The 70,540-nt window shown below is 47.7% G+C and overlaps 5 protein-coding genes across 10 annotated transcripts; 2 read left to right on the plus strand and 3 right to left on the minus strand.

Annotated features, from left to right (window-relative positions):
* Nucleotides 1–26,053: 26,053 nt before the first annotated feature.
* LOC100501758 (uncharacterized) lies at nt 26,054–27,661 on the minus strand. Its single transcript, NM_001196421.2, has one exon. It carries the CDS (start codon nt 27,540–27,542, stop codon nt 26,259–26,261), a length of 1,284 nt encoding a protein of 427 aa, NP_001183350.2. The 5' UTR covers nt 27,543–27,661; the 3' UTR covers nt 26,054–26,258.
* A 4,489-nt stretch (nt 27,662–32,150) lies between these two features.
* LOC100191827 (uncharacterized) lies at nt 32,151–35,551 on the minus strand. The gene is made up of 3 exons (NM_001137251.1): nt 34,688–35,551; nt 33,506–34,414; nt 32,151–32,683 (listed from the first exon to the last, which is right to left on the minus strand). The coding sequence occupies exons 1-3, from the start codon at nt 35,380–35,382 to the stop codon at nt 32,449–32,451; spliced, it is 1,839 nt and encodes a 612-aa protein (NP_001130723.1). The 5' UTR covers nt 35,383–35,551; the 3' UTR covers nt 32,151–32,448.
* A 222-nt stretch (nt 35,552–35,773) lies between these two features.
* On the plus strand, nt 35,774–41,383 carry LOC103626515 (uncharacterized). 6 transcript variants are annotated; one of them, XR_552986.4, is made up of 10 exons: nt 35,774–36,237; nt 36,803–37,012; nt 37,098–37,565; nt 37,672–37,782; nt 37,861–38,040; nt 38,532–38,816; nt 39,199–39,319; nt 39,408–39,525; nt 40,027–40,126; nt 40,938–41,383. XR_552986.4 is itself a non-coding variant. In XM_008646929.4 (9 exons), the coding sequence occupies exons 1-9, from the start codon at nt 35,839–35,841 to the stop codon at nt 40,061–40,063; spliced, it is 1,929 nt and encodes a 642-aa protein (XP_008645151.1). In that variant the 5' UTR covers nt 35,778–35,838; the 3' UTR covers nt 40,064–40,375. The 6 variants fall into 6 exon arrangements, 2 of the variants coding, with proteins under 2 accessions (XP_008645151.1, XP_008645152.1); XR_004849439.1 differs by having other exon boundaries at nt 35,804–36,237; nt 39,408–39,534; nt 40,027–40,284; XR_552985.4 differs by having other exon boundaries at nt 35,804–36,237; nt 40,027–40,284.
* Nucleotides 41,384–60,144: 18,761 nt separating this feature from the next.
* On the plus strand, nt 60,145–62,242 carry LOC100281411 (uncharacterized). The gene is made up of 3 exons (NM_001368004.1): nt 60,145–60,407; nt 60,491–60,760; nt 60,870–62,242. Exons 1-3 carry the CDS (start codon nt 60,206–60,208, stop codon nt 62,063–62,065), a joined length of 1,668 nt encoding a protein of 555 aa, NP_001354933.1. The 5' UTR covers nt 60,145–60,205; the 3' UTR covers nt 62,066–62,242.
* Nucleotides 62,243–63,360: 1,118 nt separating this feature from the next.
* On the minus strand, nt 63,361–65,967 carry LOC100192035 (uncharacterized). The gene has a single exon (NM_001137458.2). The coding sequence runs from the start codon at nt 65,941–65,943 to the stop codon at nt 63,697–63,699; it is 2,247 nt and encodes a 748-aa protein (NP_001130930.1). The 5' UTR covers nt 65,944–65,967; the 3' UTR covers nt 63,361–63,696.
* Nucleotides 65,968–70,540: the final 4,573 nt, after the last annotated feature.

Below are 70,540 nucleotides of genomic sequence, written 5' to 3' on the forward strand. Positions count from 1 at the left end.
CGCTCTCCACGCCTAGGCGATCGGACTATAGAACATCTGGTCCCTCGTGTCCGTCGTTCTGGACCCGACGTCCTCCCACTACCCTCGCTAGAGGGGGCAGGTCCTTCTCACCTTGCGACGCTACGCCCTCGACGACCACGTCCTAGACGATGTTGCCACCCCGCCATCCCGGGCCTGGTCCCTGATGGACTCCATGGTCCTCTCCTGGCTCCACGGAACCATTACCGTCGAGCTCCAGGACATCATCCGCGACCAGGTGGACACGGGTCATCAGGCGTGGCTCGCCCTCGAATGATAGTTCCTCGGGAACCGAGACGCTCGTGCTCTGCACCTCGACGCCCAGTTCCACCTGTTCTCTCAGGGGGACCTCTCCGTGGACGAGTACTACCGTCAGATGAAGGGCATGGCGGACTCTCTCTCTCTCTGCGACCTCGACGAGCCTGTCGTCGACCGAACCTTGGTGTTGAACCTTCTGCGTGGCCTCAGCCCCCGCTATGGCCACCTGAAGGCTGTCATCAAGAGGACCGTTCCTTTTCCCACATTCCATGTCGTCAGGAACGAGCTTCTCCTTGAGGAGCTCACCATGGCGTATGAGGCCACTGCTCTGGCTCCGACGCTCTACAGCGCTCCTCCCGGTGGTCAGGCACCTTCAGGGGGCCAGGCCCCTTGCCCTCCATCGACCGGGGCCCCTACCCGCCCCACACCTATCGTCCCTGTGGCCCCTCGTCAAGTGTTCGCTGCTGACGGCAGTCGTCGTTCCCGCAAGGGTGGCCGGGGGGTGGCGGCTCCTCTCGTGGTGGTCCCCCGACCAGGGTGGTGGCCAGGCGTGTTCGTCACTCTATAACCCCTGGACCGGGACCATCGCCATGTGGCTGGGCCAGGCCCCACGTGCCTCTCGTCCCTCGGTGCCGGCCCTCCTGACTGTGCCACCCTACGGCGTGCCTCCCACGCCTCCCTATGGCGTGCCTGCATCGCATCCGGCTCCGCCCCAACTCCTGCCCCCAGGGGCCCCCACAACGACTTGGTCCCCGTTGTCTGAAGGTTGGGACAACGCCTCCCTCGCCGTCGCTTTCAGCACTAAAAGGGAATTAGGCTTACACCTTTTTCCTAATTGATTTTGGTGGTTGAATTGCCCAACACAAATAATTGGACTAACTAGTTTGCTCTAGTGTATAAGTCTTACAGGTGCCAAAGGTTCACAATAAGCCAATAAAAAGACCAAGAAAGGGTTCAAACAAAGAGAGCAAGAAGACAGCCCAAAGGCACCCTGGTCTGGCGCACCGGACTGTCCGGTGGCACACCGGACAGTGTCCGGTGCACCAGGGCACTCGACGCTGAACTCGCTACCTTCGGGAAAATGGGAGGCCGCTCCGCTATAATTCACCGGACTGTCCGGTGAAGCACCGAATAGTGTCCGGTGTCACACCGGACTGTCCGGTGTGCCAGCGGAGCAACGGCTACTTCGCGCGCAACGGTCGACTGCAACGCATTTAATGCGCGCCTGCGCGCGCAGAGGACAGAGGACGCGCAGTTGGCGCACCGGACAGTCTACAGAACCTGTCCGGTGCACCACCGGACAGCCTAGAGGCCCCACCTGTCAGAGCTCCAACGGTCGAACCCCAACGGCCTGCTGACGTGGCTGGCGCACCGGACACTGTCCAGTGGCGCACCAGACTGTCCGGTGCGCCATGCGACAGCAGACTCCCAACGACCACATTTTGGTGGTTGGGGCTATAAATACCCCAACCACCCCACATTCAATTGCATCCAAGTTTTCCACCTTCAACACATTACAAGAGCTATAGCATTCAATTCTAGACACTCCAAAGAGATCAAATCCTCTCCCAAGTCCAAAGACAACTCCAATCAATAGTGACTAGTGAGAGAGTGATATTTGTGTTCATTTGAGCTCTTGCGCTTGGATTGCTTCTTTTCTTTCTCATTCTTCTTGTGATCAAACTCAATTGTAACCAAGGCAAGAGATACCAATTGTGTGGTGGTCCTTGTGGGAACTTTGTGTTCCGTTTGATTGAGAAGAGAAGCTCACTCGGTCTAAGTGACCATTTGAGAGAGGGAAAGGGTTGAAAGAGACCCGGTCTTCGTGACCACCTCAACGGGGAGTAGGTTTGCAAGAACCAAACCTCGGTAAAACAAATCATCGTGTCTCACTCTTTATTTGCCCATGATTTGTTTTCACCCCCTCTCTCGAACTCGTTCATATTTCTAACGCTAACCGGGCTTGTAGTTGTGCTTAAGTTTATAAATTTCAGATTCGCCCTATTCACCCCCCCTCCTCTAGGCGACTTTCAATTGGTATCAAAGCTCGGTGCTTCATTAGAGCCTAACCGCTCGAAGTGATGTCGGGAGCATCCGCCAAGAGGGAGTTCGAGACCCGCGAGAAGCCCGCTACAAGCCATGGGAAAGCTCCATCCGGGGAGTCCGCCAACAAGGTGAAGGGATCCCCTTCACACAACAAGTCAGGGCGAAGCGATGACAAGAAGAAGAAGATGAGGAAGGTGGTCTACTACGAGACCGACTCTTCGTCGCCATCCACCTTCGGCTCCGACACGCCGTCCGTAACTTCTAAGCGCCATGAGCGCAAGAAGTTTAGTAAGATTCCCCTATGCTATCCTCGCATTTCCAAACGTACTCCATTATTTTCCGTCCCATTAGGCAAATCACCTATGTTTAATGGTGAAGATTATAATATGTGGAGTGATAAAATGAGGCATCATCTAACCTCACTCCACACTAGCATTTGGGATGTTGTTGAGATTGGAGTACAGGTACCATCACCGGGGGATGAAGACTATGATTCGGACGAGGTCGCCCAAATCCGACACTTTAACTCTCAAGCCACCACTATACTCCTCGCCTCTCTAAGTCGAGAGGAGTATAACAAGGTGCAAGGGTTAAAGAGCGCCAAGGAGATTTGGGACGTACTCAAGACCGCGCACGAAGGAGATGAGGTGACCAAAATCACCAAGCGGGAGACGATCGAGGGGGAGCTCGGTCGGTTCCGACTCAACCAAGGCGAGGACCCTCAAGCCATGTACAACCGCTTGAAGACCTTGGTGAACCAAGTGCGCAACCTCGAAAGCACCAAATGGGATGACCATGAGATGGTCAAGGTTATTCTAAGATCCCTCGTTTTTCTTAATCCTACGCAAGTTCAATTAATTCGAGGTAATCCTAGATATACACTAATGTCTCCCGAGGAGGTAATAGGAAACTTTGTGAGCTTTGAGTTGATGATCAAAGGCTCAAAGAAAATCATCGAGCTAGATGGTCCCTCCACGTCCGAAGCACAACCGGTCGCATTCAAGGCAACGGAGGAGAAAAAGGAGGAGTCTACATCAAGTAGACAACCCATCGTTGCATCTAAGCTCGACAACGAGGAAATGGCGCTCATCATCAAGAGCTTCCGCCAAATCCTCAAGCAAAGGAGGGGGAAGGATTACAAGCCCCGCTCCAAGAAAGTATGCTACAAATGTGGTAAGCCTGGTCATTTCATTGCTAAATGTCCATTATCTAGTGATAGTGACAGGGACGAAGACAAGAAGGGCAAGAGGAGAGAAAAGAAGAGGTACCACAAGAAGAGGGGCGGCGATGCCCATGTGTGCCGCGAGTGGGACTCCGACGAGAGCTCCTCCGACTCCTCCTCCGACGAGGACGCCGCTAACATCGCCGTCACCAAGGGACTCCTCTTCCCCAACGTTGGCCACAAGTGCCTCATGGCCAAGGATGGCAAAAGGAAGAAGGTAAAATCAAAATCCTCCACTAAATATGAAACCTCTAGTGATGAGGATAACTCTTGTGATGAGGAGGATAATTTGCGCACCCTTTTTGCCAACCTCAACATGCAACAAAAGGAAAAGTTAAATGAATTAATTAGTGCTATTCATGAGAAGGATGACCTCTTGGACTCTCAAGAGGACTTCCTAATCAAGGAAAACAAGAAGCATGTTAAGGTTAAAAATGCTTACGCTCTAGAAGTAGAAAAATGTGAAAAATTATCTAGTGAGCTAAGCACTTGTAATGATATAATTTCCAACCTTAGAAATGAAAATGCTAAATTAATTGCTAAGGTTGATTCCAATGTTAGTGATGCTTCAATTCCCAATCTTAGAGATGATAATGTCAATTTACTTGCTAAGATTGAAGAATTGAATGTTTATCTTACTAGCCTTAGAAATGAAAATGAAAACTTGATTGCTAAGGCTAAGGATTTAGATGTTTGCAATGCTTCCATTTCCGATCTTAGAGATAAGAATGATATTTTACGTGCTAAGATTGTTGAACTTAATTCTTGCAAACCCTCTACATCTACCACTGAGCATGTTTCCATTTGCACTAGATGTAGAGACATTAATGGTGATGCTATTCATGATCACCTAGCTTTAATTAAGAAACAAAATGATCACATAGCTCAACTTTATGCTAAAATTAATGAGCATGACTTAGAAAATGAAAATTTTAAATTTGCTAGAAGCATGCTCTATAATGGGAGACGCCCTGGCATCAAGGATGGCATTGGCTTCCAAAAGGGGGACAATGTCAAACTTAGTGCCCCTCCTAAAAGATTGTCTAACTTTGTAAAGGGCAAGGCTCCCATGCCTCAGGATAACGAGAGTTACATTTTGTACCCTGCCGGTTATCCCGAGAGCAAAATTAGGAGAATTCACTTTAGGAAGTCTCACTCTGGCCCTAACCATGCTTTTATATATAAGGGTGAGACATCTAGCTCTAGGCAATCAACCCGTGCTAAATTGCCTAGAAAGAAAACTTCTATTGCATCAAATGATCATAATATTTCATTTAAAACTTTTGATGCATCCTATGTTTTAACTAACAAATCCGGCAAGGTAGTTGCCAAATATGTTGGGGACAAACACAAGGGCTCCAAGACTTGTGTTTGGGTACCCAAAGTTCTTGTATCTAATGTCAAAGGACCCAAAACCGTTTGGGTACCTAAAATCAAGAACTAAATTTGTTTTGTAGGTTTATGCATCTGGGGGCTCAACTTGGATCATCGACAGCGGGTGCACAAACCATATGACAGGGGAGAAGAAGATGTTCTCCTCCTATGAGAAAAACCAAGATCCCCAACGAGCTATCACATTCGGGGATGGAAATCAAGGTTTGGTCAAAGGGTTGGGTAAAATTGCTATATCACCTGACCATTCCATTTCCAATGTTTTTCTTGTAGATTCATTAGATTATAACTTGCTTTCAGTTTCACAATTGTGTAAAATGGGCTACAACTGTCTTTTTACGGATGTAGGTGTCACTGTCTTTAGAAGAAGTGATGATTCAATAGCATTTAAAGGAGTGTTAGAGGGTCAGCTATACTTAGTAGATTTTGATAGAGCTGAACTCGACACTTGCTTAATTGCTAAGACTAACATGGGCTGGCTCTGGCATCGCCGACTAGCACATGTTGGACTGAAGAATCTTCATAAGCTTCTAAAGGGAGAACACATTTTGGGACTAACAAATGTTCATTTTGAGAAAGACAGGATTTGTAGCGCATGTCAGGCAGGGAAGCAAGTTGGTGTTCATCATCCACACAAGAACATCATGACGACCGACAGGCCACTCGAGCTCCTACGCATGGACCTATTCGGCCCGATAGCTTACATAAGCATCGGCGGGAGTGAGTACTGTCTAGTTATTGTGGATGACTATTCTCGCTTCACTTGGGTGTTCTTTTTGCAGGAAAAATCTCATACCAAAGAGACCCTAAAGGGATTCTTGTGACGGGCTCAAAATGAGTTCGGCTTAAGGATCAAAAAGATTAGAAGCGACAACGGGACGGAGTTCAAGAACTCTCAAATTGAAGGCTTCCTTGAGGAGGAGGGCATCAAGCATGAGTTCTCTTCTCCCTACACGCCACAACAAAATGGTGTAGTGGAGAGGAAGAATCAAACTCTATTGTATATGGCAAGGACCATGCTTGATGAGTACAAGACTTCGGATCGGTTTTGGGCGGAAGCGGTTAACACCGCTTGCTACGCCATCAACCGGTTGTATCTACACCGAATCCTCAAGAAGACATCATATGAACTCCTCACCGGTAAAAAGCCCAATGTTTCATATTTTGGAGTCTTTGGTAGCAAATGTTTTATTCTTGTTAAAAGAGGTAGAAAATCTAAATTTGCTCCTAAGGTTGTACAAGGCTTTTTACTAGGTTATGACTCAAACACAAGGGCATATAGAGTCTTTAACAAGTCCTCAGGAGTAGTTGAAGTCTCTTGTGACATTGTGTTTGATGAGACTAACGGTTCTCAAGTAGAGCAAGTTGATCTTGATGAACCAGGTGATGAAGAGGCTCCGTGCGTCAAGCTAAGGAACATGTCCATTGGGGATGTGTGTCCTAAGGAATCCGAACAGCCTCCACAAGCACAAGATCAACCATCTTCCTCCACGCAAGCATCCCCACCAACTCAAGATGAGGATGAGGCTCAAAATGATGAAGGAGAAGATCAAGAAGTTGAGCCACCTCAAGAGGAGAGTAATGATCAACGGGGAGATGCCCATGATCAAGATGAGGAAGAAGAACAAGTTCCAAGACCGCCACACCCAAGAGTCCACCAAGCAATCCAACGAGATCACCCCGTGAACACCATCCTCGGCGATATTCAAAAGGGGGTAACTACTCGATCTCGTGTTGCTCATTTTTGTGAACACTATTCTTTTGTTTCCTCTATTGAGCCACACAGGGTAGAGGAAGCACTACAAGATTCGGATTGGGTGGTGGCGATGCAAGAGGAGCTCAACAACTTCACTAGGAATGAGGTATGGCATTTAGTTCCACGTCCTAATCAAAATGTTGTAGGAACCAAGTGGGTTTTCCGCAACAAGCAAGACGAGCATGGTGTGGTGACAAGGAACAAAGCCCGACTTGTGGCCAAGGGGTATTCACAAGTGGAAGGTTTGGATTTCGGTGAAACCTATGCACCCGTAGCTAGGCTAGAATTAATTCGCATTTTACTTTCCTATGCTACTTACCATGGCTTCAAGCTTTATCAAATGGACGTGAAAAGTGCTTTCCTCAACGGACCAATCAAGGAAGAAGTCTATGTTGAGCAACCTCCCGGCTTTGAAGATGGTGAGTATCCTAACCATGTATATAAACTCTCTAAGGCGCTTTATGGGCTCAAGCAAGCCCCACGAGCATGGTATGAATGCCTAAGAGATTTTCTTATCACCAATGGCTTCAAAGTCGGAAAGGCAGATCCTACTTTATTTACTAAAACTCTTGACAATGATTTGTTTGTATGCCAAATTTATGTTGATGATATTATATTTGGGTCTACTAACGAATCTACATGTGAGGATTTTAGTAGGATCATGACACAAAAATTCGAGATGTCTATGATGGGGGAGTTGAAGTACTTCTTGGGATTTCAAGTGAAGCAACTCCAAGAGGGCACCTTCATTAGCCAAACAAAGTATATTCAAGACATTCTAAACAAGTTTGGGATGAAGGATGCCAAGCCCATCAAGACACCCATGGGAACCAATGGGCATCTCGACCTCGACACGGGAGGTAAATCCGTAGATCAAAAGGTATACCGGTCGATGATAGGATCTTTACTCTATTTATGTGCTTCACGACCGGACATTATGCTTTCCGTATGCATGTGTGCAAGATTCTAAGCCGACCCTAAGGAAGCTCACCTTACAGCCGTAAAACGAATCTTGAGATATTTAGTTTATACTCCTAAGTTTGGGCTTTGGTACCCTCGGGGATCCACATTTGATTTAATTGGTTATTCAGATGCCGATTGGGCGGGGTGTAAAATTAATAGAAAGAGCACATCGGGGACTTGCCAATTCTTGGGAAGGTCTCTGGTGTCTTGGGCTTCAAAGAAGCAAAATTCCGTAGCTCTTTCTACCGCCGAAGCCGAGTACATTGCCACAGGCCATTGTTGCGCACAATTACTTTGGATGAGGCAAACCCTTAGGGACTATGGTTACAAATTAACCAAAGTTCCTCTTCTATGTGATATTGAGAGTGCAATCCGCATGGCGGATAATCCCGTTGAGCATAGCCGCACTAAACACATAGCCATTCGGTATCATTTTCTAAGGGATCACCAACAAAAGGGAGATATCAAGATTGCATATATTAACACCAAGGAACAATTAGCCGATATCTTTACCAAGCCACTAGATGAACAAACTTTTAACAAACTTAGGCATGAGTTAAATATTCTTGATTCTCGGAATTTCTTTTGATGTTTTGCACACATAGCTCATTATTATACCTTTGATCATATCTCTTTCATGTGCTATGACTAATGTGTTTTCAAAGTATATTTCAAACCAAGTCATAGGTGTATTGAAAGGGAATTGGAGTCTTCGGCGAAGACAAAGGCTTCCACTCCACTCCATCGAATTACTCATCCTTCGCCGACGCTCCGAGCCACTCTCCAACTTTGGTATACTCTTCACTCATATTTTGTTTACCAAAGGGGGAGAAAGTAGTTATACAAGGGCTTATATTTCACTCAAGTATCCATTTTTGGTGATTCATGCCAAAGGGGGAGAAAGTATAAGCCCAAAGCAAAAGGACCGCACCACCACCTAATTTTAAAAATAAAGATTTTTAAATTAGTATCTTATTGTGTTCAAAAGGGGGAGAAAGTAGTATCTTCGAAAATTGCAAAACCCTCTTGAACACTAAGAGGAGGATTTTATTTAGGGGGAGTTTTGTTTAGTCAAAGGAAAAGCATTTGAAACAGGGGGAGAAAATTTCAAATCTTGAAAATGCTTCTCAAAATCTTATTCATTTACCTTTGACTATTTGCAAAAGAACTTTGAAAAGAATTTACAAAAGAATTTGCAAAAACAAAACATGTGGTGCAAGTGTGGTCCAAAATGTTAAAAATATAAAGAAACAATCCATGCATATCTTATGAGAATTTATATTGGCTCAATTCTAAGCAACCTTTGCACTTACAATCATGCAAACTAATTCAATTATGCATTTCTATATTTGCTTTGGTTTGTGTTGGCATCAATCACCAAAAAGGGGGAGATTGAAAGGGAATTAGGCTTACACCTTTTTCCTAATTGATTTTGGTGGTTGAATTGCCCAACACAAATAATTGGACTAACTAGTTTGCTCTAGTGTATAAGTCTTACAGGTGCCAAAGGTTCACAATAAGCCAATAAAAAGACCAAGAAAGGGTTCAAACAAAGAGAGCAAGAAGACAGCCCAAAGGCACCCTGGTCTGGCGCACCGGACTGTTCGGTGTGCCACCGGACAGTGTCCGGTGCACCAGGGCACTCGATGCAGAACTCGCTAAATTCGGGAAAATGGGAGGCCGCTCCGCTATAATTCACCGGACTGTCCGGTGAAGCACCGGACAGTGTCCGGTGTCACACCGGACTGTCCGGTGTACCAGCGGAGCAACGGCTACTTCGCGCGCAACGGTCGACTGCAACGCATTTAATGCGCGCCTGCGCGCGCAGAGGACAGAGGACGCGCAGTTGGCGCACCGGACAGTCTACAGAACCTGTCCGGTGCACCACCGGACAGCCCAGAGGCCCCACCTGTCAGAGCTCCAACGGTCGAACCCCAACAACCTGCTGACATGGCTGGCGCACCGGACACTGTCCGGTGGCGCACCGGACTGTTCGGTGCGCCATGCGACAACAGACTCCCAACGGCCACATTTTGGTGGTTGGGGCTATAAATACCCCAACCACCCCACATTCAATTGCATCCAAGTTTTCCACCTTCAACACATTACAAGATCTATAGCATTCAATTCTAGACACTCCAAAGAGATCAAATCCTCTCCCAAGTCCAAAGACAACTCCAATCAATAGTGACTAGTGAGAGAGTTATATTTGTGTTCATTTGAGCTCTTGCGCTTGGATTGCTTCTTTTCTTTCTCATTCTTCTTGTGATCAAACTCAATTGTAACCAAGGCAAGAGACACCAATTGTGTGGTGGTCCTTGTGGGAACTTTGTGTTCCGTTTGATTGAGAAGAGAAGTTCACTCGGTCTAAGTGACCGTTTGAGAGAGGGAAAGGGTTGAAAGAGACCCGGTCTTCGTGACCACCTCAACGGGGAGTAGGTTTGCAAGAACCGAACCTCGGTAAAACAAATCATCGTGTCTCACTCTTTATTTGCCCGCGATTTGTTTTCACCCCCTCTCTCAGACTCGTTCATATTTCTAACGCTAACCCGGCTTGTAGTTGTGCTTAAGTTTATAAATTTCAGATTCGCCCTATTCACCCCCCCTCTAGGCGACTTTCAAGCACCATGGCGATGACCCCTCCTTCCTCCGACTGGGTGATCGACTCTAGTGCCTCCTACCACACCACTCCCACTACAAGCACGCTCTCCCGCTCCCATCCCCCCCACTCCTCTCATCCTTCATCGATCGTCGTTGGGAATGGTTCCACTCTGCCCGTCACCTCAGTAGGTGCCTCGGTTCTCCCTAGACCGTTCTACCTCAACGACGTTCTCATTGCCCCCCACATCACTCATAATCTCCTTTTTGTTCGTCGTTTCACCACTGACAACTCTTGCTCCATTGAGTTTGACCCCTCTGGTTTCTCTGTGAAGGATCTGGCCACCAGGACTCCCCTCACCTGATGTGACAGCTCGGGGGCCCTCTACACGCTCCGGCCATCCACCTCCGGCACGTCTCCGCCTCCTGCCCTGGTCTCCACCACCTCCTCCACCACTTGGCATCATTGTCTCGGACATCCCGGACCTGACGTCATGACCAAGATTACCAGTAGCCTAGATCCTTTATGTAGTAGGGAACATTTTGAGGGCATCTATCATGCTTGTCAGTTAGGCCGGCATACTCATCTCCCATTCACCACTTCTTCTCGGGCTGAGTAGGCTTTTGAACTGGTTCATTGTGATCTCTGGACCTCTCCTGTACTCAGTCTTTCTAGTTATAAATACTATTTGGTAATTTTGGATGATGTTTTCCATTTCCTTTGGACTTTTCCTCTTAGATTGAAGTACGACACATTCACCACCCTCACACACTTCTTCGCTTGGGTCTCCACCCAGTTTCACCGCCTGGTCCGTGCCCTGCAATGTGACAACGGCCGCAAGTTCGACAATCACACCTCCCGCTCTTTCTTTCTCACTCATGGCGTCCAGTTGCTTCTCTCGTGCTCTTACACCTCTGCCCAAAACGGTCGGGCCGAACGCATGATTCGCACCACCACCAATATGATCTGCTGCCTTCTCTTCCAGGCGTCTCTCCCTGCCAGCTACTGGGCAGAGGCCCTACACACCGCCACCCACCTTCTCAACTGTCTTCCCTCCAAGGTGGTAAGCCACCCTACTCCCTACATCGCCCTGTACGGCACAGCCCCCACCTACGACCACTTTCGCGTGTTCGGCTGTGCCTGCTACCCTAACACTTCTGCTACTGCCCCTCATAAGCTTTCTCCTCGCTCCACCCACTGCCTCTTCCTTGGCTACTCATCTGACCACAAGGGGTATCGGTGTCTGGACCTCGCCTCCCACCGCATCATCATCTCTCGTCACGTCGTCTTCGACGAGGATGTGTTTCCCCTTGCTGGCCCCTCCCCACCTACCGATCTCGACTCCCTCCTCGAGTCCGATCCGGTCTCCCCCCTCCTAAGCACCCCGCCTTGCGTCTTTACCCGCACCTCGTGCGGCCTCGACGCCACGGCTCACGCCTATTCCCGCGCCACGCGTGGCCCCGTCGACCACGCATGCGCCTCGTGCGGCCCCGTCGACCCCTCCTGCCCCATGCGTGGCCCCGTCGACGCACACGGCTTGCTTCGCCAACCCCACGCTAGTCTACCGCCGCCGCCGCCGCCGCCGCCACGTCACTACATCGGCACCTGTCGACCTGGGCCCATCGACGAGCCCGGTGCGCTTCACCGACCCCACCGTCGTCTATCACCGCCGTGAGTCGGCCACGCCTGCGGCCCCCGACGTCCCGGCAGACCACCCCGAGCCACCAGTGTACCACCCGGTCGCCATCCACCGTGACCCCGGGCACATCCACCCGATGGTGACCCGGCACGCCGCTGGCATTCTTCGAACTGTCGACCAGCTGATCTTGGCAGATGATATGACTACCACTCCACCGGATGCCTCCCCGGTCCCCTCCTCTGTTCATACCGCTCTCGCCGACCCACACTAGTGACACGCTATGGAGGAGGAGTACGCGGCCCTCATGGCCAACCACACCTGGGACCTGGTGCCGTGTCCACCAGGCACAAATGTGGTCACCGACAAGTGGCTATTTCGCCACAAGCTTACCTCGGACGACTCCCTTGACTGCTACAAGGCCCATTGGGTCCTTCGGGGCTTCACCCAACGCCCCGGAGTGGACTACGATGAGACCTTCAGTCCCGTCGTCAAGTTCGCCACTGTTCACACCTTCCTCTCCCTCGCCCTCTCCTAGGACTGGGCGATCCATCAGCTCGACGTCAAGAATGCCTTCCTCCAGGGCACTTTGACGAAGACTGTCTACTGCAGCTAGCCCACCGGCTTCATCGACGAAGCTCGTCCGGATCTGGTTTGCCGGCTGAACCGCTCTCTCTACGGCCTCAAGCAGGCACCGCGGGCCTGGTACAGTCGCTTCGCTTCCTACTTGACCTCCATCGGCTTCGTCGAGGCCAAGTCAGACATGCCGCTCTTCATCTATCGCCGCGGCGACGACACTATCTTCCTTCTGCTCTACGTCGACGACATTGTGCTCACGGCATCCACCGCCGACCTTCTACAGCGCACGATCGTCGACCTGCAGCGGGAGTTCGCAATGAAGGACCTGGGGCCCCTCCACCACTTCCTCGGCATCACCGCCGAGCGCCACCCCTAGGGTCTCTTCCTCCATCAGCGCCAGTACGCCATCGACATATTGGAGAAGGCTGGTATGTCCGACTGCAAGCCCTACTCCACGCCAGTCGACACTCAGGCGAAGCTCTCAGAGGACAACGGACCCCCGGTCGCCGATGCGACGTCCTACTAGAGCCTGACCGACGTGCTCCAATACCTCACCTTCTCTAGGCCTGACATCACCTACGTCGTCCAGCAGGTGTGCCTACATATGCACGGCCCGCGAGAGCCTCATCACACCGCTCTCAAGCGGATCCTGCGCTACCTCCGCGGCTCCCTCGACTACAACTTCCTTCTCCGACCATCCCCGATGTCGGAACTCGTGGTCTACACCGACGCCAACTGGGCTAGCTGTCCGGACACGCGTCGATCCACCTCCGGTTACGCCGTGTTCCTGGGCGCCAACCTCGTCTCCTAGGCCGCCAAGCGGCAGCCCGTCGTCTCTCGCTCCAGTGCTGAGGCCGAGTACCACGTTGTGGCCAACGGCGTGGCAGAGGCCTCCTGGCTGTGACAGCTCCTCCACGAGCTCCATAGTCCCCTCCGGCGCGCCACCCTCGTCTATTACGACAACGTCAGCGCAGTCTACCTCTCCACCAATCCCGTGCAGCATCAGCGCACGAAGCACGTGGAGATCGACCTGCACTTCGTCTGGGAGCGTGTCGCCGCCGGTGACGTTCGGGTCCTCAGCGTCCCCACCACGTTGTAGTTCGCCGACATCTTCACCAAGGGGTTACCGTCGAATGTATTTTTAGACTTTCTGAAAGGGAAATAGGCTTACACCTTTTCCTATATGAATTTTGGTGGTTGAATTTTGCCCAACACAAATAATTGGACTAACTAGTTTGCTCTAGATTATAAGTTTTACAGGTGCCAAAGGTTCACAACAAACCAATAAAAAGACCAAGAAAGGGTTCAAATAAAGAGAGCAAAAGACTACCGAAGTGTGCCCTGATCTGGCGTACCGGACTGTCCGGTATGCCACCGGACAGTGTCCGGTGCACCAGGGAGCTCAACTCCAAACTGCTCACCTTCGGGAATTCTGGGAGCCTGAAAGGGAAATGTGCCCTTGGGCCATTTCTAAGTATTTTGGTGATTTAGTGTCCAACACAAGTGTCTAAGTGTAAAAAGGTGGACAAAGTACAAATCAAGGATAAAGGTATGTTTCTCAGACTTAGTACATTGTTTTATGGACTAATGTATTGTGTCTAAGTGCTGGAAACAGAAAAAATCCAATTGAAAATGTCTTGGCTCGAGCAGCCAAGACTCTGCTCAGTCTGGGAGCACCGGACTGTCCGGTGGCGCACCGGACTGTCCGGTGCGCCAGGCTGGCTCGAGCGAAGTGGCCGCTCTCGGGAATTCACCGGCGACGTACGGCTATAATTCACCGGACTGTCTGGTGTGCACCGGACTGTCCGGTGAGCCAACGGTCGGCCGCGCAATCTGCGCGGGACACGTGGCCAAGCCAACGGCTAGAAGGGGGCACCGGACTGTCCGGTGTGCACCGGACATGTCCGGTGCACCAATGGCTCTCAGACTGCCAACGGTCGACTGCGCCATTTTTGGAAGGAAATCGGGCACCGGACATTGTCCGGTGTGCACCGGACTGTCCGGTGCGCCAGTCGACAGAAGGCAAGATCAGCCTTCCTAGAATGCTCTCAACGGCTCCTAGCTGCCTTGGGGCTATAAAAGGGACCCCTAGGCGCATGGAGGAGACAACCAAGCATTCCTACAACATTCCTAAGCACCAAGATCTCGATTCCGCGCATTTGTTTCATTGTGATAGCATATAGAGCTCTAGTGGAGTGGTGAACTCATTGAGTTGTGTTGCGAGCTCTTGTTGCGACTTGTGTGCATGTTGACACTCTGATTCTTGTGTCTTGTGTGCGTTGCTAATCCTCCCTTGCTCTGTGCTTCTTTGTGAACTTCAAGTGTAAGGGCGAGAGGCTCCAAGTTGTGGAGATTCCTCGCAAACGGGATTGAGAAAAGCAAGCAAAACACCGTGGTATTCAAGTGGGTCTTTGGACCGCTTGAGAGGGGTTGATTGCAACCCTCGTCCGTTGGGACGCCACAACGTGGAGTAGGCAAGCGTTGGTCTTGGCCGAACCACGGGATAACCACCGTGCCATCTCTGTGATTGATTTCTTGTGGTTATTGTGTTTTGTTGAGACTCCTCTCTAGCCACTTGGCATTTACTGTGCTAACGCTTAACCAAGTTTTTGTGGCTTAAGTTTTCAAGTTTTACAGGATCACCTATTCACCCCCCCCCTCTAGGTGCTCTCAGAGCCGCTCCGCTATAATTCATTGAATTGTCCGGTATAGCACCGGACTATCCGATGCACCAGCGGAGTAACGGCTCCACAGCGCCAACGGTCGTCTGCAACGGTACAGTAAAAGTGAACAGTGCGCGCCTGCGCGCGCAGAAGTCAGAGCAGCTCTAGAAGGCACACCAGACAGTGAATAGTGACTGTCCGGTGCAACACCGGACTATCCGGTGGCCCAGAAGTCAGAAGCTCCAAAGGTCGAATCCTAACGGTCGGGTGATGTGGCTGGCGCACCGGACTGTCCGGTGCGCCATGCGACAGCAGCCTTCACCAACGGCTATTTTGGTGGTTGGGGTTATAAATACCCCCAACCACCCACCATTCATTGCATCCAAGTTTTCAGCCTTCACACCTCATACAAGAGCTAGAGACTTCATTCAAGACACATACAAAGAGATCAAATCCTCTCCCAAGTCCAAAGATCATTCCAATCAAATAGTGACTAGTGAGAGAGATACTTGTGTTCATTTGAGCTCTTGCGCTTGGATTGCTTTTCTTCTTCCTCTATTCTTGTGTTCAACTCACTTGTAATCAAAAAAAGAGACACCAAGTTGTGGTGGTCCTTGCAGTGGACTTAGTGTCCCATTTGATTAAAGAGAAAGGCTCACTCGGTCTAGGTGATCGTTTGAGAGAGGGAAAGGGTTGAAAGAGACCTGGTCTTTGTGACCACCTCAATGGAGAGTAGGTTTGCAAGAACCGAACCTCGGTAAAACAAATCACTGTGTCATCCGCTCTTATTCGCTTGTGATTTGTTTTTGCCCTCTCTTTCGGACTCGCATTTAATTCTAACGCTAACCCAGCTTGTAGTGTGTGCTTAAGTTTGTAAATTTCAGATTTGCCTATTCACCCCCCCCCCCTCTAGGCGACTTTCAATTGGTATAAAAGCCCGGTACTTCATTAGAGCCTAACCGCTCGAAGTGATGTCGGGAGATCACGCCAAGAAGGAGATTGTGACCGGCGAGAAGCCCGCCACAAGCCATGGGAAGGCTCCATCCGGAGAGTCCGGCAACAAGGTGAAGGGATCCCCTTCACATGACAAGTCGCGTTGGAGCGGCGAGAAGAAAAAGAAGATGAAGAAAGTGGTCTACTACGAGACCGACTCTTCATCGCCATCCACCTCCGGCTCCGACACGCCGTCCGTCACTTCTAAGCGCCATGAGCGCAAGAAGTTTAGTAAGATCCCCTTACGCTATCCTCGTATTTCCAAACGCACCCCTTTACTTTCTGTCCCACTAGGCAAACCACCGGTTTTTTATGGTGAAGATTATTGTATGTGGAGTGATAAAATGAGGCACCATCTAACCTCACTCCACGCTAGCATTTGGGACATTGTTGAGTTTGGTGCGCAGGAACCATCCGTGGGGGATGAAGGCTATGACTCGGACGAGGTATCCCAAATCCGGCACTTCAACTCCCAAGCCACTACTATACTCCTCGCCTCTCTAAGTCGAGAGGAGTATAATAAGTTGCAAGGGTTGAAGAGTGCAAAAGAGATTTGGGACGTGCTCAAGATTGCGCACGAAGGAGACGAGGTGACCAAGATCACCAAAAGGGAAACGATCGAGGGGGAGCTCGGTCGATTCATGCTTCACCAAGGGGAGGAGCCACAAGCGATGTATAACTGGCTCAAGACCTTGGTGAACCAAGTGCGCAACCTTGGGAGCACCAAATGGGATGACCATGAGATGGTCAAGGTTATTCTTAGATCACTCGTTTTTCTTAACCCTACACAAGTTCAATTAATTCGTGGTGATCCAAGGTATAAACTAATGTCTCCCAAGGAAGTGATAGGAAAATTTGTGAGCTTTGAATTGATGATCAAAGGCTCCAAGAAAATCATCGAGCAAGGTGCCACCTCAACACCCGAGGTGCAACCCGTCGCATTCAAGGCGACTGAAGAAGAAAAGAAGGATTCTACACGAAGTAGGATTCCCATCGACGCCTCCAAGCTCGACAACGAGGAAATGGCGCTCATCATCAAGAGCTTCCGCCAAATCCTCAAACAAAGGAGGGGGAAGGATTACAAACCCCGCTCCAAGAAGGTTTGCTACAAATGTGGTAAGCCCGGCCACTTTATAGCAAAATGTCCTATTTATAGTGACAGTGACAAGGGCGACGACAAGAATGGAAAGAGAAGAGAAAAGAAGAGGTACTACAAGAAGAAGGGCGGCGATGCCCATGTTTGCCGGGAGTGGGACTCCGACGAGAGATCCACCGACTCCTCCTCCGACGTGGACGCCGCAAACATCGCCGTCACCAAAGGGCTTCTCTTCCCCAACGTCGGCCACAAGTGCCTCATGGCAAAGGACGGCAAAAAGAAGAAGGTAAAATCAAGATCCTCCACTAAGTATGCAACTTCTAGTGATGAGGATAAGTCTAGTGATGATGAGGATAACTTGCTTACTTTTTTTGCCAATCTTAACATGCAACAAAAAGAGAAATTAAATGAATTGATTAGTGCTATTCATGAGAAGGATGAACTCTTGGATAGCCAAGAGTATTTCCTTATTAAGAAAAACAAAAAGCATGTTAAGACAAAAAAATGCTTATGCTCAGGAAGTAGAAAAATGTGAAAAATTGTCTAGTGAGCTAAACACTTGCCATGATGTTATTTCCAACCTTAGAAATGAAAATGCCAAACTAATTGCTAAGGTTGAGAAGTTAGACATTTGTGATGATTCAATTGTTAGTCTTAGAAATGATAATGCTAGTTTGATTACTAAGATCAACAATTTGAATGCATCGCTTGCTAGCCTTAAAATTGAGAATGAAAAATTAATTGCTAAGGCTAAAGATTTAAATGCTTGCAATGTTTCTATTTCCAATCTTAGAGATGAGAATGCCATTTTACATGCTAAGATTGTTGAGTTAAACACTTGCAAACCCTCTACATCTACCGTTGAACATATTACTATTTGCACTAGATGTAGAGATATTAATGTAGATGCTATCCATGATCACCTTGCTATGATTAAACAACAAAATGATCATATAGCAAAATTAGATGCTAAAATTGCCGAGCATGAACTAGAAAATGAGAAATTTAAATTTGCTCGTAGCATGCTCTATAGTGGGAGACACCCTGGCATTAAGGATGGCATTGGATTCCAAAAGGGAGACAATGTCAAGCTTAATGCCCCTCCTAAAAGATTGTCTAACTTTGTTAAGGGCAAAGCTCCCATGCCTCAGGATAACGAGGGTTACATTTTATACCCTGCCGGTTATCCCGAGCACAAAATTAGGAGAATTCATTCTAGGAATTCTCACTCTGGCTCTCATCATGCTTTTATGTATAAGAGTGAGGCATCTAGTTCTAGGCAATCAACCCATGCTAAATTACCTAGAAAGAAAACTCCTATTGCGTCAAATGAACCTAATATTTCATTTAAGACTTTTGATGCATCTTATGTTTTAACTAACAAATCAGGCAAAGTAGTTGCCAAATATGTTGGGGCCAAACACAAGGGATCAAAGACTTGTGTTTGGGTACCCAAGGTGCTTGTTTCTAATGTAAAAGGACCCAAGACCGTTTGGGTACCTAAGAACAAGGCCTAAATTTGTTTTGTAGGTTTATGCATCCGGGGGCTCAAGTTGGATCATTGATAGCGGATGCACAAACCACATGACAAGGGAGAAAAGGATGTTCTCCTCCTATGAGAAAAACCATGCTCCCCAACGAGCCATCACATTCGGGGATGGAAATCAAGGTTTGGTCAAAGGATTGGGTAAAATTTCTATATCTCTTGACCACTCTATTTCCAATGTTTTTCTTGTACATTCTTTAGATTACAATTTGCTTTCCGTTTCTCAATTGTGTAAAATGGGCTACAACTGTCTTTTTACAGATTTAGGTGTTACTGTCTTTAGAAGAAGTGATGATTCGGTAGCATTTAAGGGAGTGTTAGAGGGTCAGCTATACTTAGTTGATTTTAATAGAGCTGAACTCGACACTTGCTTAATTGCTAAGACTAACATGGGTTGGCTCTGGCACCGTCGACTAGCCCATGTTGGGATGAAGAATCTTCATAAGCTTCTAAAGGGAGAGCACATTTTGGGGCTAACCAATGTTTATTTTGAGAAAGACAGGGTTTATAGCGCATGTCAAGCAGGGAAGCAAGTTGGTGTTCATCATCCACACAAGAACATCATGACGACCGACAGGCCGCTTGAGCTACTCCACATGGACCTATTCGGTCCGATAGCTTACATAAGCATCGATGGGAGTAAGTACTGTCTAGTTATTGTGGATGATTATTCTCGCTTCACTTGGGTGTTCTTTTTGCAGGAAAAATCCCAAACCCAAGAAACCTTAAAGGGATTCTTGAAACGTGCTCAAAATGAGTTCGGCTTAAGGATCAAAAAGATTAGAAGCGACAATGGGACGGAGTTCAAGAACTCACAAATCGAAGGCTTTCTTGAGGATGAGGGCATCAAGCATGAGTTCTCTTCTCCCTACACGCCAACAAAATGGTGTAGTGGAGAGAAGAATAGAACTCTACTTGACATGGCAAGGACCATGCTTGATGAATACAAGACTTCGGACCGGTTTTGGGCGGAAGCAATCAACACCGCTTGCTACGCCATCAACCGTCTCTACCTTCACTGAATCCTCAAGAAGACATCATATGAACTCCTCACCGGTAAAAAGCCCAATGTTTCATATTTTAGAGTCTTTGGTAGCAAATGTTTTATTCTTGTTAAAAGAGGTAGAAAATCTAAATTTGCTCCTAAGGCTGTAGAAGGCTTTTTACTTGGTTATGATTCAAACACAAGGGCATATATAGTCTTTAACAAGTCCTCTGGACTAGTTGAAGTTTCTTGTGACATTGTGTTTGATGAAACTAACGGCTCTCAAGTAGAGCAAGTTGATCTTGATGAGCTGGATGATGAAGAGGCTCCATACGTCGCGCTAAGGAACATGTCCATTGGGGATGTGTGTCCTAAGGAATCTGAAGAGCCTCCACATGCACAAGATCAACCTTCATCCTCCAAACAAGCATCTCCACCGATCCAAGATGAGGGACAAGCTCAAGATGATGAAAATGAAGATCAAGAAGATGAGCCACCTCAAGAGGAGGGCAATGATCAAGGGGGAGATGCCAATAATCAAGACAATGAAGATGACGACGGTCCAAGACCGCCACACCCAAGAGTCCACCAAGCAATACAACAAGATCACCCCGTGAACACCATCCTCGGCGACATTCATAAGGGGGTAACCACTCGATCTCGTGTTGCTCATTTTTGTGAACATTACTCTTTTGTTTCCTCTATTGAGCCACACAGGGTAGAGGAAGCACTTCAAGATTCGGATTGGGTTCTGGCAATGCAAGAGGAACTCAACAACTTCACGAGGAATGAGGTATGGCATCTTGTTCCACGTCCTAACCAAAATGTTGTAGGAACCAAGTGGGTCTTCCGCAACAAACAAGATGAGCATGGTGTGGTGACAAGGAACAAAGCCCGACTTGTGGCCAAGGGATATTCACAAGTCGAAGGTTTGGATTTCGGTGAAACCTATGCACCCGTAGCTAGGCTTGAGTCAATTCGTATATTACTTGCCTATGCTACTTACCATGGCTTTAAGCTTTATCAAATGGACGTGAAAAGTGCCTTCCTCAATGGACCAATCAAGGAGGAGGTCTATGTTGAGCAACCTCCCGGCTTTGAAGATAGTGAGTACGCTAACCATGTGTATAAACTCTCTAAGGCGCTTTATGGGCTCAAGCAAGCCCCAAGAGCATGGTATGAATGCCTAAGAGATTTTCTTATCGCTAATGACTTCAAAGTCGGAAAAGCTGATCCTACTCTATTCACTAAAACTATTGCAAATGATTTGTTTGTATGCCAAATTTATGTTGATGATATTATATTTGGGTCTACTAACAAATCTAAATGTGAAGAGTTTAGTAGGATCATGATTCAAAAGTTTGAGATGTCTACGATGGGGGAGTTGAAGTATTTTCTAGGATTTCAAGTCAAGCAACTCGAAGAGGGTACCTTCATCAGCCAAACGAAGTACATTCAAGATATACTCACCAAGTTTGGGATGAAGGAAGCCAAGCCCATCAAGACACCCATTGGAACCAATGGGTATCTCGTCCTCGACACGGGAGGTAAATCCGTAGATCAAAAGGTATACCGATCGATGATAGGTTCTTTACTCTATTTATGTGCATCTCGACCGGACATTATGCTTTCTGTATGCATGTGTGCAAGATTCCAAGCCGATCCTAAGGAAGTTCACCGTAGGGCCGTAAAACGGATCTTGAGATATTTAGTTTATACTCCTAAGTTTGGCCTTTGATACCCCAGGGATCCACTTTTGATTTAATTGGTTATTCCGATGCTGATTGTGCATGGTGTAACATTGATAGAAAGAGCACATCAGGGACTTGCCAGTTCTTGGGAAGATCTCTGGTGTCTTGGGCTTCAAAGAAGCAAAATTCTGTCGCTCTTTCTACCGCCGAAGCCGAGTATATTGCCATTGGCCATTGTTGCGCACAATTGCTTTGGATGAGGCAAACCCTTAGGGACTATGGTTACAAATTAACCAAAGTTCCTCTCCTATGTGATAATGAGAGTGCAATCCGCATGGCGGATAATCCCGTTAAGCATAGCCGCACTAAACACATAGCCATTCGGTATCACTTTTTGAGGGATCACCAACAAAAGGGGGATATCAAGATTTCTTATATTAACACCAAAGAACAATTAGCCGATGTCTTTACCAAGCCACTAGATGAGCAAACATTTACCAAACTTAGGCATGAGCTAAATATTCTTGATTCTAGGAATTTTGATTGATATTTTTGCACACATAGCTCATTTATATACCTTTGATCATATCTCTTTCATGTGCCACTAATGTCGTGTTCAAGTGCATTTCATGCTAAGTCTTAGATTGAAAGGGAATTGGAGTCTTCGGCGAAGACAAGGCTTTCACTCCACTCCATCGAATTATTCACCCTTCGTCGTCGCTCCACACCGCTCTCCAATTTGGTATAATCTTCACTCCTATCTTATTTACCAAGGGGGAGAAAGTTTGTTGAAAGGGCTTATATTTCACTCACAAGTATCCGTTTTTGGCGATTCATGCCAAAAGGGGAGAAAGTATTAGCCCAAAGCAAAAGGACCGCACCACCACCAATTTCAAAAATGTAGTTTTCAAATTTAGGTTAAGAAAAGATTTTTCAATTAATATACCCTCTTCAAAATTAATATCTAAAACCCTCTTGAACACTAAGAGGAGGATTTCATTAAGGGGGAGTTTTGTTTAGTCAAAGGAAAAACATTTGAAACAAGGGGAGAAAATTTCAAATCTTGAAAATGCTTCTCAAAATCTTATTCATATACCTTTGACTATTTGCAAAAGATTTTTGAAAAAGAATTTACAAACCTTTGCAAAATAAAACAAGTGGTGCAAGCGTGGTCCAAAATTTTAAATAAGAAGAAAGCCATCCATGTGTATCTAATAGAAATAATTATTGGTTTCATTCCAAGCAACCTTTGCACTTACCTTATGCAAACTAGTTCAATTCTGCACTTTTATATTTGCTTTGGTTTGTGTTGGCATCAATCACCAAAAAGGGGAAGATTGAAAGGGAAATAGGCTTACACCTTTTCCTATATGAATTTTGGTGGTTGACTTGCCCAACACAAACAATTGGACTAACTAGTTTGCTCTAGATTACAAGTTTTACAGGTGCCAAAGGTTCACAACAAACCAATAAAAAGACCAAGAAATGGTTCAAATAAAGAGAGCAAAAGACTACCGAAGTGTGCCCTGGTCTGGCGCACCGGACTGTCCGGTGTGCCACCGGACAGTGTCCGGTGCACCAGGGAGCTCAACTCCAAACTGCTCACCTTCAGGATTTCTGGGAGCCGCTCCGCTATAATTCACCGGACTATCCGGTGCGCCAGCGGAGTAACAGCTCCACAGTGCCAACGGTCGTCTGCAACGGTACAGTAAAAGTGAACATTGCGCGCCTGCACGCGCAGAAGTCAAAGCAGCGCCAGAAGGCGCACCGGACAGTGAATAGTGACTGTCCGGTGCACCACCGGACTGTCCGGTGGCCCAGAAGTCAGAAGCTCCAACGGTCGAACCCAAACGATCGGGTGACGTGGCTGGCGCACCGGACAGTCCGGTGCGCCATGCGACAGCAGCCTTCACCAACGGCTATTTTGGTGGTTGGGGTTATAAATACCCCCAACCACCCACCATTCATTGCATCCAAGTTTTCAGCCTTCACACCTCATACAAGAGCTAGAGACTTCATTCAAAACACATACAAAGAGATCAAATCCTCTCCCAAGTCCAAAGATCATTCCAATCAAATAGTGACTAGCGAGAGAGAGATACTTGTGTTCATTTGAGCTCTTGCGCTTGGATTGCTTTTCTTCTTCCTCTATTCTTGTGTTCAACTCACTTGTAATCAAAACAAGAGACACCAAGTTGTGGTGGTCCTTGTAGTGGACTTAGTGTCGCATTTGATTGAAGAGAAAGGCTCACTCGGTCTAGGTGACCGTTTGAGAGAGGGAAAGGGTTGAAAGAGATCCTGTCTTTGTGACCACCTCAACGGGGAGTAGGTTTGCAAGAACCGAACCTCGGTAAAACAAATCACTGTGTCATCCGCTCTTATTCGCTTGTGATTTGTTTTCACCCTCTCTTTCGGACTCGCATTTAATTCTAACGCTAACCCGGCTTGTAGTGTGTGCTTAAGTTTGTAAATTTCAGATTTGTCTATTCACCCCCCCTCTAGGCGACTTTCACTTTCTCTTCAGTCTCAACATCTGTACAGGATAGAGTTGTGACTGCGGGAGGTGTTAGAATACCCGATTAGGGTTTGGGGTTTTCCCCGTGTAATTACTGTCTCACCCTCTGTAATGGGTCTGGCCCAGTTACTCCAGTCTATTAATAGATCACCCAAGCCCTATTAGGGTTAGGGTTTCTAATACTTTAATCAACTGAAGCTACAAATCTCAAATCCAGCCAACAAACAAACCAGTGCTGCAATAAAACATTTTTTATTCTTATCTGCTTAGTAATTTAGAAAGGACTGCATTACTTTTAATAAGATTGTAAAGATATTATCTTAATCTAGATGGTTCTTCATTGGATGAACACAGGGGAGGAAAACCACTTTCAGCTGTCAATTATTTTGCTTCATAAGAATGTGTAGATCATATATAATTCAAACAGGGCGCTAACCCCTTTGGATATAGCCATTTAGGTCTTGTTCGGTTAGAAGTGAATTAAAACAAATTAGAGAGGATTCAATCTCTTGCTAGTCAAAAAAAATAGAAGGGGATTTAATCCCCTTCAATCCCATCCAATGCATATGCAACCAAACAAGATCTTAATGGAAAATCATGTTTGAACAAAACTTGGAACCAAAAAAAAGAGTAAACAAATGACAAATACCGTCCACTCAGAGTACATTCAGTTTCAGAAGCGTTGTCTGTTTGGTCAGGCTTATGAGCGCTTTAGCTGTCTGCACCATAAGGATTTGCTCATCAATGACAGTCCTCCCCAGTATGCGTGGAATAAATAGGCCCACAGTGATGATGACACACAAAGTTTGGTTAACGATGATTGTTCTGAATCTGGACCTCTGGAGTCACTCTCTGGTGGACGATAGAGTTGTCTCAGAATTTGGTAAGTTAATTGCTTGGGAGGAGGACCATGACCATACTTTATTTCTTGGTATTAGCTAAGCGCATCGATGCATCACGCTGGAACCAAATGCACCTAATGATCACAGGAATTATCTACCGCGTATGAGGCGGCATATGCTACATGTGGTGGAAAGATGAGTGACAGGACAGGCTTCGATGGCTCTTCTCTTGCATTGACAATGACCGGAAGAACATCCAACCACTTGAACAGCATTCGTCGCAGTTTAAGCTGGCTGTTCGTCTTTTTAGCTGTAGCTAGCCTGCAAAACACAAGTCATCGAAAAATGCCAAATCATCTGTGTCAAATCGGATTTTCACTGCATCTAGCTGGCATTTGGACTCAAAACTTCTTTCATCGTATCATATGGACAGCAGCTAGCTAGCAGCTCCCTTTGGAAAAAGAGAAAAAAAAAAAGAAAGATCCATCTTTTCCTTACTGATAGTAGAATAGAATTCAGGTAGCCGGCAGTACATACAATAGTTATTAGGGCCAGTCCAGTACAATTGTATTTGCTGTAACTTACAATATCCGGCACCGGCAGGTAGGGACAGGTGAGTTGAATTAGTCTGCAGAAGATAGACGAGTGGCGACAAAGTGATGACGAGGTCTCCTCTCACTCACTCACTCACAGCTACGTGCAGCTCAGCCGGTGCTGCCCCCTTGGTGGCCTGCACATCTCTCCTCAGAGTCTGCTCATGGAAATCTTGGTCAGTGCTGTGTTAGGTGCAGGCCCCGATCCTCAACCTCCGGAGTCAACCCTTTGATTCCATGTCATTTTGCAGACGAAAAGCAACAGTGGCCGTCCCTCTGAATGAACGAACAAACGACTGGATTGGGTGTAAAGACGAAAAACAGCAGGATAGAAAGGAAAAAACGAGTTCATATTCAGTAGTTGCCCTTTACCCCCCTCTGAATAAATGGACGAATGAATGACTGCCTGAAAATTGGGTGTGAGATTCAGTCAGCAAAGCACACGGAGGCGAGGTCAACAGCAAGTTGCAGCTGGTCCAGTTGGATTGCTTTACAGTTAGTTGTTGGGGAGATGAGGAACAGAAGAAACTATTCATTATTCAAGATTCGACGAGGAAGCACAAGGGGTTCACAAATGCTATGCTCTCTAGCTGTAGCTCATTGCTGCATACAGCTATGCTCTTCAGCATCCACAAGAATCAAATTAATACGCACACATACTAATCCAACAAGATGTTAGTTCTTTTTTTTTTTACATACAGCAGGCTCATCATCTACAGGGCATGAGAAGCAAGAGAGGCGTTGTTTTACTGGCAGTGGCAGGGTAGCAGTACAAATCAAAGAATGGTACAGTACAGGGCAATGGGGGGAGAGAATAATTTGTGACCCCCCAAAGCAAGCAAGCAATTCGTCGACGATCGTCGCCTCAGAAGGAGTGCTGGTGCGGCGGCGGCACGCCTGACGCGGACGCGGCATTGGCGGTGCCGGCGCGCGCGCTGAGCTCCATGCAGCGGACGACCTCCGCGCGGCAGGCGACGACGCGGTGGAACACCGCGCGCACCTGCCGCTCCAGCGGCGCGAGCCCGTCCTCGAGCGTCCGGCACGCCGCCGCCAGCTCCTCGGCGCGCTCCGTCACGTCCCGCGCGCGCTCCTCGCCCACGATCCCCTGCCGCCGCTCGTCGTCCTCCTCCTCCTCTTCCTCCTCGGCGATCTCCTCGAGCACGCTGTTGAGCTCGCGCGCGGCGCGCTCCACGGCCTGCATCTCCGCGAGGAGCCCCGACGTGGGCGCGGAGCCGGAGCAAGATCCCTTCTTTTCCTTGCGCCTCCACTCCTCCGCGATCCTCTCCTGGAGCGCGGACATGGGCGCCGCCCACTGCGCCTGCTTCGGCGGCGCGACGGGGGGCCCGGTGGCCCCGGACGCCCGGTCCTGGCACGGCACCGCGCCGACCAGCGCCCACATGGCGAAGACGAGGACGGAGCTCATGGTGTAGAGCGCCAGTCCGAGCCCGCACCCCGCGCCCGGGGCGGCCGCGGCGGGCGACAGCGGGTGCGGCAGCGGCGCGAGGTGCGCCGCCATGGCGGTCATGTGGCGGCCCGCGGACCAGTTCTTGGAGACGCTGAAGGAGAGCGCGCGCATGGTGCGCGAGGAGGGCGAGGCCGCGGAGCCGCCGCAGGCCTTGGCGGATGCGTCGTCGGCGGGGAAGAGCCTGGAGATGGCCCTGCGCGCGCGCGCGAGGTGCGCGGTGTGGAGCGACGGCGCGAGGAGGAGGCAGGACGCGGCGGCGAGCGCGGCACGGTGCGCGGCCCGGACCGTGGTCAGCGTGAGGGATGCCGCGTTGAGAACGTCGAGCGTCTTGACGGCGCGGTCGAGGAGGTCGCCGGCGAGGCGGTCGGCGGGGGGCCTGGCGATCGCGGCGGCGACTGGGGCCAGCGCGAGCACTCCGCGGAAGGCGTCGTCAGAGGAGACGACGGCGTCGAGGAGCTCCGAGAGGAAAGGGAGGGTGAGGAGCGACGGGGAGCCAGGGCCAGGGGTGGCGTGCGCGGAGAGCGCCTGGAGGCGGGCGGCAACGTGGGACTGGAGGGCGTCGAGCGCGAGGAGCTCATCGTCCTGCGCTGGGTCGAAGGAGGCGACGGCGGTGGCGCTGCGGCGGAAGCTGAGCATGCCGAAGAAGCCCATCCCGGAGGGCGGCGGCGGCTCGGCGGCGGCCATGGCCTTTATCGGCGGGTCTGGGTCTGGGCCTGGGCTTTGCCTTCCTTGGGGGAAGAGGATGAGGAGGGACCGAGGGAGGCGGAGTCGTCGTGGTCGGAGGAAAAGAGTGGAGGGGAGGGAATGGTGGGAGTGGGACACCGCGGCTTCTGCGGGGCCGCCATTTATATGGCCTCGACGATGACGGCCGGCGGTGGTGGCCTGGTGGGCTCGCATCCCCTTCTGCCGATGGGCTGCTGACGCGTGGGTCCACGGGCAGTTGGGCACCACGTGTCAGTGTGAGGACGGACGAGACGCGTGGACTGGTTCGTTGGGACTTGGCAGGCGGCTGACTTGGTTGCCTGCCACTACGTCTACGTCTACGTGTACTCCTATATGTTTCGCCTGCTGACTTGGCTCGCCTCTCTTGTCTTTTGTCTCGTCTGCTCGATTGCGCGATGGACCATTTCCATTTTATTCGCAATTATTCTTCTCCTTTTATTATCCTATATATTTTGGAAATAAACTAACCGGCAACTACTATATCTCTGCCTTATCTTTTCTTCCTTTGTTTGCAATAGATAGGGATTCTTTAGATTGGTTAGTACTAAAAAAATAAAATTTTAGCTAGTCGATTTTCAATGGGAGGCTGTTGGAATCCACCTCTAATTGGTTAGTGAGTTATTTATTTATTATATACACTATTAGCATATATTAGCAATTTCAAACCTACTAATGAAACTACTTGTTATTAGTCCTATAGCTAAAAATTAGTAAACATACCATCCACTCATGCTGATTTTAGTTGATATATTTTTAGCACTAATGGATAAAAATATGCGCATATCATGGGAATGGTGAATTTTGTGGAGAAATATATTACCGACATCTTAGTTAAAGGATGCAAAATATCTAAAGTTTGATTAAATTCATTCGTAAAAAGTAGCAATATTTTATGACACTAGACGTGCATTGAAAAAACACATTTCACGATAAATTCGATGTGTAACCGGTGCCACATCAAGATAACAAGGGTACTACAGGATGAGACTGTTGTAATACCCTACGATGAATATATGCAAGCGAGATCTAGTTTACACACTCTGATCAATTGTGTCTTGGAGTGTGCAAAGTTCAAGTGCTAAAAGTCCAGCCCCTAAAAAACAAAACACCAAAAGTCCCGAGACCAAAATTCTAGTGCTTTGTATCTTGATTTTCTCCTTTCGTTTATAGCTCAATTAAGGGGAGAGTTCAATGACATGACGAGGGGCCCACCCTAAAGACTCAACTACTACTCATAGTTGTTGACCCATACATGATGTATGTTTTCATTGTGCCACAATGACGAGCATATTGTGCTAAAGTGGCCAATACGAGAGCCCATGATATTGGGTACAACGTAGGTGGAGTACATGCAACTACATATACTTTATAATGATTATGTGTACATCTATATCCCCAAGCATGACTACATGACTAATGTACCCGCATATCGTACATAGTATTCACAGATACACATGTAGTCTTGTATGTGGCTATAGTGGTTGTTGCACCTATACGCACATCATAGTCTCTATGGGTATTACTTATAATGTCTCGGGCATGGCTATAACATGCCTTTTGACCATAACATTGTCCATCACTATAAATGTGATGGAAGGAAGCATTATCTAATTAGCCCAATATTGCATGTTGTTTTGATTAGGGGAGCACATTATGTCGGAGTCATGCTGCCTAGGGTTTTTTGCTATAGGGATCGAATGGGTGAAGAGTGGCCACATGATGTCGAGGTCGACCCCAATCATGATAGCTCATTAGGAGCAGTTGAGGAGCCAACGAACATTATTGGAGAAAGGGGTTTTGGAACCCTAGTGTCGATGTATCGATTAAGCGCCAGCTAGTAAATTTGTGATGCATGTTTTTAGACCCGGATGATGTGCAAGTATGACACAAGGGTTATACTTGTTCGACCAAAATTTCTACTCCAGTCTTTGATGGCTTTGCACTACCGGTACCTGATTGCTCGTAGTAGGGGTTACAAGCGAGGCGGGTGAGGGAGAAGCTCTCAAGTATCTAGTGTGTGTGCGCGCGCGATCTATTGAGTTGTGGTTACGACCTTGTTGTCATTGTTTCTGGCCCTTCATTTTATAGCTCAAGGAGAGTGTACATTACAATTGCTTTCCCCGTAAGGAAAACAAAGATGGGCCCTTTGCTTCATGTCAGTGACATCTCCCCCCTTGTCGTACGCTGGTCCAATAACCTCGTACTTGGTGACGTGTCTTGGTCAAGGTGTCTCCATGTCGTGCGTGCGGGTATATATAGTGTCATGTGTCGTCAAAAGACCTTGATTCTGACAGGGGTCGTACCGGAGTTGGCAGCATAGTGCCATGCATTTCCGGAATGGGCTGCCACGCTAGAGGCTTCATTCGTACCCTCCGGTTCCACTGACTCCCCAAACCTCATATATGGATCGTCCGCAGTGTTTCTCATGTCCTTGTACGAGGGACGTGGGGTTCTACAATTGATTTAGACGCAATGAATATGGGGGTTAAGCGGAACGAGGACAGCCCTGACTCCATACCACGTCGTGATGACGTTGCTGTAGTGAAGGCGGTAGGGATGTCAATTTAGCCCGCAAACCCGAAACCCGATGGGTACCCAACACACATAGCATGGTTACCACCAACTGATAGAACTGGTACTAACACAAACATCAGTATTATATTGATTTAACCGTCGAGGCCATAGAGAGTTATTATTAGTACCGAATGATGGCTCTAACATGTACTAGTGTTACTTCTTTAGTATGGGCTATAACCATCAATCAGTACTTAAGAGATTTAAAATGAAATAAAAGCATCCATTATAGCAAATTATGTGCTATGCTAGACGCCAAGTCCTTTCGCAAGAATTGGGGTGTGGTCCGTATCCCTGATGAAAACCTACGAATGATGGTGCACGGAAGAATGACCGGTCAAGTTCCTTCTTCTTTTTCATATTTACCGCGCAACTCGCATTGAAGACATTTTTTTGTGTGCTGACGACGAAGTCAAGGTCCTGCTAGAGTATCACAGCGACTGGACAAGAACGGTAATAAAAAAAATATAACTTCTCTTGACCTTATGAGCAGCAGATGGGAGAAATGGATGGATATGCAGCAGCACACACTAGCCAAAGAGAGAGAGAGACGCTGATGGAGCAGTGCGTGCGAATGAACGACCGGCAAGCAACGTAGTACTACGCAAGGCAAGACCGTATACGGACGTCGTAGACATGCTTTAATTCAATCCGTCCTTAATTTGACTACTACTGTACGCGTTTTTTTAACCAAGACCCGATGGAAACTATGACATGAATAATTAATATCAGCATCAGCAGTCACCTGCTCTGATCTGCCATAAGCACGGCCACACGCATAATAAGCGAGCGCCTCTAAAGGCCAGTTTTGGCGGACACCACTTTTTTTTTTCTTTCGAGGAATTTCTATTTTCTCAAAAGAAAATTAACTAATTTTTCTTAGAAAAATAAAAATCACTTAAAAATACTGGGTTGCCAAACTAGACTTTAAATACATATATTTTTCTTATGTCCAGACATAATGTATATCTAAATGCGTAGCTAATTTCTCTTAAAAAATGAAAAATTCCTTAGAAAAATAGAGTTGTCAAACTAGACTCTAAATACATGTATTTTTCTTATGTCCAGACATAATGTATATCTAGATGGGTAGCAAAGCTAGAGAGCTAATAGCTACTAAAATTATATGAGACATCCAAATAACCCAACTAATCGTTTAACTATTAGTACTAGCTAGTTTTAGTTGGAGACATCTAAACACCTCCAGCTAATAGTCTAGCTAACTATTAGCTACACCTTCAACTACGCATTAGTTATTGGCTGGTTCAACTTAGCTCAAATTAACTAGTAGTTAGTCGACTATTTGTTACTTATCTAATTTTACTAGCAACTTTTTGTTCAGCTAACCATTAACACCTAGTCAGCTAGTCTACTCACCTTGTTCGAAATTCTAATCTGTCTTCACTGTGCCCTTGCAGGCGTAAGAATGTAAGATGCCATTCAACGATAGGCTCATAAGGTTCAGCAGGATTACAATATGCAATGTCGACTATCTTTGTCTTTATTTACCAAAGCACCAACACGGACACTTTGTCTGATTTTAGTTTTGGAAAAGTTGTTTGTACAACTTCCATATAATGTGGAGGCAACTGATCTATCCTTGTATTTTTTTTCAATTCAGATTTGAGAAGTGCAAAAACACCTCACATATTTCCTACTTTCTAGCTTTCTTATGGAATTGCCACAAACAGTGATAGATCTAAAATTTTACCCTAGGATATGCCATCTAAATTTTTTATATATATTCGATCAAACGCCTCACATCTATAATCTGTATAATTTTGTGCCACCTAAGGGCTTCTTCGGTTTTACCCCAATCCATATGGATTGAGGGTGTTTTAATCCCTAGTAAGTCAAAATCCCTCCCGATCCGTATGAATCCCCTCCAATCCATATGAATTGAAAATAACCGAACAAACCCTGACAGGGTCACACAGGGATCCTCATCAACTCGATCAATGGAAGGAAGCAATGTACTAACAAACAATCACATGTAATTCTCATCACCCACCAGTCAACACCATTCCTCCACGACAAAACCAATGTTCTCTTCTCAAGGTATAACAGCACCCAGTTAACAATAATCGCTACTGAAAATATAACCCAAGACAAGTAACACAGTAATGCAGTGCCACACATACACAAACAGCAAACCAACACCACCATCACATTCCTAATAATAATAACCTACAGCAACATCTTTACACGTGCTTTTTTTTCCTTTCCCATCCCTCCTTTATGTTACAAAGGCCACAACCGCCCGACGACGACGACGACCAACAGTGCAGCTTCCTCAGCTTCTGAACCCAAAGTTGGACCACCTCCTCCCGGCTTCCTTCTTCGCCCGCTGCGAGTTGGTCCCGAACAGGTTCTGCAGCGACTTCTGCTTCCGGTTCCGAGACCGCCCCGCCTCTTTCAGGAGCTCCGCCAGCCGCTTCTTCTCGTCATCCACGTCTGGGTTCGCCGTGCCAAGCTTCTCTTCCCTCACCTTCAGCACATGCTCCAGGATCTCGATTGCATCCTCCACTCTGAACATATATACATAGTGGGGAATGTATGCAGAGGCGTGTTAGTAGCTATAGTGCGACACAAATGTACCATCCCAATAAGAATAGCTAACCTGTAATCTGTGCTATTTTCAGAGATATAAGATCTACATCTAAATACAAGCATGGTGGAGCCTCAACTCCACTGCCCTGCTGCAAATTTTTCTCTGTTACTAGTTTCGGAAGCATCATGGACGATGGGTACAGCGATGTCTACTTCAGAGAGCACGAAGCTCTAAAGGATCGATAAATGGGCATAGGACTCTCTAGTTTGGAAAGCAAGAATAAATGGGCAACTGTACCAAAGTTGGGTACAGAACATGTGGGCAACTACACCATGGACCATAGATCATGACATTGCATGCCAGAAATGATCATCTGGTAACTAACTCATCAACCAATCTAGGTACTAGTTTCTCCTAATCAAAATCAAAGCAATTTTCTTACACAGGATAATCTAAAGAAGGAGCTCAACCCACAGCACCATCCAGAACCCACAAACCCCCACAGCCATTCAGCAAAAAATTAGATCTAACAAATTTACCACTTCAGGTAGCAGGAAAAAATCTCAGCGCCCCTTCTTACTCTCCTAGTTCTTAATGTTGTAAATGATGAGACACATACAGATATACCATTATGGGCATATCAATAACACCTAGAGATCCTAAATGTGTGGTTGTTTACACCATCTATCTGTACTACAGATTAGAAGTATGTAATTGCATCACAGACAGAGATATGACATATGAGCATGGATTCTGGATAATGACTGAAGGTTGCAGAAGAACAGGATACCACACATACCTTCCCATAGCATCATAGATTGCAGCAAGGTTGCTGTACACACCAAGAGTATCAGGATGAGAAGCGCCACACTCCTGCTCCAGAACCGCCCTTGCCTCTTCAAACAACTGTGCAGCCTCGTCTATCTTGAACAGCTGCACGCAAGCTAGCCCCATCTGGTTCAACAGAACGCCGAAAAATGCCGACTTCCTCTCACCAATGGCCCTCAACTTTGCAACCGCACTCTCGAACGAGTTCCTCGAATCTGCATACCTCCCAACCATGTAGTACAGAACACCCATCTGTGCCTCAATACCGGCAACAGTGCTCCACTGCCCCGGTGAGCCCTCGAGCAACCTGAGTGCCCTCTGAAGAAGCTTCAGGGCCTCATCGAGATCGCCAAGCGCCTCATAGATGGCAGCAATCTCCATTAAGCCTCCAGCGATCTCATCAGGGGCAGCACCTGGCGCGGGCTTGGCATAGACACGCAGGGCGTTCTCGCAGTAGGATTTAGACTCACGGAGCCTGCCTGTCCGGTGGTAAAGGTCAGCAAGGCGGACGTAGACCGACGCAACCGTCGGATGGTCGTCGCCACGGGCCGATTTGAGAACAGTCAGTGCCTTCTGGTAGGAGAAGACGGCCTCGTCGAAGCGGGCGAGGGCGAGGTACGTGTTGCCTATGGCGACGTCAATGGTGGCAACCTCAATGTCACGGCCATTGGCAACCATGGTCATGGAGGCAAGCACGAGGTGCTCAAGGGCGCCGTCGTAGTCACCCTTGGCGTCCAGGACGAGGGCCATCAGGCGGCGGTCCGAGGCCTCCTCGAGGGATGCCGGAGCGCTGTGCTCTCGGTGGATCTGGAGGGCTTCGCGACACAGCTTCTCTGCCTCGTCGAACTGCAGAGCTTGCACGTGCGCTTCCGCCAGGTACCTGCTCATCAGTCAGTTTTGAAAAGTAACAGAATTGTCATGCTTCGTCCCTTGTAAGAATTATTGGGTGTTTGCACGCAAGAAGTCAGTTCTAACTTCTAATGCCGAGATCCACGGTTATGTGTAACGACTAACAACCAACGATGGGGGAAGACATCACTTGTTTGGCTTCGGCGAGGTTTGATTGGAGGTAGTAAAAAGAAGAAGAAAATGACGCCTTTATGGGAGAGGCGAGATCTAGATCGAGAAGAAGTGAAGGGGGGTTGATGATCACCTGCAGGTCTCTGCGACGCGAGGATCGCGCTCGCCGAGCGCAGCCATCTGGATCTCGAGGCCCTTGCCGTAGCAGGCGATGGAGTCGTCCATGCGGCCAAGCATGGCGTGCGTGTCGCCGAGCTGCATCCAGCCGGAGAAGGCGGCGAGGGACCACTCCTCGCCCCTCTGGTCAGGCTCGGCAGGCTGCAGCTGCTGGTGGTCGTCGCCGCCGGTTGCACCGGCCTCGGCTTCGGCCTCGCCGTCGGCAGGCGCCTCTGGCGGCGGCGTGACGACTGCGACGGCGCGCTCGAGGACGGGGATGGCGTCAGCGTGGCGGCCGAGGCCGCAGTGGATGGCGGCGGCGACGTGGAGGCTCATGGCGAGCTCGAGCTCGGCGCCCTCGCCGCGTCGCTCGAGCGCCATGGCGGCGCGCTCGGCGAACTCGAGTGCGCGCGCGGCGCCACCGCCCTCGCTCGACACCATGGCGTCGCGCGCCTGCTTGAGGAGGAAGGGCCCCAGATCCGGGTTGTCGAGCGAGTCGTCGGCGTCGGTGGGGAAGGCCGCGGGAGAGGGCGAGGGCTTCCGAGGCTTGGCGCGCGAGGAGGCGGACGGCGACGGGGACGACGGCGCGCGACGGGGTAGCGGCGACGAGAGCCGGCGCGGCGGCGGCGCCGGCGCCGGGGGCGAGTTGTCGGAGGCGGCGAGGCCCGGCATGGCGGGCGGGGTTAGGTGGCTGGTTCCTGGGTGTGGAAGGGAGCACTAGCTGGGTGTCGTCTAGGAGGGAGCGAGGTGGCTGGCGACGACTACAGGTCGCACGATACCATTCCGGGAAGGAAAGGGCAGCGGCCAGCAGGTAGCAGGAAGGGAGCGGGACGGGGGCTCGCTTGACAGCTGAGGCTGAGCTGCTTGTAGTGAAGCAAAAGAATCGGATACGATAATTTGTTTTCATATTTTTATCCGATATTTGATTAGTATTAGCTATATAATAATATAAAATATGATTAGATATTGACATTATGATTTTAGGTATTCATATTATAAATATATAATCCAATATTTGCTTGATACTACGTATTTGGAAAAATGCTCCATGCTTCATGATCCACTATTTCGCCGTCGCCGCAAAATCCTCCGACCTCGCTCGCGCCACCGAAAACCAAACGAGGAAAAATGCCGTCCCCGTCCCTCCTCCTCCGCGCTCCTCCTCTCTGCCCCTCCCCGTCCCACCCCCCGCGCCGCTTCGCTCCCCCCTCCCTCATCACCTCGTCTCCGCCTGCCCGCCTCCTCCCTCTGCGCCTGCCCTCCGCCGCGTCCCGCCACACGCCTCGCGCCGGTGACACGCGCGTGCCCGACGACCTCATCCCGATCGCGCGCTGCTACGAGGGCCGCCTTGCTCGACTCGAGCTCGCCGGCGCCGCGCGCCGGGAACAGGCCGTCGCGGCAGCGGCCGCGGCCGGCGGAGGGGCTTCGGCGGAGGACCACCTCGCCGCCGGCTCCGACGCCATGGTCGTCGAGGCATTCCTCCCCGGGCCCCATGGCGGTGGGACGACCGCTTCCTCCACGCGAGTGGTGAGTCAGTAGCCAGTACTGCGGCCTTTTCTTTTCGTTTCTTTTCGTTTCTTCATTCACAGACCTCAAGAGCCGGGCTTGTGTTTTCATCGCTCCCCGACACATTGGAGATTGAACTGCTTTTACCTCCTAGATTAGAGAACTGCATTAGTTTTGCTACAATGAGCACCCATTCAACACCTATTTCATAGTTCTTCAGTATTACATCTGACAACTGGGTGGAACTGATCTTTTGCAAATATGGCGACTTGGAAAACTCAATAGTTTTGTGAGCAATTTTTTAGGTACTCTTGGATATGCATATGCTCTAAGCACTCATTCTTATGTGCAATGCACAACTGGGTCACTAGGTTAAACAGTTAGACAAAGCCAAATTCACCATGAACATTCCTCTTTCTCATAGAGGTGCTTTTGGTTTAACTATGGAATGGGCCTATCCACCTTTTGTTGTATGTCACTCTAGGATAGGACATACCTAGTGGTTTACTTGTGTATGTGAATAATTTACAGCATGGCCCATGTTTTGCTGGATCATCATGAGTAAACAGTGGCATTTTTTTTGTAGATTTTGCAAGCCAAGGAAGTTAAAGATAAGGCCAGTAAGATAGAGAAACAGTTCGGATCTGATTTTTTCTTTGCAAATCAACCTGATTCAGAGAGTATGTTGGCTATGGCCTTTAAGCAAGTTGTAATTCAGCGGCTCTCAAACTTTCGGCTCGAGGTCTTCCCCCCAGGTTCAGAGAGAGACTTCCAAGATTTTGGCAAACCCCGAAAGGTGTGTGCAAACTTGCAAAGTTCACAAATTTTCAATAATATTTGCTGCTCCATTTACTTCTTGCTCATTTGTTAATACACACCAGGGGTCTTTGGATTGTAGTATCAGCTCATCAGATGGAAAACTTCTGTCTTCTCTTGCTGAGGCCATTTTCTCCTGTGTCATTGAGGATGTCAGAAAAAATCATTTTGGGAGCATAGGCAGTTTTTTTCAGAAGCGACAGCTCAACTGCTCAATGGATTCCTCAGTTTGTATACACAAAACTTCTGAGGCAGAAGTAGTGAAAAATGCTAAGAGGTGTCTGGAGATCGTTAGTTTAATGAAGTCTTCTCATGAAGTACGTGAAACAAAGAATGGATGGTGGCCACCTCCACATCATGAAAGTTTGGTGAAGATTGGGGGTCCTGAGTTAGTGCTTTGGGCCAATGAGTACATTCCTACTTATAAGCTGCAAATTAATGCCAACGCATTGGAGAATTCTAATCTTGAAGTTGAAGGTCTTTATGAGTTAGAAAGTAATAGGCGGGAAGTTCTCTTAACCCACTCACAACTGGTACGCTGTTATTCCCTCCCTATCTTCTGTTGAACATACTTGTTTTTTAGAATATGGTATTTTGTATGTTTTTTAACTTGTTTATGTGCATTTCCGCCACTTGTAGGTGGAACTAGGGAACGTTCTAGACATGTACTTTGAAGATCAATTCACATTACCAGGCAAAACATTCCATCCTTATTGGAATCCAGATCTGTCAAAGATTAAAAAGAACAATGTAAGCTGATACCTTCCTGGTCAAAATTTACTCATTTAAATATTTATCAAACTCTTCATGATATTTTATTTTATGCAGGGTTACTTGAACAACCTTTTCACTTTTTTGGCTGGGACCTGTATTTTTCTTTTTGTCACCATCTTTGCTCAGTTATGCTGGCCTCAATCCTTTAGAGACAAAAGGCTATTCAAGGAAAGTTCAAATGCCTCATTATCTCAGAACTATTGTTCCGATATCAAGTCTCTTTATAACAGTGAGGTACTTAGTTATCTAGTTATGGGGGAATTTGTTGTTTGCCCAAGGTAGATTGATGATAATTTTAGTGTTGGAGTGCTTCTTGTGATATGCTATAAACATTTCACATAACATTGACACTGCAACGATATTTCGACTAATACCTGAAGGAAAGTTCCTCATGCCATTTTACATAGTTTAATTTTTTTCTCAATTGCTTATTCATACTTCTCGCAATGACCAAACAAACACCTACTGCACCTAACTTCTGTCAGAAGTTGGAACTCGGGAATATTCTGTCGGGCTGCATCTCATTTGTTTCTGCCCCCCTTGAAAATTAGTACTATCAGGATGTGACACTTCATTTATAAATATTAAACAAGTTGAGTTGAAGTCAAGCTTGTTATATTTGTCTAGGGAATACTGAATTAATATGCCTGCATAACTGGATTGTAGCATAACTACCCTATTCAATATTTATGTGTGCTGCATAGTTTGTCTGATTTACTCTTCAGGTACAAGCTTATTGCATGTCACTTGTTAAGAAAATGAAAGACTCGTATGGCTGCCCTGGTGATGTAATGGTTGATTCTCACATTGGAGCATGGGTTGGAGAACTACCTAACTGCTTCAAGGCAATCAGTAGTGAGGATGCTGCTGCTTCTGGCTCTTTTCAGTATCCTGACACTCTTAGCCAAGAAAATCAATCCCAGCCAGTGCCAGTTAATACTAAGATGTCTCATTTGGAACAAAATGATAGAACCCAGGAATTTCCTCTGCAGAATATTGCTAGTTTTCAGGTACCTCGTGTGACTTATAAAAGGGAGTTCTCTTTGCAGTAGATGTCTTTTTGTGTATTGATTATGTATCTAATGTCTATTATCACCTTTGTTTCTAGCAAATATCTTTCATATAACATTTATTCATATATCAGGATATACCTGCTAAATTAGAACCCACCTTTTAGTTGCCACACAATAAGGTATTGTGGTGTTTGCTAAGTATTCCTCTAAGCTGGGTTGCTCGAGGTTTCCAGTGCTATTTCTGCATTGCGTTTTGAATTTTATGATAGAAAAAAATCTCTGCATTAGAATTTATGTAAAAAAAAACTACTAGTTTATTTCATTCTCTTGAGGTCACCAGCTCACACTTATACCCCCAACTTGATAAACATATTTTTAGGTGGTCATGTCAGAAGAAGGTAAAGTAGTGGGATTTCAGCCAACTAACCTCCCAGCTGTGAACCATTGGGCAACAAACCCACTAGCAACACTTCTGTATCAAGGACGGTCACTTTCTCCAGGTACAACAGGAGCAATGGGCTTCTCTTTTATATGTATGGGCACTGGGCACTGGATATCAATTTTATCTTTTGAAATGGACTTTGTCAGGCATTATAGAACCCAGGCTCAAAATTTCTCGTCCAGCTAAGGCTGCCCCGATCGAATTATTGATGTCAGTAAATCAAGATTCCTTTTTTGCTTTGGCAAGGCCTGTTGAAGACCCAAGGTAGCAGAGGTGCTATATCACATTTTATTTCTCCTCTTCATGCTTTATATCGAGCTGTTCCCTTTCCTAAATCTGATTTCTATTAATTACCATTACTCCTGACTTTTGCAAAATCTTTTAATTGCCAACTTCTCATAGCTTTTACAGTTTTACTCTGCATGATACATGTCTTTTGTGATCACCTGATCTTAGTTTGCCTATTATGTTGCCTTCTATAAAGAATTGACATGCTTTACTGTTAGCCTGTTAGATGGTGTTATGCGGCGTTCCTTAGTTCTGCATAATATTATTGGTCAATCAAACTTTAGAAGTATATAGAGAAGTATTACTGAAAACACATTTGATGATCATTGCCTCTACTGGTGGTTCCATGTATGGTTGTGAACTAGTATACTAATATATGTTCCGCTTAATTTCAAGCACTAGGCATTTAATTTAAGTAGACAAAAAAAATCAACAGACTTATCTACTGACCACATTGTTATTGTTTTTGGCCTTCAGCGAGCTTCCTCAGATTGATTCTACTGCAAGATTGTGAACAGTTCCAAAGATGTGAAACGAAACAAATAGTGGCAGCTGAGCCTGAACAGGATTTAACAAGGTGCCTGAGTTATGAGAAAGAAATCGACTAATGGGCCCCATCATTTTAAGTAAGATGCCGGAGGAGTGGTGGTGGCTGACGTGAAGAAGAAATTCCACTAGTATCCCGTCGGAGTGCAGGAGGAGCGATCGGAGGGGCACAACAAACGTGGGAAATTGGTGGGCTTTGGCATAGGCCAAACTCTGTGAATGAAAAGATAATGATCTATATATTGGCAACGACTACTATGCAAGCCGTTCTTTTGTGCAAGCGTGCAAGCAAACTATCTGATCCATTAAATCGTGATATAACCGTAGGTCACATTTAACACTTAAACCCTTCCACTCCAGCTCAATACTCTTTATAAAAAAAACCCTAACAAATCATGGTTGTATCTGTGGTTGGATTGTAATCTAATGGATTAGATGGTTTGTTTGCACGCTTGCACAGAATGACTGCTTCATAACAGTCGTTGCCATATATATTAGGTTCTGTTTGTAAGCACCCAATTTTTAAAAGCTGATTTATAGAAATTGAGGTGGTTCCAAACATACCGGTTTATGACTCAGTTTATAAAATTAGATTTTCAGTTTATTAAAAATCAAGAAGCTGGTCTCTCCTATCTAAAAAATAAAATTTGTTTTCTTAAAAACTGAGTTGTTTCCAAAACAGGGCCTTAGTTTAAGCAGAATAGTGTAATACCTTGTGTCTAGGTAGACATGTTGCCTTACACTGAATTATGATGTGTTTTCTGTTTGGGTCGGTTACTATAGAAGTCCTAGTAAAATTGTATATGTGGAATCTTAATTGAACTAAGTTTTCTTTCTTGTAGGGCACCCGGAGACTATGACCCATAAGCCCTCCAGCTCTCTATGGTTGAACACTTGAACTATAAAGTCTTATATTCAGAAGTATCTACCGAGTAGGATCAAACACCATTCGAGTACTTTCTTGGGAGAAACCATGACCACTCTTCAAATCTTCAAGTCTTCTATATTTGTCACCATACTATGAAGAGTCTGTTGTGCAATTCTGATGTTTTTTTCGAAGAACTTTGAACGCATCGTGATGATATCTATCCCGTGGCACCTAAGCCTAAAATTGGCTTACACCAAGCCAATTATAGGGTCTCCTAAGTTAATTATAGGGTCTTGAACATCCTTCAAATTGGCTACCCTGTGTCAGCTACAGGGTCTTACATCCTTAGTGATATTGATGAGTAATGATCGCTTGTTATTTTTTTTTTTTTTGGTAAAAATAACCCTTGGCAATTTCATACGTTGGTCTTTCAATGTTGAATAACAGTTCCCGAGCTTAGTTGGAATTTGCCGTGCAGGCTAAGTTACGACAATGTGCGATTAGAGCCTTTCTTGGTGAGTTACAAGTAGGGATGGCAATGGATCACGATCCAAATGTTTCTTCATAATTTGTTTGATTTTTTTAATAAGTTTTAGTTAAAGTGAATAAAAATAGAGTCTGATGCTAATTCAAATTGATCCTTAAATTTTATAGGGTGTCTATTACCGCTCCTAGTTACAACACTTAGTGCTCCATTATTCACATAAATAAAATCTCAACTATACAAAAGATGAGACCAGGACAACCTACCACAGTTTGGTTCAGAAACAATGCAATAATGCACCATACAAACTAAATACCGGAACCTATCTAGCTAGGATCGTGTGTAGACTGTAGAGTGATCATCTTCATCGCCGCCATGGCCATAGCAATGTTGTGTAGACTGATCGCCGTCGCCATGGCTGCCGCCACTGCCGCTGGATGCCTTTGCAAATCTGCCTTTTACTCTGTTTCGTGTGTTTGCCCGTGCCTTCCGTGATGCATACATAATTGTCTTGCCATACCTATGTATGCAATCGCAAAGAGACTATTGAATTGTAAAAAATTATCTTTTGTATAGAGATGCATTATGTTCTTACCAGCTGTTTCATTTCAGAGCATGTTTCATTTATAAAAACAATTCAATGAGCTGAGAGTACTAATTAATCATATTGAACAACACATACCTCCTGTTCTTCCTCTTCTCCATGTATCTCTGTTTAGCCTCCTGCCTCTTCTGCAGTTTGGTTTGTCTCGCCTTCACGTCTGGGCTCGCTCTCGATACTTGCTTCAGCATCACTGCCATCGCCGTCGCCGCCTCCTGCTGCGGAGGCGTGTCTTGGTCTTGGTTGCCACCTAACGCCGACGGCGTCAGCAGCAAGTGCTCGCTTGGGAACTTCTCCGGTGACCACACCGGCAAGCCGCTGTTGTAGTAGTTGCATTCTTGACGAAGTTGACGAACAGGGGGAGCAAGCAGATCCAGGTATGGCGTCGCTCTGGTGCTTGTGTTTGCAGCAGCAGTGCTTGTCACTGAATTGTTGAGCCGAAGAGCTGCATTGTCGGCACCAAGAGATTCCACAGCATGATCAGTAGAAGACCGGGTTACGGTTTCCAGAGAATATGATGAGGATGGTTTTAATGGCCAAATATCATCATAATCCAACGACCACGATGACCACAACGAATCTGGCTACAACATCGAACAGTTGGATGAGCAGCTATATACCAGCAAGAAATTTAAACGACTCATATGACATTACGTTAATAAATTAACTACATATAACATCGCTCATTTGGCATAGCTCCGGTTCCAAGATTTTTAATTAAACCTATCAGATCCTTAGGATATTCCCAATGCAGAGTTTTATTGTACATTTTTCAAAAATGTTAAATCATTTTTTGTCTATAAAAACGTGTATCCTGAGTTTAATTTAGATGAAATTCTCTCATCTCTCTTTAAACTATCTATGTCTCTTTGTTTAATAAATTTGTGTCATATCATATTTGCTTACGTGGCATACTTGTTTAGTTTTAGTTATTAGAAGTCTATGTCTCTCAGCTTAATAAATTCTTGTCATATCATCATACTTGCTTATGTGGCATACTATTAAAAGTATAAGTTGAAAATCAACATGATCTGAATATCAAGATAGTGATATTTGACTATGGCGAAAAAGGCGAAAAAATATGTCCAACTACTTTTTTTATTTAGTAGAATAGAAAAGGACCTCTGTTGTTAATTATTTCTTACCTTGGAAACTTCTCCAATACTAAATTAATACACTAAATAAATAAATAAAATATGACACAATTGACAGACTATCAGATATATGTGGGATGAGGTGGTATGTTGTGTTACATCATTATCAAAATGGGACACTTATCTTATATATGCGCACATAGCCATGGATGAGTATCACTTGTACATATTCTAGAAAAAATCTCAACAAATATATAAGTCTAGAGAATTCCTAATATACCATGGTAACAAATATATAAGCTTCATATCTTGTCATGGTTGTTATAGAAGATTCTATAACCTTTATTCCATACATATCTCATGATTAGCCATGCTTTATAGAAGATTATAGAGAGTTGGATATCTTCACCGCCTTAGAAGGAAGGCGGTTGAGATGATGGGTAGCAGTGTTCAGGGCCTCTACCCAATAGCTAGCAGGAAGAGACGACTGAAAAAAGAGACAGTGAATCATGTTGGTGTGGTGCGAATAATCCGTTCAGCCCAGCCATTATGAGGAGGTGTAGGGTCACGAGAGTCACAACTGGACGCCATAGGAAAGAAAGAAATGAGCGAGAGGCAGAGTTGTGGGACTCGCGGTCGTAATCGCACTGGAGAGCATGAACCAAGTGACAGAACTAGATGGAGACCTAGGCAATAAAGTGTGTGAGGGTGTGAAAGGTGTCAGACTTCAACCGTAAAGGAAAAGTCCAAAGAAAATGAGAGAAATCATCCAAAATCACAAGTAGTATTTGTATCCAAAGAGGCTGAGTATGAGAGATGTCCATAGATCACAATAAAAGATCAAAAGTCTGCTCATCCCTAGAAGAAATAGTAGCAAAAGAGAGACGAGTATGGCAGCCTAGCAGACAAGCATGACAAATACCCTCAAAATGTCCTCTACTACGTGATCTCTAAACTACTGGCAAGCTTGGTCATGACGTAGAGTCCAGTGTAGCCGAGACGATGATGCGAAGTGGTGGAGGCCAGGACAAGCAGGGAGGACACGTCGATGGTGAAGGTGGATGACCGGATCGTGTAGAGGGGCTTCAAGCTATCACAACGGGCGAGGAGGGTCCTGGTGGACAGATCATAGATAAACCAAACAGGTCAAACTCAATGGAATAAGAGTTGTCAATAGTGAACTGACAAACAAAAACAAGATTACGAATGATGTGAGGAGCGACTAGAACTTCGTTGAGGTGGAACGGGCCCGGGAGAATCGAGTCACCTACTGAGGTGACCGGGGGAGTGGAGTTGTTCCCCACAATGATATAGGAAGGGTGGGAGAGATGTAGGGGATGTGAGCAAGATAACATGCTCACAGTGGAGGTGGTGTGGTAGGAGGCGCTAGAGTCAACCACCCAGTCGACTTGGGGTGGATTCGGCGCCATGGTACCGAAAGCTACATCAAGGGCAGCCTGGTCCCAACCTCCAGCCAGCGGGGATCGTGGTAGCGGAGCAGGGGTCCCCGGAGGTGGGAGGAGCAGAGCCGATGTCGTGGGCAACGGAGAGACACCATAGGTTGGCAACACCAAGAGGGACGACTAAGGAGGATGTGGCGAGAGAGCACCCGAGGTCGGGCCCAGCCACATGGAGATGGTCTTGGTCCAAGGGTGGTAGAACGCCAGCCACGCCGGGCCGCCACTAGCGACTGCCATCCAGGCATCCACGCTAGCAGGCGAATGTGGGGCTCTAAGGCTAGGGTGGTGGGAGGGCGTGCAGGGGTCCCCGTCGATGGAGTGTAGGGGCCTAGCCACCAGAGGACACCTAGCCACTAGAGGGTGCATCGTAGAGGTTCGTGGCAGTGGTGGACTTGGCCTCCATGGTAAACTCCTCGAGGAGAAACTCATTACAGACGTCGCCAAAGGAGGGGAAGCACACGGTCCGCCTGATAAGAGCTTTCAGGTGGTTGTAGCAACGACTAAGACCACGTAGAAGGTTGAATACGAGGGTGCGGTCGGCAACGGGCTCGCCGAGATCGTGAAGGGAGTTGGCCATCCCCTTCATCCACCAATAGTACTCGATGATGGAGAGATCCCCTTAGGAGAATAGGTGGGGACAAGGCATCAAGATGGAGAGCCTAGGCCTCCCTATTGTCAAGGAACTAAGCCTCAAGGGAGACTCGGGCCTGGCGAGTGGTGCCCCTCACTCATGGACGATGTCGAAAAGCTCGACGGTGAGGGTGTCGATGATCCATGTGATAACGATGTTGTCCATCTAGATCCAATAGGGAGCCAAATGAGTGACGACGTTGTCGAGGACGTGGTCGATGAGAGTGTAGCGATGAAGCATCAGGAGCACCTGATCACACCAGTGGGCGAAGTGGGGTGACGCTGGATCCAACACAATGAAGACAAGGAACCGGATGTTGTGAACTCCGGCCGCCTGAGCAATGGTGGTGGCAATGAGCCTAGTAGTGATGTGGACCGCAGGGGATGCCGGGGTGGGCGAATTGATGCGACTGAAGAAGAGTTGTTGAGCCTTGGCTAGCTAAGCGGTTAGAGACTTAGAGTAGTGTGGACAGCATGCTTGTGCTCACAGGCTTGGGTCACGGGGTGACGGCGGACTGGATGGTGGCAAGAGCTGCGACCAGTGAGGAGATGCTAGTCGGCTGTGTCAGAGCGACGGAGCTGGAAGGAGCGGTGAAGCCGGGGGGTGGAACCCACGAGGTGTGCTGTAGGAAGCGAGTGGGTAGGCAGGCGGGTGAGAGACTGCTAGTGGGCGCAGTGATGCTACCCATGCCAGCAGCAGCAAGGTCAGTGTCGGTCATGGTAACCGGGTAGTTGGGAAGGGCGAGGTCGTTGGTGGTCGTAGCAGTGGCCACATCGGGGAGGATGAGAGGTGCCAGGGTCGTTGTCGGAGGATCCATGGTGGCAGCAGGCGTTGGGGCAACCGGCGGCGTGGGGGCGGCAACGAATCAGGACAGTCGGCGGCGTGGGGAGGCACGATAGCCGTGGATCGGGGCAACCGATGTCACGGGTAAGCGCGGCGGCAGGGATCAGCGCAGAAACCGTGACGGGCGACGGCGGGTTTGAGTCCAGCGGACCGAGAGGCACATCACAGGTCGGACGGTTGCAGCGGGCATCATGGCGGGTAGAGGAGGGGAAGGAATCGGAAGGGCAGTCGAGTGGCCTAGTGGTGGTCGGCGGAGGTGGGGTTGCCGACGGCTGTACAAGTCCCGACAGCGATGGAAAGGTGGGGTGGATAAAGAGAGAAAATTGTATGTCCTAAACCCTAGCTCTGATACCAAGTTAGGTTGTGTGAAACCTAAACACTAATGTATGATAGAGAATATATTATATAGTCCATTACATGAGAGGTAATCAGTTAAATACAAGAGATCCCTCATCTAACCCTAACCAGAGTCTAACAAGACGTGTGAGCTGCATCTCAATTCAGCTTTGTAAAAATTTGTAATTTGCCATTAGTTCAGTCATCAAAACAACGGCTATATAAAAATTTCTGTTTGAGATCCAAAAATGTTATCATTAGCTTAGTTGTAAGCTAGCAAATATGTAATAGTATGTAGCTACCTTATAAATATGTAACAATATGTAGCTATCAAGTTCATCACATTCATAGTATGTTGTTCATCACAAGATCTGTTGCTACCGGAAAGATCGGATGCTTGCAGTTTGACGTTGACTAGGTGGGGAGCCTCGTGTCAGGAGGATCCAGTGGCGACACCTCGGTAGGCGGGATGTCAATGTAGAAGATGTGCGTGAGGTCCACGGGGTCGGGGTCCAAGAACCCGGTGTATGAGTGTGTCGGGTTGCGGGGATGGCCCTCGGCATCGCACCTGGCGCCACACACACACGACACGTACAACGATGCCCGGTGGATGGTGTGTTGTTGCATGAGCTCATGGGGCTAGAATTGTCAGAGATCATGAATTATATTTTCTAGTGTAGTCTATATGACAATATTATAAGAAATAAAACTTCTCTAATCAGTAATCATAGATTTGACCTTTTGGAAAGAAAAATTTAAGATCAAGAATTATTCTTGCATATGACTTGAAACTATGTTTGAGCCATTGTGTTGGCCTTTTGTTTAGTAAATTTGTCATATCATTATACTTGCTTATGTGTCATACATACTAGTTTAAATTTAAGTTATTGGAAGTAGAAATTGAAATCAACACGATCTAAATATCAAGATAGTGATATATGATCACAGAAAATGACAAAAAAACATGTCCAACTACTTTTTTATTTAGTAGAATAGAAAAAAGAACTCTCTTGTTAATTATTTCTTATTCTGAAAACTTCTCCAATATTAAATTAATACACTAAATAAATAAAAAATTATATGGAACAATCGACAGATTATCAGATATGAGTGGGATGGAGTGGTACGTTGTGTTACATCATATCAAATGGTCAAAATGGGACACTTACCTTATATAGGCACCCATAGGTCATGAATGAGTGTCGCTTGTATATATTCCTGAAAAAAAAAATCTTTAACAAATATATAAGTGTAGATAATTCCTAATATACCATGGTGATAGTCGCCTAGAGGGGGGGTGAATAGGGCGAAACTGAAATTTACAAAAATAATCACAACTACAAGCCGGGTTAGCGTTAGAAATATGATTGAGTCCGCGAGAGAGGGTGTAAAACAAATCGCAAGCAAATAAGAAGTGTGACACGCGGATTTGTTTTACCGAGGTTCGGTTCTCACAAACCTACTCCCCGTTGAGGAGGCCACAAAGGTCGGGTCTCTTTCAACCCTTTCCCTCTCTCAAACAGTCCCTCGGACCGAGTGAGCTTTCTCTTCTCAATCAAACGGGAACAAAACTTCCCCGCAAGGACCACCACACAATTGGTGTCTCTTGCCTTGGTTACAATTGAGTTGATCGCAAGAAAGATTGAAAGAAAGCACGATTGCAAAAGAGCCAAGCGACAAGAGCGACAAATAACACAAGGATCACTTTCTCTCTCAAGCCACTAATCACTAATGATCTCTTTTCTCAATTGTGAAACTTGGAAAGATGGAGGCTTTGAATGTGTCTTGGAATGAATTGCTAGCTCTTGTATTGAATGTTGAATATTGGAATGCTTGGGTGTTGTGAATGGAGGTGGTTGGGGTGGTATTTATAGCCACCAACCACTTCCTAGTCGTTGGGCCATTCTGCTGAGCGCGGACGGTCCGCCCTCCTGGTGCGGACGGTCCGCCCCTGTAGATCAACGGCTGAAAATGCAACGGTCAGCAGTAACGGCTATATCAACGGCTATATTGCATTTAATGCGTCGTCAGATGTCAGACAGAGCCAGTCACGGACGGTCCGGTCGTGCACCCCGGACGGTCCGTGAGGCCCCCTATAATTCATTTCTCCGAACCCGTCACCTTCGGGTTTTTCGGTTTCTTACCGACCGGACGGTCCGCGCCTGAGGCCGGACGGTCCGCGCGAGGGCTCGGACGGTCTTTCCTTTTCCTCCGGACAGTCTGTAATGAAAACCTGAGAATTTGCATTGGTTCTGTCCTAAGGGTATCCTGGTGTCGCGGACGGTCCGCCGCATGGGCCCGGACGGTCCGCGCTAGGCTTGTTTTTCCAAAGACCTTCTCCTGTCCGGAATAATCTACGATATTCCGGACAGTCGATTTAGTATGGTTGTAGATGAACCTTTGACACCTGTAGAACATATAATCTAGAGCAAACTAGTTAGTCCAATTGTTTGTGTTTGGGCAATTCAACCACCAAAATTAATTAGGGACTAGGTGTAAGCCTAATTCCCTTTCAATCTCCCCCTTTTTGGTGATTGATGCCAACACAAACCAAAGCAAATATAGAAGTGCATAATTGAACTAGTTTGCATAATGTAAGTGTAAAGGTTGCTTGGAATTGAGCCAATATAAATACTTACAAGATATGCATGGATTGTTTCTTTCTTATAACATTTTGGACCACGTTTGCACCACATGTTTTGTTTTTGCAAATTCTTTTGTAAATCCATTTCAAAGTTCTTTTGCAAATAGTCAAAGGCAAATGAATAAGATTTTGAGAAGCATTTTCAAGATTCGAAATTTTCTCCCCTTGTTTCAAATGCTTTTCCTTTGACTAAACAAAACTCCCCCTAAATAAAATCCTCCTCTTAGTGTTCAAGAGGGTTTTGATATATCAGTTTTTGAAATTCTATTTTCTCCCCCTTTTGAACATAATAGGAAACCAATTGAAAAATATTCAATACTGAGTTTTTGAAATTTGAAATAGGTGGTGGTGCGGTCCTTTTGCTTTGGGCTCATTTCTCCCCCTTTTTGGCATGAATCGCCAAAAACGGAATCATTAGAGCCCTCGAAGTGCTATCTTCCCTTTTGGTCATAGATAAATGAGTTAAGATTATACCAAAGACGAAGTCCGGTCCTTTTGCTTTGGGCTCATTTCTCCTAAAGACAAAGTCCTTTTGCTTTGAATTCTCCCCCAAATGATGGAGAGAAGCGCGGAGTGACGGCGAAGGATGAGTTACGGAGTGGAAGCCTTTGTCTTCGCCGAAGACTCCAATTCCCTTTCAATATACCTATGACTTGATTTGAAATAGACTTGAAAACACATTAGTCATAGCATATAAAAGAGACATGATCAAAGGTATACAAATGAGCAATGTGTGCAATTTAACAAAAGAAGTTCCTAGAATCAAGAATATTGAGCTCATGCCTAAGTTTGTTAAAAGATTGTTCATCAAGAGGCTTGGTAAGGATATCGGCTAATTGATCTTTAGTATTAATGTAAGAAATCTCGATATCTCCCTTTTGTTGGTGATCCCTAAGAAAATGATACCGAATGGCTATGTGCTTAGTGCGGCTATGCTCGACGGGATTGTCGGCCATTTTGATTGCACTCTCATTATCACATAGCAAAGGGACTTTGGTTAATTTGTAACCGTAGTCCCGCAGGGTTTGCCTCATCCAAAGTAATTGCGCGCAACAATGGCCTGCGGCAATGTACTCGGCTTCGGCGGTGGAAAGAGCGACCGAATTTTGCTTCTTTGAAGCCCAAGACACCAAGGATCTTCCCAAGAACTGGCAAGTCCCCGATGTGCTCTTCCTATTGATTTTGCACCCCGCCCAATCGGCATCCGAATATCCAATCAAATCAAATGTGGATCCCCTAGGATACCAAAGCCCAAACTTAGGAGTATAAGCCAAATATCTCAAGATTCGTTTTACGGCCGTAAGGTGAGCTTCCTTAGGGTCGGCTTGGAATCTTGCACACATGCATACGGAAAGCATAATATCCGGTCGAGATGCACATAAATAGAGTAAAGAACCTATCATCGACCGGTATACCTTTTGATCTACGGACTTACCTCCCGTGTCGAGGTCGAGATGCCCATTGGTTCCCATGGGTGTCTTGATGGGCTTGGCATCCTTCATCCCAAACTTGCTTAGAATGTCTTGAGTGTACTTCGTTTGGCTGATGAAGGTGCCCTCTTGGAGTTGTTTGACTTGGAATCCTAGAAAATACTTCAACTCCCCCATCATAGACATCTCGAATTTCTGTGTCATAATCCTACTAAACTCTTCACATGTAGACTCGTTAGTAGACCCAAATATAATATCATCAACATAAATTTGGCATACAAACAAGTCATTCTCAAGTGTTTTAGTAAAGAGTGTAGGATCGGCTTTTCCAACTTTGAATCCATTTGCAATAAGAAAATCTCTAAGGCATTCATACCATGCTCTTGGGGCTTGCTTGAGCCCATAAAGCGCCTTAGAGAGCTTATAGACATGGTTAGGATACTTACTGTCTTCAAAGCCGGGAGGTTGCTCAACATAGACCTCTTCCTTGATTGGTCCATTGAGGAAGGCACTTTTCACGTCCATTTGATAAAGCTTAAAGCCATGGTAAGTAGCATAGGCTAATAATATGCGAATTGACTCAAGCCTAGCTACGGGTGCATAGGTTTCACCGAAATCCAAACCTTCGACTTGGGAGTATCCCTTGGCCACAAGTCGAGCTTTGTTCCTTGTCACCACACCATGCTCGTCTTGCTTGTTGCGGAAAACCCATTTGGTTCCTACAACATTTTGGTTAGGACGTGGAACTAAATGCCATACCTCATTTCTAGTGAAGTTGTTGAGCTCCTCTTGCATCGCCACCACCCAATCCGAATCTTGGAGTGCTTCCTCTACCCTGTGTGGTTCAATAGAGGAAACAAACGAGTAATGTTCACAAAAATGTGCAACACGAGATCGAGTAGTTACCCCCTTATGAATGTCGCCGAGGATGGTGTCGACGGGGTGATCTCGTTGGATTGCTTGGTGGACTCTTGGGTGTGGCGGCCTTGGTTCTTGCTCATCCTCCTTTTCTTGATCATTTGCATCTCCCCCTTGATCATTGCCATCATCTTGAGGTGACTCATTTGATTGATCTTCTTCTTCATCAACTTGAGGCTCTTCCTCATTTTGAGTTGGTGGAGATGCTTGCATTGAGGAGGATGGTTGATCTTGTGCTTTTGGAGGCTCTTCGGATTCCTTAGGACACACATCCCCAATGGACATGTTCCTTAGCGCGATGCATGGAGCCTCTTCTTCACCTATCTCATCAAGATCAACTTGCTCTATTTGAGAGCCATTAGTCTCATCAAACACAACGTCACATGAGACTTCAACTAGTCCAGTGGACTTGTTAAAGACCCTATATGCCCTTGTGTTTGAGTCATAACCAAGTAAAAAGCCTTCTACGGTCTTAGGAGCAAATTTAGATTTTCTACCTCTTTTAACAAGAATAAAGCATTTGCTACCAAAGACTCTAAAATATGAAATGTTGGGCTTTTTACCGGTTAGGAGTTCATACGATGTCTTCTTGAGGATTTGGTGAAGATATAACCGGTTGATGGCGTAGCAGGCGGTGTTGACTGCCTCGGCCCAAAACCGATCCGAAGTCTTGTACTCATCAAGCATGGTCCTTGCCATGTCCAATAGAGTTCTATTCTTCCTCTCCACTACGCCATTTTGCTGTGGCGTGTAGGGAGAAGAGAACTCATGCTTGATGCCCTCCTCCTCAAGGAAGCCTTCGATTTGAGAGTTCTTGAACTCCGTTCCGTTGTCGCTTCTTATTTTCTTGATCCTTAAGCTGAACTCATTTTGAGCTCGTCTCAAGAATCCATTTAAGGTCTCTTGGGTTTGAGATTTTTCCTGTAAAAAGAATACCCAAGTGAAGCGAGAATAATCATCCACAATAACTAGACAGTACTTACTCCCGCCGATGCTTATGTAAGCAATCGGGCCGAATAGATCCATGCGTAGGAGCTCTAGTGGCCTGTCGGTCGTCATTATGTTCTTATGCGGATGATGAGTGCCAACTTGCTTTCCTGCCTGGCATGCGCTACAAATCCTGTCTTTCTCAAAATGAACATTTGTTAGTCCTAAAATGTGTTCTCCCTTTAGAAGCTTATGAAGATTCTTCATCCCAACATGGGCTAGTCGGCGGTGCCAGAGCCAACCCATGTTAGTCTTAGCAATTAAGCAAGTGTTGAGTTCAGCTCTATCAAAATCTACCAAGTATAGCTGACCCTCTAACACTCCCTTAAATGCTATTGAATCATCACTTCTTCTAAAGACAGTGACACCTATATCAGTGAAAAGACAGTTGTAGCCCATTTGACATAATTGAGATACAGAAAGCAAATTGTAATCTAAAGAATCTACAAGAAAAACATTGGAAATGGAATGGTCAGGAGATATAGCAATTTTACCCAAACCTTTGACCAAACCTTGATTTCCATCCCCGAATGTGATAGCTCGTTGGGGATCCTGGTTTTTCTCGTAGGAGGAGAACATTTTCTTCTCCCCTGTCATGTGGTTTGTGCACCCGCTATCGATGATCCAACTTGAGCCCCGGATGCATAAACCTACAAAACAAGTTTAGTTCTTGACTTTAGGTACCCAAATGGTTTTGGGTCCTTTGGCATTAGACACAAGAACTTTGGGTACCCAAACACAAGTCTTGGAGTCCTTGTGCTTGCCCCCAACATATTTGGCAACTACTTTGCCGGATTTGTTAGTCAATACATAAGATGCATCAAAGGTTTTAAATGAAATGTTATGATCATTTGATGCACTAGGAGTTTTCTTTCTAGGCAACTTAGCACGGGTTGGTTGCCTAGAGCTAGATGTCTCACCCTTATACATAAAAGCATGGTTAGGGCCAGAGTGAGACTTCCTAGAATGAATTCTCCTAATTTTGTTCTCAGGATAACCGGCAGGGTATAAAATGTAACCCTCGTTATCCTGAGGCATGGGAGCCTTGCCCTTAACAAAGTTGGACAATCTTTTAGGAGGGGCACTAATTTTGACATTGTCTCCCTTTTGGAAGCCAATGCCATCCTTGATGCCCGGACGTCTCCCATTATAAAGCATGCTACGAGCAAATTTAAATTTCTCATTTTCTAAATTGTGCTCGGCAATTTTAGCATCTAATTTAGCTATATGATCATTTTGTTGTTTAATTAAAGCCATATGATCATGAATAGCATTAATGTCAACATCTCTACATCTAGTGCAAATAGAAGTGTGCTCAACGGTAGATGTAGAGGGTTTGCAAGATTTTAGTTCTACAACCTTAGCGTGCAATATTTCATTTTTACTTCTAAGGTCGGAAATAGTAGCATTGCAAACATCAAAATCTTTAGCCTTAGCAAACATGTTTTCATTTTCATTTCTAAGGCTAGCAAGAGACATGTTTAATTCTTCAATCCTAGCAAGCAAATCATTATTATTATCTCTAGGATTAGGAATTGAAACATTACAAACATGTGAATCAACCTTAGCATTTAAACTAGCATTTTCATGTCTAAGGTTGTCAATCATCTCACGGCAAGTGCTTAGCTCACTAGATAATTTTTCACATTTCTCAATTTCTAGAGCATAAGCCTTTTTAACCTTAACATGTTTCTTGTTTTCTTTAATTAGACAATCCTCTTGGGAATCCAAAAGGTCATCCTTTTCATGAATAGCACTAACTAATTCATTTAATTTTTCTTTTTGAGCTATGTTAAGGTTGGCAAAAAGGGAACGCAAATTATCCTCCTCATCACTAACATTATCATCACTAGAAGACTCATATTTAGTGGAGGAGTTGGATTTAACCTTCTTCCGTTTGCCGTCCTTTGCCATGAGACACTTGTGGCCGACATTGGGGAAGAGGAGTCCCTTGGTGACGGCGATGTTGGCGGCGTCCTCGTCGTCGGAGGAGTTGCTTGAGCTTTCGTCGGAGTCCCACTCCCGACAAACATGGGCATCGCCGCCCTTCTTCTTGTAGTACCTCTTCTTCTCCTTTCTTCTTCCCTTCTTGTCGTCACCTCGGTCACTGTCACTAGATATAGGACATTTAGCAATAAAATGACCGGGCTTACCACATTTGTAACAAACCTTCTTGGAGTGGGACTTGTAGTCTTTCCCCCTCCTTTGCTTGAGGATTTGGCGGAAGCTCTTGATGACGAGCGCCATTTCCTCATTGTCGAGCTTGGAGGCGTCTATTGGTTGTCGACTTGGTGTAGCCTCCTCCTTCTTTTCCTCTGTCGCCTTGAATGCGACGGGTTGAGCTTCGGATGTGGATGGATCATCAAGCTCGTTGATCTTCCTCGAGCCTTCGATCATGCACTCAAAACTTACAAAATTCCCGATAACTTCCTCGGGGGTCATTTTTGTATATCTAGGATTACCACGAATCAATTGAACTTGAGTGGGGTTAAGGAAAATGAGAGATCTTAGAATAACCTTAACCATTTCGTGGTCGTCCCATTTTACACTCCCGAGGTTGCGCACTTGGTTCACCAAGGTCTTGAGCCGGTTGTACATGTGTTGTGGCTCCTCTCCTTTGCGAAGCCGGAATCGACCGAGCTCCCCCTCGATCGTTTCCCGCTTGGTGATCTTTGTGAGCTCGTCTCCTTCGTGCGCGGTTTTGAGCACATCCCAAACTTCTTTGGCGCTCTTCAACCCTTGAACTTTGTTATACTCCTCTCTACTTAAAGAGGCGAGGAGTATTGTTGTCGCTTGAGAGTTGAAGTGCTCGATTTGGGCTACCTCATCCTCATCATAATCCTTGTCCCCTACGGACGGTACCTGTGCACCAAACTCAACAACATCCCATATACTTTTGTGGAGTGAGGTTAGATGAAATCGCATTAAATCACTCCACCTAGCATAATCTTCACCATCAAAAGTTGGTGGTTTGCCTAATGGGACGGAAAGTAAAGGTGCATGTTTAGAAATGCGAGGGTAGTGTAGGGGGATCTTACTAAACTTCTTACGCTCTTGGCGTTTAGAAGTTACGGAGGGCGCATCGGAGTCGGAGGTCGATGTTGATGAAGTGTCGGTCTCATAGTAGACCACTTTCCTCATCCTCTTTTGCTTGTCCTTACTCCGATGCGGCTTGTGGGAAGAAGATTTTTCCTTCTTCTCTTTGTGGTGAGAAGAAGATTTCTTCTCCTTCCCTTTGTTGGAGGAGATCTTCTTCTTCTCCTTCCTCTTGGTGCGGGACTCTTCCGATGAAGTGCTCCCTTGGCTTGTAGTGGGCTTTTCGCCGGTCTCCATCTCCTTCTTGGCGTGATCTCCCGACATCACTTCGAGCGGTTAGGCTCTAATGAAGCACCGGGCTCTGATACCAATTGATAGTCGCCTAGAGGGGGGGTGAATAGGGCGAAACTGAAATTTACAAAAATAATCACAACTACAAGTCGGGTTAGCGTTAGAAATATGATTGAGTCCGCGAGAGAGGGTGTAAAACAAATCGCAAGCAAATAAGAAGTGTGACACGCGGATTTGTTTTACCGAGGTTCGGTTCTCACAAACCTACTCCCCGTTGAGGAGGCCACAAAGGCCGGGTCTCTTTCAACCCTTTCCCTCTCTCAAACAGTCCCTCGGACCAAGTGAGCTTTCTCTTCTCAATCAAACGGGAACAAAACTTCCCCGCAAGGACCACCACACAATTGGTGTCTCTTGCCTTGGTTACAATTGAGTTGATCGCAAGAAAGATTGAAAGAAAGCACGATTGCAAAAGAGCCAAGCGACAAGAGCGACAAATAACACAAGGATCACTTTCTCTCTCAAGCCACTAATCACTAATGATCTCTTTTCTCAATTGTGAAACTTGGAAAGATGGAGGCTTTGAATGTGTCTTGGAATGAATTGCTAGCTCTTGTATTGAATGTTGAAGATTGGAATGCTTGGGTGTTGTGAATGGAGGTGGTTGGGGTGGTATTTATAGCCACCAACCACTTCCTAGTCGTTGGGCCATTCTGCTGAGCGCGGACGGTCCGCCCTCCTGGTGCGGACGGTCCGCCCCTGTAGATCAACGGCTGAAAATGCAACGGTCAGCAGTAACGGCTATATCAACGGCTATATTGCATTTAATGCGTCGTCAGATGTCAGACAGAGCCAGTCGCGGACGGTCCGGTCGTGCACCCCGGACGGTCCGCGAGGCCCCCTATAATTCATTTCTCCGAACCCGTCACCTTCGGGTTTTTCGGTTTCTTACCGACCGGACGGTCCGCGCCTGAGGCCGGACGGTCCGCGCGAGGGCTCGGACGGTCTTTCCTTTTCCTCCGGACAGTCTGTAATGAAAACCTGAGAATTTGCATTGGTTCTGTCCGAAGGGTATCCTGGTGTCGCGGACGGTCCGCCGCATGGGCCCGGACGGTCCGCGCTAGGCTTGTTTTTCCAAAGACCTTCTCCTGTCCGGAATAATCTACGATATTCCGGACAGTCGATTTAGTATGGTTGTAGATGAACCTTTGACACCTGTAGAACATATAATCTAGAGCAAACTAGTTAGTCCAATTGTTTGTGTTTGGGCAATTCAACCACCAAAATTAATTAGGGACTAGGTGTAAGCCTAATTCCCTTTCACATGGTAACAAATATCTAGGCTTCATATCTTGTCATGGTTGTTACAGAATATTCTAGAACCTTTATTCCATACATATCTCATGATTAGCCATGCTTTATAGAAGATTATAGAGAGTTGGATATCTCATGAATTGCCATGATTATGGCAAATTGTTTTAGAAACTTGTAAATATGTAGCCTGATAGAGTCATTTATAACCTTTCAGATTCAAATGTGGACAGTCCAACCTAAACTACGGATAGTCCAAGAATGCCCAATTTTCACAAAAAGTTACCGTAACAGCTAGTTTTTGAGATGGAGGTTGTATATACTTAGTGCTCGGGGTTAAGCACTTCAAGGTCATTTAGAACAACAGTTGAGCCTTTTCTCTCCTCTCTCTCACTCACATAGCTTAATGATTGTTTTCTAGTGAGATTGAGAGCGACCTAGTGCATTACGTCAATTGTTTAAACTTTGAAGCACTAGAGTGATCATCAAGTAAGGTCATTGGCTTGTTACTCTTAAAGGTTTCTGTCTCCTATATGGCTTAGTGGTGCAACATCGGTGAGCTCTTCAAGAAGGTTGTGTAGAAGCCTGATGTTTGATTGTTAAAGACTTTGACCTTGCCTCGTCAAACACCCTGCCTCAAGGGCCCCCAAGTGACTGGAACATTCCCAACCTGGTCCATGCATAGACTGGTGAACAACAATGCTCTGGTTCATACGTAGACTGGCCCGATATAGTAATGACGAACATCCACATCGTTCTCGAAGGTCTAACTCACTCTCTGTCTCTCCCTAGATTAATTCATTGCTAAATAACGAAAACAGGTTAGACGGGATCAACAAGACTCCACCGAAAACTATCGAAATCAACTCGTAGAATCAACATAGTCCACAAACTATCAAAGTTTGACTGATTTTATATAAAAGAGTAATAACATCTACGGTACTAAATAAGAATATCATAAAAAGATAAAAAGGAGTAATAACATCTACAACTAATTTTCAGCATGCACCTATGAGAAATCATATGGACCCCTTCATCTTCCTCTACACGTAATCCCCACGATAATCGGATTTTTCTGATAGCTAGATTCCCTCCACAACCAGATTCTAGAAAAGTTTATCAGAAAAAAGAGCTAAAACAAACAGGCTCAACCTCTCCTAGGTTTAATCCAAATTGTCCAATAAGTTAACCGCATATAGACCTATTATAACAATTTAGGTGAACTCTTTAACTACAATGTCTTTTTTTTAAATAAGGAATCAAAATCTGCCAATTATATTTTTTAAAAAAGAATACCTCGACTTTGAAGCAATGTCTCGGGGGTGGAGTGAAGCTCCAGGATTCGTCGGAGAGGATGTACCAATCGGAGCAGTCTTGTGTGAAGGGATCAGCATCTCCTTCGCCACCGCTAGACGTTAACGCGCCGCCGGCCACCGCCTGCTCTTCCAAGTCGCCTCGGCCTCCGCTAGTTTGGATGAGATTGCCTGAATAAAACTAATAGTACGTCCAAAGGTAATAACTGGCAGCAAAGATGCCTGAAAGGCAGTGGTCCAACCATAAGAAAAGAAGAAAAGAACGAGAAGAGATATGTTAGCTTCATCTCAATTCAAAATTCAGTTTTTGTTAAAAATTTGTAAATTATGATTAGTTTAATCATCAAAAGAACGATCGCATAAAATGTCTGTTTGAGATTCAGAAATGTTGTCATTAGCTCAGTCGTAGACTAGCAAATATATAATAGTATGTATCTACCTTGTTCATCACATTCATAGTGTGCTGTTCGTCATAAGATCTGCTGCTGGCTGGAAGATCAGTTGGCTGCAGTTCGATGTTGAATAGGTTAAGCAACGTGTCAGGAGGATTAGGTTGCGGCGGCGGCGGTGGCGGTCTGCTGCCGTCGTGAGATCTGCTGCTGGCTGGAAGATCGGTTGGCTGCAGTTCTATGTTGAATAGGTTAAGCAATGTGTTAGGAGGATTCGGTTGCGGCGGTGGCGGTCTGCTGCCGTCGTAAGATCTGCTGCTGGCTGGAAGATCGGTTGGCTGCAATTCGATGCTGAATAGGTTAAGCAACGTGTCGGTTGGCTGCAGTTCGATGCTGAATAGGTTAAGCAAGATTCGGTTGCGGCGGCGGTGGCAATGGCGGCACATCGACGGGCGGGACGTCAACGTAGAGAATGCGCGCGAGGTCCGCGGGATCCGGGAACCCAGTGTAGAAGCGTGTCGGGCAACGGGCATGGCTCTCGGCGTCGCACCCGGCAGCGCGCGCGCACGGCGCGCAGAACGAGGCCCGGTGGACGGCGCAGCGCGCGGCGGCGGCCGCTGCGTGGCATCGCTCGCAGAGCGGGGCGCGCTCGTGGAAGGCGGCCGCGGCGTGCACGGGGACGTCGCAGGGCAGGCACAGGCGCGTGCCGAGCTGGGCGCAGTGGAGCAGCGCGCGCTGGGCGGCGCAGTTGTCGCAGGGAACCCCGCCGCCGTCGTCGTCTGGGAGCATGGTGGTGGTGGCCACCGCCGCCGCCGCAGCAGCAGCAGCAGCAGGAGGAGGGGCGTCGTTGCTCCGAGAGAACGTACATCGTGCGCCGCCGGCTGGCCGACCGGCGGCGAGGATCGAGTTGGAGGGATCTCTCGTCACACGCGACGGTTAGTGGCTCTGCACACGCGTGCTGCGCTGGCGGCGGCACGACTGGAGGTTCGTTCCTTATATCTCGGAGCCTCACTATAAAAAGCACAACTAATCTAGCAGGTTTATAGAGCCCTCCCGCGACCAAGTCGGCGAAAGCACACTGCAAACTCCCTCCTGACTAATTGTTGGCCAGCCAGGGTGCCTCGATCGTTTAGGATGCCGACGCCACGGACTAACTTGGCTTCCTCTAGGTCGTGTTGTATTATTGGATTAGAAGATCTCAGAACACAACAGTTTTTTTTGTAGTACACTGTCCGTTTCACCACCAAAAAAAAGAAAGATCTAGTATCCTTTGCTGGTGAGTAGTAGTGAGTAGGAAGCAAGAGTAGGTGGACAGTCAAAGCATGCAGCTGTTCATCACCGAACACCACCATCTGGAATCCAACTCTATATGCATCTTCTCCGTTTTCCTGCCCGCATACAAATGCCTGCGCATTAGCGATCCTCCTCGCTCTCCTTCCCCTTCCGCTGAGCCGTGCTGCCGCGGCCCCGGCACGCCATGGCGTCCACGGCGTACTCGCGGTCGTCGTCCAACAAGCTGCCGGGCGGCGAGCGGCGGCTGCCCCCGCGCCTCATGCGGGGCCTCACGTCCAAATTCGAGCCCAAGAAGCTGGGCGTCGGCCTCGTCGCCGGCTGCTGCCTGGCGCTCCTCACCTACGTCTCCCTCGCCAAGCTCTTCGCGGTCTACTCCCCTGTATTCGGTGAGTGCGCTCGCCGACCCCTCCGTTCCTCCTCCTCCTCCTCACGAGTCTAACCGGAGCTGCCTTCCTCACTTCCTCCTCAGCCAGCACGGCCAACACGTCCGCGCTGATGCAGCAGAACGCGCCGCTGGCCTCGTCCAAGCCGTCCGTGCCGGAGACGGAGACCATCCCTCCGGAAGAGACGCTGGACGACGGCGACGGCGCGGATACCGGCGATCTGCGTGGGACGGAGCCCGGCTTGCCGGAAGCTGCCGTCATGAGGAACGACATGGCAGCGGGGTCCGACGAGCCCGGCTTGCCCACCAGGAAGGACGGCGGCGGGAATGCGGAGGCCGAGCCCACCAACAAGCCATGTAATCCCCACCTCTCTTTGTCTCTTTTTTTGCTTCTTCGTTCGAGAACACACATTTACATCTTACATGGTGATGGAACCACGTGTTCAATAAATTTCTCTGCTTTCAGCTGAGGATGGCAACGGCGGCCAACAAGGAGGCAAGATGACGTGCGACGAGAACAGCGTGGACGAGCGGTTCCCGTACGCCCGGCCGACCGTGTGCGAGCTGTCCGGCGACGTGCGCGTGAGCCCGAAGCAGAGGACGGTGTACCTGGTGAACCCGTCCGGCGGCGGCGGCGGGGGGTTCGACGAGAGCGTCGAGAAGCGGCTCCGACCGTACGCCCGCAAGGACGACTCCTCAATGCCACACATAACGGTGAAGTCGGTGGCTTCGGGCGCGGCGGCGCCCGAGTGCACGAAGCGGCACGCGGTGCCCGCGGTGGTGTTCTCCGTGGGCGGGTACAACACGGACAACAACCTGTTCGACGACGACATGACGGACGCGCTGGTCCCGCTGTTCCTGACGACGGCGCACCTGGACGGCGAGGTGCAGCTGGTGGTGGCCGACTACAAGCCGCGGTGGGTGCGCAAGTACGCGCCGCTGCTGCGGAAGCTGTCCCGCCACGGCGTGGTCAGCCTGGACGGCGACGCCGAGGGGGAGGAGGAGGGGCCGCTGGACGGCGTGCACTGCTTCCCCGCGGGCGCGTTCGTGGTGGGGCTGCTGTACCGCGACCGCGACCGGGATCTGGACCTGTCGCCTCACCCGGCCCGGAACCGGAACCCGCGCAACGTGACGATGGCGGACTTCGCGCGGTTCCTGCGCGGCGCGCTGGCGCTGCCGCGGGACCGCCCCGCCGTCCTCGGCGGGGCGCCCGGCATGCGTCCCCGGTTGCTCGTCGTCTCGCCGCGGAGGCTGCTGAACCTGGAGGAGGTGGCGGCGGCGGCGGACGCGCTCGGGTTCGACGTGGCGTCCGCCGAGGCCGGCGCGGACGACGTGGCGGAGTTCGCCGCGCGGGTGAACGCGGCGGACGTGCTGGTGGGCGTGCGCGGCGCCGGGCTGACGAACCAGGTGTTCCTGCCGACGGAGGCGGTGCTGGTGCAGATCGTGCCGTGGGGCAAGAAGATAGAGTGGGTGACCACCAGCTCCTACGGGCGGGCGGCGGCCGGGATGGGGCTCCGGTACCTGGAGTACTACGTCGGGGAGGAGGAGACGAGGCTGAGGGACAAGTACCCGCGGGAGACCGTCATGGAGCAGGACGTCGTCGTCAACCTCACAAGGTTCCGGCCCGTGCTGCTGCAGGCGCTCGACAAGCTGCAGCAGTGACGAGGAATGGATTCACCATAGCCGGCCGGCAGGAGGAAGCTCGCTCAGGTCGTCGGGCATGGGATTGGTAATTTGGTTGGTTCATCTGCCGGTTTTGTTTTGTTTGTCGTAAGAAAAGAAGAGAAGAGAACATACATACACTACACACGAACGAACGAGAATTCTGTTCATTCTTCATTCGCTTGGCATCATTCATTCCTCCGATTACCATCCCATTATGTTCCTTCCAAGAACTAGAAGAAAGATCGATTGTGCGTGCAGCGTGCATGCATGCATGCGGCCCACCCATGAATTATCTATCGCAAAAGAAAACGAAAATGATGTTTCAGTGCAAGCGTTTGGAAGCAAAGGTTCGTGTATGTATGCTTCCTCTGATCCTCTCTGTCGTATAAAAAACAACTGAGGCTAAGACCACCTCACGGTATTATATTAAAAAGAAGACTCACCAAATCCCTACCCTATCCATAATACATAGAGAACACAATTGAGACGGAACCTTAGATCTATAATTTAGCGTGAGACAGATGATGAGATTTTTGGTCAAACTCAAGATCTGAGAAGCGCTATTCAAACCACTTAGCTATCTACGCTAGAGCCCGTTTTGCTCCTCTCTACCGACTCGGCTAGAGGCACATTCTGGCTCAAGCCAACACGTTGTTCACCATCCATTCATAGATAGATAGAAGTGCAATGCACGCATGCAATGCAACCACTACAGGAGGTCCTGTAAAGCATCCTAACAACTTCTTTGCTTACAACTTACGTGCTGTCTGGGAGATATGGACAGCTCTCAACCCCATGAAGAAAATCAAAAGGCATGCTTGCTTGCTGGTGGTCATGTTAGGTGCAACAACAACAAAAAAAGAAGGAAAAAAGCGATAATAGGTCGGTTGCTGTTTCTCTGTCGCCGATCCATACGTCACAGCCAGTTTTGCAGACCTAACCATGTTAATCCTCAACTCAAACATGGAAACAAATGGTACGTACCTAGGCCCTGCATTGCTGATGACAGGACAGGCAGGCTCCTGTTCTCAGATCAAATGCAAGTTCATAGCTATAATATCTCACTATGAGCCAGGCCCCTGTCAGTAGTCTTTCCCCCCCTCTTGGTCTATGTCGTCCTGCTACTTTTGAACTCTTTGTATTTCTTTTACGCGTGTAATAGAAATGGGGATGTCCTCTCCTCCACCATGTAGGGCATCCAATAAAACGCAAAAGGAGCCGGATACACATATTGCCTCTTGACAGCTTTCATGTAACAAATTAGTAGAGCCTCACAAAAGCAAAACAAAAAAAAAGCAAAGAGTAACTCCATTAGCCTCAATCCAAAATGTCATTGGTAAAAATGTTGGAAGTGCAGTATGTTAAAAGTAATTAATTCTAAATTTGACAACACCACTCATAATAGGAGGTACATCTTTGCCTATTATTGCATATGTTTCTTCTCGCCAAGACGAACAGATCAGGGATCCTCCAAACAGAAAGTAAACGCCCTTGCTTATCGTCCCATAGGACCAAAATCCCCCACTTGATAAATAGCTCAAGAAGCATCGATGAAAAGAAAGAAATCACATCTTTCTTGAAGTAAAACAACAACAACACAGATGCTCTAAACAAGCTGGCAAAGCTCACTAAGCACCCATGGCAACCCTTCTGCCCCTCTTGGGCGTCGACTGTGCATTCTCTGCCAAGATCCTAGACAGAATATCTGCTTGCTTTGAGTATCCTTCGGATTTTAAGCTCTCCATCAAGTCATCGCAGCCTTTCTGGCTGACAACACCTCCTTTGTTCTTGATCTTGCACAGCATGGAGTACGCAGGCAACGTCTTTTCTTCGGCGTACAGGGCCTCCAGAACTCTGTCATAGGTCGAGAAGCTAACATCAAAGTCCCTGTCCAACGCAAAATCAGCCAGCTTCTGCGCCTCCATCACTCTACCATTGTCACATAGGCCGACCAGCAACTTATCCAGATCAGGCATGCAGCCATTTTCCACCATCAGATTGACACGGCCGATTGCCTCCTCGACATGGCCCCTCGTGAATAGAGCTTCCAGTATCTTGTGTGCCACATCCATGTTCTCAGTAACTCCCTTCTCAATCATACTCTTCATGACCCTGCTTGCGGTCTGAACCCGGCCATCGTTGAACAGCGCCTCCATGACAGACTTGAACAGAGCTGGGCTTGGCAAGTGACCCTGTTGCATCATGCTGTCTAATGCCGTCTTTGCATCAGCCGGCTCATTCTTCTTCAGGAAGCTATCAACTAGCAGCGCATGTGATTCAGGGTCAGTTGGGACCTCGCGGCGTGTCATGATGGCGAGAATCTCCTGAGCTGCCTCTGGCACACCTTCTTTTGCATGTCCACGGATGAGACTGTTGAATGCAGCCTTGTCATCCACACCTTTCTTCATCAGCTGCCTGAAGAATGTCTCGGCCTTGGCGGTGCTACCATTGCTGCACAGGAACTCGATCACCGGGTTATAAGCCGATGCTTCAAGCACAGGACTCTTTGGGCTCAGCAAGGTGCCCTTCTCCATAAGCTCATCTAGCACCTCAATAGCAGTCTCGCACTTGCCGCCAGCGCAAAGGCCTTCCATCAGCACCCCATACTGTCTTGGATCCACCAGCACATGCTTGAACTGCCCGCTCTTCCAGTGCACCTCGAGCGCCCCATCCAAGTCACCAGCCTTGCACAGCGTTGTGACAAGCCTCAGAAACACTGACTTGTCCTTTGGCGTGAGCCTCCGCTCTGCCATGTCATCCACTGCCTTCCGGGCCTCTGCCACCCTGCCCTGGTCATCGCAAAGCCCTGGCATCAACGCAGCAAATGTCTTCTCACTCAGCCTCAATCCTTTCTCAGCCATCTCAGCGAACAACGCCACTGCCTCTTCCACCCTATTGCCTTCCACGTACCCCTTGATCATGACATTGTACGAGACCGAGTTCCGCTCGGTCCCCTCCCCAGCCATTTCATCAAACACCTTGCGCGCACTCTCCAGATCACCGGCACGCACCCAGGCGTTCAGCAGGGTGTTGTAGGTGGTGACATCAGGGGTCACCCCATGGCCCTTCATGTCCCCAAACACCCTGACTGCGGTCTCCATCTTCTTGCACAGGCCGAACCCCCAGATGAGCGTGTTGTAGGTGGACACGTCCGGCGCCACCCCGTCCGCGATCATGGCGTTGTAGATCCGCCTGGCCATGGCCTCGCGTCCGCGGCAGAGTATGGCCTTGAGTACGGCGTTGTAGGAGAGCGCCGTGCGGGGGACGCCTATGTTGGGCATCATCCGGAACAGCTTAACGGCCTCCTGCGGGATGGCGGCCCTGCCGTAGGCGGAGATGAGCGCGGCGAGCGTGGGCTCGTCGGGCGCGACGGAGAAGGACGGCATGGTGTCGAGGACGAGGCAGCGCGCGTGGTTGAGCATGCGGCGCGACGCGAGCGCGGGCACGAGGAGCGCGAACGTGGCGCCCTCCGGGCTGAACCCGCCCCGGCGGTATGCGAAGCGGAAGAACTGGAGCGCGAGGTCGGCGCGCCCCGCGGATGCGGCCCCGGAGATGACGCCGTGGACCAGCGGCGCGTCGAGGGTGGGCGAGAGCAGGCGGATCGAGTTCTCCAGGCGCGTCGTCCACGGCCGCCGCCGGATCATGTGCAGCACCGTCTCGTGGAGAGGCTCCTCGCGCCGGGGCGGGTTGGCGGGCGCCGACGGAGAGGGGGACGCAGCAGCCTTCGCCGCCGCTTCCGCCTCCGCCTGGGCCTCGACGGCCGGGACTGGGACCTCGTGGGTGGACGATGAGGCGCATAGCGAGCGGGCAGGGGCTCCGGGATTGCGGGAGAGGATCGAGAGGCGCAGGGGGTAGGCGAGGTGGCGGCGCGCCATGGCTGATGCGGCGGCGGTGGAGATGAATGGAGGGTTTAGTCGGAATGGAGGAAGGGAATGAAGCCGCCAATTAGCTGGGCCAAGGTGGGCTCTCATACATGGACGGGCCAATTAGCTGGGCCAAGGCCTAAGATGCATGCAAATAGTTGGTACAGGAGCGGTCTAACATTTTTTTTCATGAACTCGATCTAACCTAACGTATACATGTCCAACTATACATGTCCAACTGTGTGTGTCGAACTGATTCGGCCCGGGCACGCATTGGCCCGGCCCAACTGCACCGTGTAGCATGGCACAGCTATGCCACCGTGCTGGGCCGGGTTGGCACACGGACTGTTGTGGCTGCCTAGACTCGGCACGCCAACAGCCTGGCGGGCCGGCCATCCGCTTTCTCGTTGTGAGCATCAAGAAGCTGCTCCTCGGCCTCATGCTCGTGCATATTTGTCGTGCGTCGGACCCGGCTGGCACGACAGCCAGCATGCCAGGCCAGGATTATGTCGTGCCTCGCCGTGTCGAGCCGCATGCCATCGAAAAGGTTGGCTCGTTATGCCAACTTTTTTGTTTTTTTTGACCTTTTTTACCAAAGATTTTCGCAACTACACTCTTTCTGATTTGAATTCAAGAAATAGACTCTTACCTCGGCGCTGTTATTATTGGCGCCGACGCCGTTATTATTGGTGCCGAGGTTACATGTCTCAACACCAAAATAGATGGCGCCAAGGTAAGAGTCCTCTGTGCTGATATGGCGTCTACGTGGCAGGGGTCGGCACCGTGATTATTGACGCCAACACCTCTTATACGGGGTTGAACGGTGATCTTCCCGTGGCGGTTTGTCACTCTCAATTGTGGACTTCTCTATTTTACCACCAGACCCACAAATCATAGACACAAATAGATCCACAAGTCATAGATAGAGGGTCACATAATAGCAGAGAGTCCACGTTAGAAAGGCTAAATATCATTTTTTTTTTCTCCCGTGGCACCGTCTGCTGTATGGGGACGCACGTCAATCAAATTTGATGTGTGCGGATTCTACCCTCCAAGACACACGATGACAATCTAATGTGCAACATGTGTGCGTGTCAGCAATATGGTTTCCAGAGCGGTTTCTTGAGAAGCTTGGCACACAGACACAACCCCCCTTGAAATGATGGCTTGTGCAGGTTGTAAAAGCTTAAAAAAATTAGGCCATGGAGTAGTAGTGTTGTTGTTTTATTGTATGTGGCTTGTGCGGCTGACCGGCTGTCTCCTCCTTTTTCTATTTAATTTACCCATATGCATTCACTGATGAATGATGATGGCACTAGCTCCCTGCTCGAACTACTTTAGTTAAAAAATTCAAAACCTAAGTGAATCTATATAAAAACATACTAGCATTCACCATATTAAACAAATACCACATGTTGACACCTTTTTAGGGTAACAATCACTCAACACGAACCAGCGGCGGTACTCTCTGCATATGGGCGGATGGTCCGCGCGCAGAGGCCGGACGGTCTGCGGCCTGGTACGAGGCTAGGGTTCCTGCCAGACGGCCGGACGGTCCGCGTCCTGGGGCCGAACGGTTCGCGCGTGCGCAGGGGCGGCGGAAGATCGCCGACGACGCCTGGATCTCGCTCCCGGAAAGGACCCTGTCGGGGAGGAGAGATCTTAGGAGTTGTCTAGGCTCGGGCAGGCCGACCTAGACTCCTCTAATCGACGTAGAGTCGAAGAGAAGCGAAGAATTTGGGGATCGGAAGGCTAAACTAGAACTACTCCTAGGAAATAAATGTGAAATAGAAGTGTTTTTGATTCGATTGTTGATTCCAAATCGGCCGTATACCTCTCTATTTATAGAGGAGGGGGTTGGACCCTTTACAAACTAATTTCCGAGTTATTTTCGCGAATCTAGCTAACAACCGTACCACAAAACTCGGAACCCTAAACTGCTCTGCGCACGCGCGGACCGTCCGCCCCACAGGCGCGGACCGTCCGCCCCACAGGCGCGGACTGTTCGGACCGCGGACCGTCCGGCCTCAGAGCCGGACCGTCCGCCGGCTCAAAATGATGCTCAACATATGCCCCTGCCTTTTGGTGGAGCTGAGCAAACCAAAAGCAACTAACTCGATGTGATTACATCGGTTCTCTTAGGCATCTTGCCACATAATAGGATGATACTGTTTGAGGAAACGCCCATTCAAAGCCTTGGGTAAATCCTTGCCTTGTAATGTTTGTAGTAAATATGCGTTACCGGACATTACCTGTTTTACTTTATAAGGACCCTCCCATCTTGGCGACCATTTCCCAAACTTCCGGTCTTTATTTCTTAGAGGCAGGATGGTCTTCCACACTAGGTCCCCTACTTGAAATGACTTTGCTCTGACCTTCTTGTTGTATGCCCTGGCTACTATGATCTTGTCCTTTTCTATTGCTCCCAAAGCTATCACCCTTTTGTCGGTCACCTCATCAATATTATCCATCATTGAATTATAATAATCCATGACGGTTAGATCATTTTGTCTGGCAAACCTGACAGCATTCAAACTTATTTCCACAGGCAACACTGCTTTCTGCCCATAGACAAGCTCAAAAGGAGATACTTTAGTAGCACTATGTTTAGATATTCTGTGAGCCCATAAAGCTTCGGACAAAATCTTATACCAATGCTTAGGATTATCGGATATCTTCTTTTTTATCAAGTTAATCAATGTCATATTACTAGACTCGGCATGTCCATTGGCTTGAGCATAATATGAAGATGAATTAAGCAACTTAATTCTATATAATTCAGCAAATTCACGTACCTCCTTTGACATAAAAGAAGCCCATTGATCTGTAGTCAAGGTCTGGGGAATGCCGAATCTATGAATAATATGCTCAGTTATGAACTCAATTACCTCCTTGTGTGTAATGTTCTTCAGAGCAACGGCTTCAGTCCATTTGGTAAAGTAGTCAGTGGCAACTAACACGAACCGATGCCCCTTTGATGATGAAGGATGAATTTCCTCAATAAAGTCTAATCCTCATCCTTTGAAAGGCCAAGGCTTGATGATAGGATGTAATTCGGCTGCAGGGACCAACTGTAGGTCGCCGAATATTTGACACACTTGGCAACCCTTGTAGTACTTAAAACAATCAGCTATCATATTAGGCCAATAAAAACCAGACCTTCGCAACAGCCATTTCATATTTGGAGCCGATTGATGGGTACCACAAATTCCTTCATGTACTTCGGCTATGGCTAATATAGCACCATCTGGGCCCAAGCACTTAAGCAGGACATCGTTGACTGTTCGGCGGTAGAGTTCATCACCCATTAAAACATACTTGAAAGTTGTACGCCGAATGTTCTTATCTGTCCTGACATTGGGATTTCGTAAATAATTAGTTATGTGTGTCCTCCAATCACTTGCATCGGCTTCATTATCAGCCGAATCGATTAGGAGAACTTTCCTGGTAACCCCGGACGGTCCGGTGTCTTCACGCGGACGGTCCGCGACCTGGGGATTTGGCCCTGCACTGCTTATCAGATTTTCAGTATTGTGAAATTTCCCTCGCTTTATCCGATAACCTGATGCATCTTGTGCCAAATTGTTAGCTCTATGATTCTCAACTCTAGAGATATGCCGAATACTAAATTCGTCAAAAGAATAGATTATGCTCCAACATTTTTCAAGGTAGCTATTTAGAGTACTGAAAGGGAAATGTGCCCTTGGGCCATTTCTAAGTATTTTGGTGATTTAGTGTCCAACACAAGTGCCTAAGTGTTAAATGGTGGACAAAGTACAAATCAAGTATAAAGGTATGTTTCTCAGACTTAGTACATTGTTTTAGAGACTAATGTATTGTGTCTAAGTGCTAGAAACAGGAAAAATCAAGTTGAAATTAAAGATGGCTTTGTTCAGCCAAAGTCAGCTCTGTCTGGGTGCACCGGATTGTCCGGTGGTGCACCGGACAGCGTCCGGTGCGCCAGGCTGGCTCAGGCGAACTTGCTGCTCTCGGGAAGTGATTAACGACGTATGGCTATAATTCACCGGACTGCCGGTGTGCACCGGACTGTCCGGTGAGCCAACAGTCGGTCGGGCCAACGGTCGCCCGCGGAATCCGCGTGCGACGTGTGGCAAGAGCCAACGGTCAGATGGGGCACCGGACAGTGTCCGGTGCGCCAACGGCTCCAAAGCGCCAACGGTCGGCTTCGCCAAAGAAGGAAAGAAATCCGCACCGGACTGTCCGGTGCGCCAGGCGACAGAAGGCAAGAATTGCCTTCCTGGAATGCACTCAACGGCTCCTAGCTGCCTTGGGGCTATAAAAGGGACCCCTAGGCGCATGGAGGAGCACACCAAGCATTCACTAAGCATTCCTAAGCACCAAGACTTTGATTCCGCGCATTTGATTCTTTGTGATAACAACTAGAGCTCCATTTGAGTTGTGAACTCGCCGGGTTGTGTTGTGAGCTCTTGTTGTGACTTGTGTGCGTGTTGGTACTCTAATTTCGTGTCTTGTGTGCGTTGCTCATTCCTTCCTTACTCCGTGCTTCTTTGTGAAAATCAAAGTGTAAGGGTGAGAGGCTCCAAGTTGTGGAGATTCCTCACAAACGGGATATAGTAAAGCAAAGCAA

Source organism: Zea mays, chromosome 5 (genome assembly GCF_902167145.1).
Source record: "Zea mays cultivar B73 chromosome 5, Zm-B73-REFERENCE-NAM-5.0, whole genome shotgun sequence".
In the NCBI taxonomy this organism is placed as follows: Eukaryota; Viridiplantae; Streptophyta; class Magnoliopsida; order Poales; family Poaceae; genus Zea; species Zea mays.

Bases quoted from the DNA above. Each gene is read 5' to 3' on its own strand.
- LOC100192035 (NM_001137458.2), bottom strand. From the start codon at position 65,943: ATGGCGCGCCGCCACCTCGCCTACCCCCTGCGCCTCTCGATCCTCTCC.
- LOC100281411 (NM_001368004.1), top strand. From the start codon at position 60,206: ATGGCGTCCACGGCGTACTCGCGGTCGTCGTCCAACAAGCTGCCGGGC. The intron at 60,408-60,490 runs GTGAGTGCGCTC...CTTCCTCCTCAG, and splicing joins GGTCTACTCCCCTGTATTCG to CCAGCACGGCCAACACGTCC. The intron at 60,761-60,869 runs GTAATCCCCACC...CTCTGCTTTCAG, and splicing joins CGAGCCCACCAACAAGCCAT to CTGAGGATGGCAACGGCGGC.
- LOC100501758 (NM_001196421.2), bottom strand. From the start codon at position 27,542: ATGGCCGCCGCCGAGCCGCCGCCGCCCTCCGGGATGGGCTTCTTCGGC.
- LOC100191827 (NM_001137251.1), bottom strand. From the start codon at position 35,382: ATGCCGGGCCTCGCCGCCTCCGACAACTCGCCCCCGGCGCCGGCGCCG. The intron at 34,415-34,687 runs GTGATCATCAAC...ACTGATGAGCAG, and splicing joins CGCGTCGCAGAGACCTGCAG to GTACCTGGCGGAAGCGCACG. The intron at 32,684-33,505 runs GTATGTGTGGTA...ATATATGTTCAG, and splicing joins ATCTATGATGCTATGGGAAG to AGTGGAGGATGCAATCGAGA.
- LOC103626515 (XM_008646929.4), top strand. From the start codon at position 35,839: ATGCCGTCCCCGTCCCTCCTCCTCCGCGCTCCTCCTCTCTGCCCCTCC. The intron at 37,783-37,860 runs GTAAGCTGATAC...TATTTTATGCAG, and splicing joins CAAAGATTAAAAAGAACAAT to GGTTACTTGAACAACCTTTT. The intron at 39,526-40,026 runs GTAGCAGAGGTG...TTTGGCCTTCAG, and splicing joins AGGCCTGTTGAAGACCCAAG to CGAGCTTCCTCAGATTGATT.